Source organism: Aegilops tauschii, chromosome 5 (genome assembly GCF_002575655.3).
Source record: "Aegilops tauschii subsp. strangulata cultivar AL8/78 chromosome 5, Aet v6.0, whole genome shotgun sequence".
In the NCBI taxonomy this organism is placed as follows: Eukaryota; Viridiplantae; Streptophyta; class Magnoliopsida; order Poales; family Poaceae; genus Aegilops; species Aegilops tauschii.
In genome coordinates, this window is record NC_053039.3 from 193,606,401 (window position 1) to 193,678,489 (window position 72,089).

A 72,089-nucleotide genomic window follows, 5' to 3' on the forward strand; every position below is an offset into this window, starting at 1 on the left:
ATTTCTGTCGTATGTCATGCTTGGTAGTATTACATGTTGGTGTTGGTCATGTTCTTCGGAGCATGACTATCGTCTGCTACCGAGTACCGTGATTATGCATGTTCCTTTGCATCTAGCTGGTTATATGCTTACTTGCTAGTATTCTTGATATGTTCTTGCTTAGTATTTATTATTGATGCTAGTGGTCATGTTATGCTATGAGTAGTGTTATACTTGTGATATTCATGTTAGTCAGTATGCCATGCTCATTCGGATACATGCTTTATTGTTGTTGATATGCTTGATGATTATGGTGTACCCCCATGTTTATGTTGATATCATGCATGATAGTTGCATCATGTTATATTGTATGACTCAGCATCATTGCATTCAAGTTTAACCGGACTTAAATAAACTTGAACAACTGTTGGCTGAGTCATGGTGCCACCAAATCGAGCTGACCGGTGCAACCACATTTTCCTTTTATGGGAATGGCCTTAATGCAGTCTATTGTCATGCCTCTCGCCGGTGCCTCCAACGAGGGAAGGTTATGCGCGGGCGCTACCTTTGCTGGGTAGGACGGTATAAGCCTTGTGTACCCGTAGTTGTTGTAGCCGGCTTGTCCCCGTTTGGGACCGTTTATCATTTTGCCACGACGGTGGCCATTGATGCCTTTGGTAGGCACGGGGCCACCCATGACTTAGCCCGGAGGGGAGTTAGTCGGAGTGGCCGGGAGAGTGTCATGGCAGTAGATCGGTTTTGTCGGAACACCGTTGGTCCACCCGAATGGCAGTGCGAGGCCATGGGTTCTGTGATGTGGGTACAGTGTGCTAACCTCTGCAGAGTGTGTGTTTAAATCTATCGATAGCCGCGCCTGCGGATATGGACCCAGTTCGTAGTCGGTCACACTATGGGTCAACAGTAATAATAATGTGCTTAATAACAACCCTAGTTCGATGATGAGAAAGAGGTTGATTGTGATCGTGAGATGATCACCGTGGTATCGAGGATACCGAATTGTTGGATATTTGTGGTGTTGTGCGAGAGTCAAGGGTTAAGGTCAAGCTCCTTGTGGTCATTAATGATTACTATGGTATCATAATACCAAGCTTGTTTGGATCCTGAGATGATCGTATGATGTCCGTGATGGTAAGCTTTTGCAAGTGATGGTTATGAGGTAACCCGAGCAGAGTAAGTTCGTGCATGATAGCATTATCATGTTGCATGCTAGTATCATCATGTTGATATGTTCATGCCATGCTCATATTGTTCTAGCTGTATCATGTTCATCTTGTTCATGCTATGATTGATCTGATAGTATCATGTTAATCCTTGTTAACCTGTAAATGCCATGATGTTGTTTGTCTTGATTGCTCTTGGTTGTTGTGAGCTTGCAGGTACATTCAATGTACTGACCTGGCATGTCATGCCAGTTTGCAGGTCATGCCAGAATTGATTGCTTGTTTGCCGTGGATCCCTTGTTTCCGAGCTAGGATAAGCGCTCCAGTCAGAGTCCCTGCGGAGTGGAGTTCATCACCGTCATCGTTGTTCCAATGCATTGTGTTGTTCTGCTGCTTGCATGGAGCAACCGTGGCAGGCGTAGTGTCGCCATGCCGATGTAACCCTTGTATCCATATAGATTGCAATAAAGAGTTGATTTGTTCTATGCTAAGCAGTGTTGTATTCCAGAAGACTTCTCCTTGATCTCTGGGCTGGAATACGAGGCGTTCCGATTTCTCTGAGCCGGGGTGCCACAAAGTCCAGCAAAGGGGAGAAGAACGGTAGTGGAAAAGGACAACAGCAAAATATGACAGGGCATAATCAAGGCAATAATGGTAAGCGCAAGCAAGCTGACGGCGGGTCAGATTTTGTAGCCAATACCAACACACAGAATAACAATCAGCGTCGTAAGGGAAAACCACCTCAGTTTGGAGGGCCAAAGTTCAACCTTGACGCAATGTTGAACCAGCCTTGCCCAAAGCACAGTTTTCCAAATAGACCGTTGACTCATATGTGGAAAGATTGTTTTATCATGATGGAATATAAGAACTCCGGCTTTCATCAGGACCACAATAATAATAATGGCCCGCACGGCGGGTCAGGATCCGGCTCACATGGGCCCGGCTTTGGAGGGGGTGGCTCAAATTCCGGATATCAAGGTCAAGGTAACCAGGGCGACTATAACCAGCAGCCCAGTCAGGGTAACCAGCAACAACAGTCGGGATACCAGATCAATCCTAAGCAGCTTAATGGTGCCCAGTACCATGTGTTCACCACAAGACTGTGCAAGCGAGATTAGAAGGTTCATAATCGCGCGGCCAGTACAACTGAGTCAGCAGTGCCTCGGTACTTGTGATGGTCAGAGCAGTCAATTGTATGGAGCCATGAGGATCACCCGCCCCAGGTTGACAATCCGGGTCAGCTGACATTAGTGGTAGCCCCTCAGGTTGGAGTTCAGCAGCATCAATATCCTCTATTATGATACCTTTTGCCATATGAATTTGACTGACAAAGATCTTAAGCTGTCCTCTACAGTCTTTCACGGTGTGGTGCCTGGTAAGTCAGCATACCCAGTTGGTAAGATTGCCTTGAAAGTAGCCTTCGACAATGAATATGATTACAGGGCAGAGACATTGTGGTTTGAAGTGGTTAAAATCAAAAGCCCTTATCACGCTTTGTTTGGACGGCCGGCTTACGCCAAGTTTATGGCACGATCTTGTTATGTGTATCTACAGCTTAAGATGTTGGGTCGCAAGGGTACAATCACAGTACATTGTGACAGGAAGATAGCCTTGGAATGTGAAGAAGGTGATGCTGCTTATGCTGAGTCTGCCTGTGCCACGGAGGAACTTAAGTTTTATAAAGACAATGTTGACCCGGCTGATATGACTCCGTTAAAGACGCCAACCACAGAGCATGACCCTTTGTTGAAGTTTAAATCGGCGGATGATACCAAGCAGGTTGATTTTGTCCCTGGCGACCCATCTCAGCAGTTCACTATCAATGCCAATATGGATCCGAAATAGGAAAGTGCGCTCATCGAGTTCATTCGTGAGAACTGGGACATCTTTGCATGGAAGCCTTCAAACATGTCGGGTGTACCGAGAGAACTCGCTGAGCACACTCTCAATATTGATCCCAAATCTAAGCCGGTCAAGCAATTAGTTCATCGTTTTAATGAGGAGAGACATAAGGCCATTGGAGAAGAGGTGGCCTGGCTCTTAGTGGTTGGGTTCATCATTGAATTTTTCCACCCTGAGTGGTTGGCCAACCCAGTGCTAGTACTTAAGAAGAATGGCACTTGGCATATGTATGTGGATTACACAGACCTCAATAAAGCTTGTCAAGCTGATCCTTTTGCTCTTCTCTGTATTGATCAGATCATGGATGCCACGGCGGGTTGTGAGCGTTTAAGCTTCGTGGACGCTTATTCCGATTATCATCAGATTAAGATGGCAGTTAAAGACCAAGAGAAGACGGCTTTCACCACACCTTTTGGAGCTCAAAAGTGCGCAGGCGGCTTATCAACATTGTGTTCAAAAATGTCTTCATAACCAGATTGGACGCAATGCTCACGCTTATTAGGATGATATTGTTGTGAAGTCCAGAAAGAAGGAGACTCTGCTAGATGATTTGAAAGAGACCTTTGATAATCTTCGGGTCTACAAAATGATGCTTAACCCGACAAAGTGTGTTTTTGGTGTGCCTACAGGCAAGCTCTTAGGCTTTCTGGTCTCAGAGAGAGGCATCGAAGCTAACCCGGAGAAAATCAAAGCTATCACTTAGTGGGCTAAGACGGCGTGCGTCAATGATGTCCAGCGTTTGGCGGGTCATATTGCTGCTTTAAGTCAGTTTATAAGCCGCCTGGGAGAGAAGGCTATTCCTCTGTACCAGATGATGAAGAAAACAGATCGTTTTGTTTGGAGTGATGCTGCTAATGAGGCGTTTGAGGCGCTTAAAAAGCAGTTGGCTGAGCCGCCGGTTCTTGCAGCTCCTATTGAGAAGGAGCCTTTGCTCTTATATGTGGCTGCTAATAGCAGAGCCGTCAGCGTGGCGGTTGTAGTGGAATGAAAAGAGACGGGTAAGGAGTATCCAGTTCAAAGGCTGGCTTATTATGTCAGTGAAGTCTTAATTGAGTCTAAGCAGCGATACCCACATTGGCAGAAGCTAGTGTATGGGGTGTTCATGGCCTGTCGTAAACTGAAGCATTATTTTCTTGGTCATCCCATTACGTTGGTCAGCTCTGCTCCCTTAGGAGGTATTATTCAGAATAGAGAGGCCACAGGCCGAGTGGCCAAGTGGGCCATTGAGCTTGAACCCCATGGTCTGAAATATATGCCAAGGACAGCTGTCAAGTCTCAAGCTCTTGTGGATTTCATCAATGACTGGACAGAGTTGCGGACACCTGAAGAGAAGCCTGATAACACATATTGGACTATTAACTTTGACATATCTAGGCAATTGGAAGGCTCGGGGGCTAGAGTTATTTTGACTTCCCCACGAGGTGACAAATTTTGCTATGTTTTAAGGCTTATGTTTCCTTGCACTAATAATGCAGCTGAGTATGAGGCCCTGCTCCATGGCCTTCAGATGGCCAAAGAGATGAATTTAAGCGGGGTCAAGTGCTTTGGCGACTCAGATTTGGTGGCTCGGCAAGTTTCAGGCACTTGGGATTCTAAAGACCCGCTCATGGCGGCTTATCGCCGGGAGGTTGATAGTATTGTTGGTCACTTCAAAGGTTATCAGGTGGAGCATGTTGATCACAGAAAGAATGAGGCAGCTGATGCTTTAAGCCAGCTGGGGTCTCAGCGTAAGCCGGTGCCCCCCAATGTTTTTCTTGATATATTGACAAATCCTTCAGTTAAGTTGCCGACAGAGGAGGACCTTGCTATTCCTGGCCCGGAGGCACAATTGGTGGCGGCTCTCCATGCTATTCCGGATTGGACAGTTCCATACTTGGCTTATATGACCCGGGGCGAGTTGCCTGAGGACGAAACTTTGGCCAGAAAGATAACCCGGCGGTCTAAGTCTATGACCATTGTCAATGGCGAGTTACACCGATGCAGTGTCACAGGTGTATTCCAGCGTTGTGTTTCTCCTGAAGAGGGTCGTGAGATTCTAAGGGAAATCCTTGAAGGTGCTTGTGGTCATCATGCCGGCTCTAAATCTCTGGTGGCTAAAGCTTTCCGCCATGGGTTTTATTGGTTGACGGCTCATGCCGATGCAGAAGATCTTGTTAGCAAGGGTGATGGTTGTCAGAAATTTTCTCGACGGGCTCACGTGTCTGCTCAAGAATTGAGGATGATTCCAATTACTTGGTCATTCATAGTCTGGGGGCTTGATATGGTTGGGCCTTTTAAGAGGTCTAAGGATAAGAAGACCCACCTCTTGGTGGCGGTTGACAAATTTACTAAGTGGGTTGAGGCAGAGCCGGTCAGTAAGTGTGATGCGGCAACGGCGGTTCAATTCATAAAGAAAGTAATCTTCCGTTTTGGTTACCCTCGTAGTATCATAATGAACAATGGCACTAATCTATCAAAGGGTGCTATGAGAGAGTTTTGTCAATGAGAGCATATTCGTCTTGACGTCTCATCAGTGGCTCACCCACAGTCTAATGGTCAGGCTGAAAGGGCCAATCAAGAAATCTTAAAAGGTATAAAGCCCCAGCTTATGGTTCCACTGCAGCGAACACCGGGTTGTTGGGTTGAGGAGTTACCCTCGGTAATTTGGAACATCAATACTACTCCTAACAGGTCAACAGGTTATACGCCCTTTTTCATGGTATAAGGGGGCAGAGGCGGTTCTTCCAAGCGATATCCGTCATGACTCACCCCTGTGGTGGCTTATGTTGAAGCTGTTAATGAAGAAGCACGTCAAGATGCACTTGATGTGTTGGACGAGGAGCATGGCCTTGTGGCGGCTCGTTCGGCGATATACCAGCAAGATCTGCGTCACTATCATAGCCGCCGGGTTAAGACCCGGGCCTTTCAAGAAGGTGATTTGGTGCTCCGGTTGATCCAAGATCAAACAGATATGCATAACGTATCCCCGCCTTGGGAAGGACCCTTTGTGGTCAGCAAAAACCTGAACAACGGATCATACTACCTCGTTGATATTCAAGAACACAAGGATTCACGTACATCAGAGGAGGAGACCCGCCAACCTTCGAACATCGCTCACCTTCGGCCTTATTACACTTGAGCCACCGACCCTTGTGATGTACATACTTTCATCAATGTATATATTATGATCACTATAGTAAAGTCGGCATCCCTGGTAATTCAGGGCCTCTGTCGTTTCATTTCTAAGTATCTGAGTTTTTATTGTTTGTTCATAAGGTCACTTGGGGGCTTCCTGCTCAATGAGCATAGCTATTCTTACCCTCTTGATCGACTTCCATGCCATATTATAGATCACTTGGGGGCTTCCTGCTCAATGAGCATAGCTATTCTTACCCTCTTGATTGGCTTCCATGCCATATTATAGGTCACTTGGGGGCTTCCTGCTCAATAAGCATAGCTATTCTTACCCTCTTGATCGGCTTCCATGCCATATTATAGGTTGCTTGGGGCTTCCAACCCAACGGGTTTAGCTTTCTTACCCTCGTGACCAGGCTAGATGTCGAATCCTGAGTTTCGACCTGCCTGTATGCAAGATGCCTCTCCACCATGTAATCCTGAATGACCCGCCATACTCTTAACAGTCAATCTTTTAAATGAGACCCTGAACTTGTGAAGGTTAAAACGACGGTTTGTCATGTGAGGGCCGGCTTACAGTGAGCGAGGACAACTCTAAGGCCGTGCGGCCTATGAAAGCACTTGAATCTTAGTGGTTGTGCGGCCCATGAAAGCACTTGAATTTTAAGGATGTGCGGCCTATAAAAGTACTTGACTTTTTCTGAATTTCTTTTCTTCTGGACATTTTGAATTTGCGTCCATCAAAGATTTCTTCTGCTCAAGTGTATTTGGTGCAATTCAGGCCATGTAGTGTTGATTATATGATTCATAATTGAGTAGGGTTAGTAACTAGCCCTGATAGCAGACTATAAGTCGCTAGGATAATTTGCCTTGGGTAATCAAGGTCATGAGATTTCATGCCTACGGGTTAGTACCCACTCTGGATTATAATTATCATGACATAAACATGATATTAATCTCCAGGTATGTATGAACATTTGGGGAATATTAAACTGCACTGGCTTTAGACTTTAAATCGCTAGAGTGTTTCGGCTTATATGGCCTGCACTAATAGTCTTTATGTCAAATTTTTCAAAAAGATCATTACATCAGGGGTTTTCAAAGGTATTTGTGACCCGCCTTGGCTTAAACCGCCAGGGCACATGCTATTTGTTTGTGTGCAGGGAGTATGATAATATTTGATCTGACCCACATAATTGATAATATTATAAGCACATGCGGCGGATCATAAATATTAGTTCGACAGTTTAAGCATTCAAAAGATAAACATGCACGATGGCATGACAGATCATTGTTTTCAAATCTAGCCTATTACAAGGACACCATGGACCTAAATAATTGGAGCTAAGAGTTTTTCAGCACAAGATATTTATGCCCAGGGTGGATAGTCGCCTGGAATCAATTGCCTTCGTCACGGCGGGTCAAGGACTCCGGGTCATCCTGCTCCGGCTCTTCTTCTTCGCCCATCTGGAGGTTAGGTGACGTCCAGTCGATGCCAGTCAAGGCCTTGAATACAGCTTCATCATCGATAAGTGAGGACGGATCAACATCAGAAGCAAAAGTATGCTTACGCGTTGGAGGGATGAGGCCCACGCCTTAATAAGCCGACGCTTTAACTTTCGTACTGTCCATTGTGTACGCTGCCTGGTACTTGGATAAATCAGTTTCTTCGGCTAGTTTGCACGCCAGGGGACGCGTCTCTTTCATGCACTCGGCAAAGTCCATTTTATCAAATGGAGATCCATCTTCTTTGAGGCTTGCACATCCGGTGGCCATCTCTGCCGGGTCTAATTCTGCTTGCCATGCTTTGGCCCGGGTCAGAGTTGTAATGGCACCAGCATGGGCGGCTGATCGCTTTATCTCTTCTAATTTCTTAGGCATCACAGACAGCTTATCTAGCACCTCTCTGAGGAGGGTCGGCAGCTGTTTACCATTGGATATAGCTACAAGAGTCCGCTGTGTGCCAGTGTACAACTGTTCCACCAGAGTATAAACCACTTTAAGCTTCAGCAGCATGTCTTGTCCAAGATTGGCGCTCCTGGGGCCTATTGATTACACATTCAGATGAGTCGCCAGGCGAGTTAAAATTCAAAAGATTGGGAAAGGTTATAATGATAAGAGTTACTTACCAAAGATTGTAAACGTCATCTGTGAAATATGGCATTTTAAGTCGGTCGGCTCTACAGTGGTCTCCTTCAAGGAAGCTTCAGCGGCTTCTGCCCTTTGTAGTAAGGCGGCCTTTTCTTTCTCCCAGCCGGCTCTCTCTGTGGTAAACCTGGCTTTGAGCTTCTAATTCTCATCCAGGCTAAGCTTCAATTTGGAGTTAGCTTTGCATGCTTCAGCCTCTTGATGTTCAAGCCTGCTCTTCAATCCCACCAATTGGGTCTCATTCAGGCCTAGGGCATCCTGCAAATAAGAGTGAAAAAATATAAGTATGCCAGGTAGGGAATGATTTTCATACAAGTACCAAGCACATTTCAAGCAATGCACTTGGCACTTGGGGGCTCATGTACGAGGAAGCTCTTTTCAAATTACATTGTTGAAGAACCGGCTCATCTTTCTTAATATAAGCCGGTCCTTGAGGGCTAGGAATTAAAGTTATCCTTCTAAATATGACCCGACTCATCTTTATCAAGGTAAGCCGGCCCATGAGGGTTATGACTCGAAATTTGCAATGATACATGGATAAAAGTCTTATCCACACTCAACATACTTTTTCCTACGGATAAGACTTGGGGGCTGGATGACTATATATAAAGGGAAGCAGATGTTCATACCTCATATTTCTGTCGCATTCTTTTGACTATGTCCACTTCCAGATCACGACCAGTATGAAGATGGCTCAGATAACCAGAGTATAGTTCATTGACAACCAAGTGTGAATAGTTTGCAATGTCAAATTTGACTTTGCTCTTCTCAATTAGCTCCTCCTTGGCGGAATGCTTGGCCAGAACGGTGTGGTTTCCTGGTTCTACGTAAGCAGTCCCAGTGACCACGACATCCTCAGCATCTTCTTCAGCAGGCTTGGTGGGGCTTGGCGGCTTAGCACTTTCCGGGTCAACACCCATTGGATCCACGGGGGTGTCATGGGTTTCTGCCGGCGGGTCACTGGCAGTGTCTTCGGGGTTCCGAGTTGAAGCCTCTGAAGCTGGTATCTGTTTCTCTGGCTCATTGACCTTGGGAACTTCGGCCGGCTTGCCCATCTTCAGCTTCTTACTTGGTTTGGCTATACCATTGAAAATAAGACTTATGGGGATTTGAATATATCAGTTTCAAAGTATTAAAACCAAGAAGTCAAATGTTCTTACCCAAGGGCAATCTTGAAGGTAGGCAACTGAGTTCCACTAGAGTCTCTAGAAGATGAATGAGAAGCTCCCTGATAATTTGAGTCGGAAGGATTAAATGGTTGGCGAATAAGGCCAGCTTTTGGAAAGGAGAGGATTCAATTCTGAGGCACCTCATTTCGGCGTTTGCGAGGGACCGGCGTGTTGGGTAAGCCGGCATGAAGGTCTCCACCTCCGCTGTTCCGGGTTGTGCGCCGGGCTTCATGTTGTTGTTTCTTCAAAATAAAGTTTGGATCCAGGTAAGTTGAAGGGTCAGAAAACCTTACTTTCCGGGTCACTTACCGAACTTTCTATCTTAGCAAAGGCTCTAAGTCGGAGGAAATAATAGTTACCTCTTCAGCATCTACTTGGCTAGTCTCCGCATCAACCTGTTGGCATCAATAAGATGTACAAAAAAGGAGCCAAGAGAATCAAGTTCTACCTCCGACTCATCATCCAGGCCGAATAGCTCTGTTACGTCTATTTTCTTCTTGGTCTTCTTTGAAGCCTCGGTTTTTTCCCTGGCCTTTTTGGCCGGCTTATCTTGCAGTTTTTTGCTCCAGAAAGCAGCGTCAACCTGAAGAAAGCAAGTGATGATAATGAGTGTGCAGTTTATGCGAATAATGAATAAAGTAAATTGGCTATAAATACTTACATCTGGGGCCGGGATAAGAGTATATAAGGGATTCAACCCGCCATGCTGCAATTTTCTAAGCTCTCCCCGAGCAGCATCTTAGTCATCTCATTAATTTCTTTATCTTCCACACGCGTTGACAGTGACACGCGTTTGACAGGGACGCTGTGGGTCTTTGACATCGCAAGTGTATTCACACATTAAGCCGGGCCGGTGGCTCAAAGGTATGATCCTCCAAGAGACCCAGCATCGAACCAAATCCATTACGGTTAATCCATTGGCTAGCAGGGCTCTTACCTTCGAAAAGGTAGGCATATACTTAGCCCGTTCAGTGGTGCTGATCCGGTCTAGAAGTGGATGTTTTGGCCTAAGCCGGCGGTTGCGGAAACCCGGCAGAGGATTTTCGCCAGGCGGAGATGTGTCTTGGCAGTAAAACCAGGTTTGATTCCAGTCTTTAGGGTGACTGGGAAGTGCGGTTGAGGAGAAGATAGCATCTCTTCGTCTTTGAATTGAAATTCCACCAAGTCATTCCCTATGCGTCAGCCATAGGTTCTATAAAGTATTATATGTTGTGTACCAAACCTATTGTGTACCTTGCCATGAATTTGGCAAGGGGGTACGATATTGATCCAGGAGTGGATCACTGGACAGCGGTCAAAATTATCCTTAGAAGACTAAGGAGATATTTCTCGGTTATGGAGGTGATAAAGAGTTTGTCGTAAAGAGTTGCGTCGATGCAAGCTTTTACACCGATCCAGATGAATCTGAGTCTCAATCTGGATACATATTGAAAGTCGGAGTAATTAGCTAGAGTAGCTCCATGCAGAGCATTGTAGACATAGAAAATTTGCAAAATACATACGGCTCTGAATGTGACAGACCCATTGACTAAGCTTCTCTCACAAGCAAAACACGATCACACCTTAGTACTCTTTGGGTGTTAATCACATAGCGATGTGAACTAGATTATTGACTCTAGTAAAACTCTTTGGGTATTAGTCACATCGATATGTGAACTAATCACATAAAGATGTGAACTATTGGTATTAAATCACATGACGATGTGAACTAGATTGTTGACTCTAGTGCAAGTGGGAGACTGAAGGAAATATGCCCTAGAGGCAATAATAAAGTTGTTATTTATATTTCCTTATATCATGATAAATGTTTATTATTCATGCTAGAATTGTATTAACCGGAAACTTAGTACATGTGTGAATACATAGACAAATAGAGTGTCCCTAGTATGCCTCTACTAGACTAGCTCGTTAATCAAAGATGGTTAAGTTTCCTGACCATAGACATGTGTTGTCATTTGATCAACGGGATCACATCATTAAAGAATGATGTGATGGACAAGACCCATCCGTTAGCTTAGCATAAATGATCGTTTAGTTTTATTGCTAGTGCTTTCATCATGACTTATACATGTTCCTATGACTATGAGATTATGCAACTCCTGAATATCGGAGGAACACCTTGTGTGCTATCAAACGTCACAACGTAACTGGGTGATTATAAAGATGCTCTACAGGTGTCTCCGATGGTGTTTGTTGAGTTGGCATAGATCGAGATTAGGATTTATCCCTCCGTGTATCGGAGAGGTATCTCTGGGCCCTCTCGGTAATGCACATCACTATGAGCCTTGCAAGCAATGTGACTAATGAGTTAGTCACGGGATGATGCATTACGGAACAAGTAAAGAGACTTGCCGGTGACGAGATTGAACTAGGTATGATGATACCGACGATCGAATCTCGGGCAAGTAACATACCGATGACAAAGGGAACAACGTATGTTGTTATGCGGTTTGACCGATAAAGATCTTCGTAGAATATGTAGGAGCCAATATGAGCATCCAGGTTCCGCTATTGGTTATTGACCGGAGATGTGTCTCAGTCATGTCTACATAGTTCTCGAACCCGTAGGATCCGCACGCTTAAAGTTCGATGACGATTTGTATTATGAGTTATGTGATTTGATGAACCGAAGTTTGTTCGGAGTCCCGAATGAGATCACGGACATGACGAGGAGTCTCAAAACGGTCGAGACATAAAGATTCATATATTGGAAGGTTACATTCGGACACCGGAATGGTTCGGGTTGTTTCAGGTGAATTTCGGAGTACCGAGACGTTACCGGAACCCCCCGGGGAAGTAATGGGCTTTAGTGGAAAGGAGAGGAGGGCCTCAAGGGGTGGCCGTGCCCCCCCCCCCCCCGTGGGCTGGTCCGAATTGGACTAGGAGGGGGCGGCGCCCCCCTCTTTCCTTCTCCCCCTTCTCCCTTCCCTTCCTTCTCCTAGTTGGAATAGGAAAGGGGGGGAATCCTACTTGGACCGGGAGTCCAAGTAGGACTCCCCCCCTTGGCGCGCCCCCTCTAGGGCCGGCCTCCTCTCCTCCCCCCTTTATATACGTGGGAGGGGGGCACCCCAAGGACACACCAAGTCTTCTCTTAGCCGTGTGCGGTGCCCCCCTCCACAGTTACACACCTCGGTCATATCGTCATAGTGCTTAGGCGAAGCCCTGCGCCGGTAACTTCATCATCACCGTTGCCACGCCGTCATGCTGACGAAACTCTCCCTCAGCCTCAACTGGATCAATAGTTCGAGGGATATCATCGAGCTGAACGTGTGCTGAACGTGGAGGTATCGTACGTTCGGTGCTTGGATCGGTTGGATCGCGAAGACGTTCGACTACATCAACCGCGTTACTAAACGCTTCTGCTTACGGTCTACGAGGGTCGTAGACACACTCTCCCCGCTCGTTGCTATGCTTCTCGTAGATAGATCTTGCGTGATCGTAGGAATTTTTTTGAAATACTGCGTTACCCAATAGTGGCATCCGAGCCAGGTCTATGCGTAGATGTAATATGCATGAGTAGAACACAATGAGTTGTGGGCGATAATAGTCATACTGCTTACCAGCAACATCTTACTTTTATTCGGCGGTATTGTTGGATGAAGCGGCCTAGACCGACATTACATGACCACGTTCATGAGACTGGTTCTACCGACGTGCTTCGCACACAGGTGACTAGCGGGTGTTTGTTTCTCCAGGTTTAGTTGAATCGAGTTTGACTATGTCCGGTCCTTGTTGAAGGTTAAAACAGCACACTTGACGAAAAATTGTTGTGGTTTTGATGCGTAGGTAAGAACGGTTCCTGCTAGAAGCCCATAGCAGCCACGTAAAACTTGCAACAACAAAATAAAGGACGTCTAACTTGTTTTTGCAGGGCATGTTGTGGTGTGATATGGTCAAGACGTGATGATATAAATTGTTGTATGAGATGATCATGTTTTGTAACAGTTATCGGCAACTGGCAGGAGCCATATGGTTGTCGCTTTATTATATGAAATGCAATCACCATGTAATTGCTTTACTTTATCACTAAGCAGTAGCGATAGTCGTAGAAGCAATGGTTGGCGAGACGATAATGATGCTACGATGGAGATCAAGGTGTCAAGCCGGTGACGATGGTGATCATGACGGTGCTTTGGAGATGGAGATCAAAGGCACAAGATGATGATGGTCATATCATATCACTTATTTTGATTGCATGTGATGTTTATCCTTTATGCATCTTATTTTGCTTAGTACGACGGTAGCATTATAAGATGATCCTCACTAAATTTCAAGGTACATGTGTTCTCCCTGAGTATGCACCGTTGCTACAGTTCGTCGTGCCGAGACACCACGTGATGATCGGGTGTGATAAGCTCTACGTTCACATACAACGGGTGCAAGTCAGTTTTGCACACGTAGAATACTTGGGTTAAACTTGACGAGCCTAGCATCTGCAGATATAACCTCGGAACACTGAGACCGAAAGGTTGAGCGTGAATTATATAGTAGATATAATCAACATAGTGATGTTCTTCATTGAAAACTACTCCATCTCACATGATGATCAGACATGGTTTAGTTGATATGAATCACGTGACACTTAGATGATTAGAGGGATGTCTATCTAAATGAACGTTAGGCTTTTCAGAGGGACTGACATGTCAACCCGGTGTTCAAACCACAAGAATCGGGGGGGTGTGCATGCAGCGGACACCAAGTAAATTTAGTAGTGGGTCTGTGATTGATGTCACTAGACATGAATAAAAGTATGAGACGTTTAAAACTATTAGTTGTAGCGTGAGTCGTGAAAATTATTTGAAGAAACAACTCCCGTATGGAGGAACATAAATCTAATATGTATTATACAAAGATAACCATGATTAGATTACGCTATCCTGACAAAAGAGCACAGAGGTTGCGATAGCACTACACAGGACAATAACATGCGAGCCTGCAGCAAACCATACTATATAATGCATTCAGTAAATGAGGCAGTCACCATTACAATATTCTAGCACTAATTACTTCGCTGCACGAAGATTAAGAAGCGCATAGTGGCAACCAGGAGCAGGTTGGTGAGCAGTGGCCGAGCAAGGCCTTGAGATGGTTGGATCTCTGCTTGGCTGCCGTCCACAAATTTGTGTTTGCGCCTGGGTCTGTGGTGAAGCAGAGGAAGATGGGCGCACGGCTATAGGTTGCTGCAGTACGTGTGGAGACAAGCCGTACTTACTGAGCTCAGGTAATTACTGTTGAGTTTATTGATTATTAGAAAAGTTAGAATATATATTATTCTACTGTCTTGTACTTCAAGTACATTATTGTATTCATATATATATATGCTCATGAGGCTCAAGCAATACAACAACTATTTCATCAATCCCTCTCTCTTCTAACATGGTATCAGCCGATTCAAGCCTAACCGCCACCCAACGCTTCCGCTCCGCGCGCCGCCCCTGGGGCGGGGTCGGCTTCCATGACCGCCGCCGGGGGCCGCGCCGCCCGTACCTAGGGTTCGTCTGCCGGTCGTGTTGACCGACTGCCCTAGAGATTTTTTTCCCGATCTCCTGATCCGGATTTTTCTCTCTCCTACCGATCGCTTTGGACAGTGTTTTTCTTTTTGGTTTTTGATTTAAAATCGGTTTTGCGTCGACCGCCGCCGCCGTCGATCCCTACGTGCCTCTACTCCAACAACAGCGCGTGTACCTGGCCTCTTCATCGACAAGGCGGCCTTGTGCGGCACGTCGGCCTGACGGTCGTCGTCCGTGCATTTGTCCGCCCGTCGTCGCCGGCTCTGATCGAGACCTACAACCAACCCCGCCTCCATCTGGATATACATCCGGTCCATGCAGACTTCAACATCAAGCCAACAACCATGCCAGAAGATGCGGGGTTCATCCAAATCATATATGTACGATGCATGCACGAGCCAACATATGCAGACGCGTTGGTCGCTGTGTGTTAATTTGCAGGTTGTTGTGGCCTTCATCCACGACAGCCACGTGACCTTCAGCCTCATGCACCGACGTGGCGCGGCCCTGGATCGCTCCTGTGTTCGCGCGGATGCTGGACCGCTCCTCTGCTTCGTTGGTCTACGCTTATCTATTGTCGTCTGCACCTCCCTCGACCTCGCGCGCGATCGGCTTGATCACCTGCTCGCCGCCGCGATCCATCCATCTATGCCGCGCGATCGATCTGGCCTGTCGGTTGCGCGCGCCTCCGCATGTCCCGTGAAGACCGTCCTGAGTATAGCGCGTCTCTTCACCAATCGAGCATCGGGTTGCGCTGCGTCGCCTCATCGGGCCGCAGCGCCGCTGCCTAGTTGTTCTCCTCGCGGTTGCATTAACTCGCGCATCGCCACTTCGGCCGTAGTGCCACGATACGCGGTCCCCATCATCACCAAAGGCCGTCCCCGCGGTTGCACCGACCCGCACTCCGTCGCCCCTTCGAGCTGTAGTGTCGCGGCCCCCGGCCCCCGCCGCCGCTCCAAGGTCTTCCCACCGTTGCCCCGATCTGCCAGGCGCCGCTGCGTCGCCCCCTTCGGGCCGTAGCGCCGCGGCCCGCGGTCCACTTCGCCGTCATCGCGCGTCAACCTCGGCGCCTTCCTCGGCGTGGAATGTCACCGTCCGCGCCGGTCTTCATCATGTTGTCGGGTTCCTCGCCTACTTCGAGCATCGTCGCCGTGCCTCTAACAAGCCGCCGCCGCCGTTAGGCGGCCGCCACCGCTGCTACCCCTGTAGCTACCGCCGCCAATCCAACCCTTTCGTCTTCGTCCATCACCAGCCCGTCGCCAGTGTCGCCGTCATCTACCCCGACCACTTCGTCTACTCCACCATCGTTAGTGACATCAGCCCCGCGCCGATGGACGCCACGATCGTCGTCGAGTTCTTCTCTACTGGCCCCTTCGACTTCTTCGACATGGCGTACAACTCGTGCAGGTTCCTGTCTATGCATGCCCGGTGCTGGCAACACCAATGTGTGCCTTCGTCCACGATGTGTCCCCGGGCCTGGCAAGCCCGGAGCGGCGCTTCGTCAACTTCGTCTTCGTCCGTCTACGCATGCCTGGTGCTGGCAACGCTGATGCGTGCCTTCGTCCACGATGTGTCCTCGGGCTTGGCAAACCCGCCGCGACGCGTCGTCAACAACGCCTTCTTCCCGGCGCACCACTACTTCGACACCACTGCGCCCATGACTAACACGACGCTTCCTTGCGCCCGCGGCTCCACGATGACTTCCTCGACACTGGCTACCCCGACTCAACATCGACCACGGTATTCTTCGCATGGCTACCTCGACCACGACTACACCAGTTGCGCTCTCGGCTACTTCAACAAACGGCACAAAGGGCTACCGCCTTGCTTGAGCAACCTCGTCGGTTTCCACTCCAGTCACGACTTCCGTGATGCGTCGACCGTTACGATTGTGGGGGGTGTCCGTCGGCTTGCCTTCGGATTCTTCTCCAGTCTCACCGTCTGCGTCGCTATCGTTGTGATTGCGGGGGATGTTGAGTATATTGATTATTAGGAAACTTAGGATAGCGTAGGATATTATTCTACCTTGTCTTATACTTCAAATAGATCATTATACTCCTATATATGCCCATGAGGCTCAAGCAATATAACAACTATTTCACCAATCTCTTTCCTTTCTAACAGATACGTATGCGTGGATATAAAAAAAGGCATTTGTTGGCACGGGGCGAATCTTAGTGCTAGCTCACGATGGAGATAACGAGCTCATCTGAGCTCGAGCTTAGAATAGCACTTTCGTGGCTAATCTAATTAGGATCCGATGTCTCTTGTCCTTGATGAATATGGCTCCACCTGGCCCAGTCACGCCTTTCCCTCATCCACACCAACCGGTCGCCCGAATCTCGAGCGCCACCCATGGCCTCCCCCGCCTTGTCCGGCACCCACCATCGCCTCCTTCTCCCCTGTTTCCTGCGCCGCCTCCCCCGGCCCCGCTCGCGCTCGTGCTCCCGCCTCCGCCTCGACGCCTGCCACGCCGACACCCTCCTTTCCTCCTCCGGGGCCCAGGGGCCGCCCGGCCCCGCGGCGTGCTCGTCCGCATCCTCCGCTGGCGGGTTCTCTGACTGGCTACTCACGAATGGGCTGCCGCCGGGCAAGGTGGCCATCCTGGAGCGCCCCGTCCCGTGCTCTCGCGGGGGCAAAGACCGGCCATTACACTTCGTCGCTGCTGGGCAGGACCTCGAGGTACTGAGCAAGCAGGGTTAGTTGTTGATTCGGCGGTGAACATGCGATCCTGATGCGGCTTTCTGCTTGCTTGCACAGGCGGGGGATGTGGCGTTCGAGGTGCCCATGTCGCTCGTTGTCACGCTGGAGCGGGTTCTCGGCGACGAGTCGGTCGGTGAGTTGGCCTCTGGCTCTAGACCGGCTGAGTTCTGTCATTTGGTAATCTAATAAATGAATTTGTCATTTGCAATGGTATTATGCCGAAAGCGTTCCTGCCCTGAGTAGGTTACATATGAAAAGAATTTGTAGAAATATTGTGCAGGTCATTTCTTATGTAAGATGTTCTTTCCACTTCTATGTGTTGCAATACCACGTAGTTTCTTGGTAGTCTTGTTACCAGCAATACGTATGTGGTCTGGGGAATTTTCTTTGTAAGTTAGTAACTGTGCTGTAGACCTGTAGTATATCTGGAGTTCACTGACGTATGCTTTTATGAAGCATGATTCAATTGCAGCGACAGTTTGTGAATCTGCTTTATTCAGATATTTAACATTACCTTTCTCAACAGTGTCATGCTTACACATTTTTCGGTTAAGCTCATCTCTATGTCAAAAAGAGTAACAGTTGTCTCTTCTGAGTTAGGTGGTCCTAATTTGTTTTTTGTCTTCCCACACACAAGTGGAGAAAATGCAACATCCTATTTGTGGTGTAGGATTTGTGCAAATATATCCCTTGCTGGAACTTGGGAACAAATTTTGTGTTCCAATTTCCAACCTTAACATGGGTGTTGATTATATAAAGCTAAAAGAGCATTATCAGTTGTGAATTTGGACATAATCCCTATCTATTCTTCAATAGCTTCAATTGATTCGCATATTTATCTGTAGCATTCCTTTTGATGTTTATTTTGTTCTATGATTGTAACAACGAGTTTTTAGCTTTTAAACATTAATTACATGATACTAGTATAAGAGAAAGAACAGTATAAGTACAGTTTGGCTGGAAGTAGTTTAACCATGAAACACTTGGAAACTGATATAATATTTCTTCTATTCAAGTTACATATTTTGCATATGTGATATGCACAGTCTTCTCATTATCTGAATTAGTAATAATTTTTGGTGCTTATGTCTGTTATGTTTCTCCTAATAGCATTGGTTTTCCTAAAGTGAAACAACTACAGATCCCAATGGCATAATGCTCTCATGTAGACACCAAGAGAAGAACATGTAAATGATGTAATGCTACGTTTTTTTCTACCATGCAGCTGAATTGTTAACAACAAACAAATTGTCTGAGCTGGCATGCTTGGCATTGTATCTCATGTATGAGAAGAAGCAAGGAAGAGATTCACTTTGGTACCCGTATATTAAAGAACTTGATCGTCAGCGAGGCAGGGGGCAGCTAGCTGTTGAATCACCTCTTTTATGGACTGAAAGTGAACTGGATTACCTGAATGGCAGCCCCATGAGGGTTAGTGTTTGTATCTACTAATGTTGACTTATCATCTAATTTCTTTAATTCGAGATTAATTAATATTTGAGAAGACGATAAACATCCCAGCTTTGATTTTCTCATGATTCAGGATGAAGTTGTTGTTAGAGATGAGGGAATAAGAAGAGAGTATAATGAGCTTGACACATTGTGGTTCATGGCAGGTTCATTGTTTAAGGTATTTTCTTGATCCTCCTTATCTTTTTTCCACGAGAGTTTGTTGCGTCGGTTCTTTATTCTCATGTGAATTTTATGCAGCAATACCCTTTTGATGTACCTACTGAGGCGTTCCCGTTTGAGATCTTCAAGCAGGCATTTGTTGCAGTACAGTCTTGTGTGGTTCACTTGCAGGTAATATGCCAAGCATTTATTTGTAGTTCTCCAACATGGTGCCTGCGCCATTTGATTTATTTCCATTTGTTTGAAGTCGGGGCTTAATATTTGTTTCGCAAGTGAGTAATGTATGGTGTCATATGAATTAAACAGTTTAGCTGTAAATATTTTTCATTTTAATTAGATCACATGCGATATGGGGCAAGCCATTAGGATGGCCCAATCTTCACGAATTGGAGGTGGATTTGAGGAAGAACACGGGGGAAATCACAAGGAAAACTAGCACAAATCGACACATAAGTTGCAACAAAAGGTGGATAAATAGTTGATCCAAATCATCCACAAGAGAGAGATGTAACATGCTAGGGTTCTTCCCCAAGTCCTAAGACATGGAGGTCTTGAATTCCATGGAGGAATCTTCCCACAAGTGGAGGTCTTGTTACTCCTATGGAGTCTTCCCCTCAAGAGGCCTTGATCTCCACTAAGGGAGCAATCTCCATGTAAGAGTAATCCCACAAGGGAGGTACATGAGTTAAGCTCTAATGTCTAGTCATTTCTTAGCTAACCTTAGATCTGAGGCGGGGGAGAGGTATATATAGGTCCACTCACGAAGGGTAAGTAGGAAAGGAAGATACACAGGTTGGGCCCATCTTAGTGCATGCAGGCAAAGTCGGATAGTCCAACTTAAGCCTGATAGCCTGACATGTTGGAGGTTCTAACCCCATGTCCCACCCAAAGTCTGACATGGTCTAGAGAGCAACGCCAAGTCGGGCTATCTGACATGTCAGACATACGGTTGGACTGTCGGGCCTCACCGGCCTCCGGGCACCGTCTTCGCGCTCTGGGCCGCCGTATTCGTGGTTCCTTCTTCGCTTCCATGCTTCCCTCGTTGATGGTGTAGGCGCTCTCTTGTGCTTGACCTCCTCCATTGCATGCTCGTCATTGGGCTCAAACCTATAGGCCCACAACATAGGAGAGTCAAGTAGTATACTGTGAGGGCACTGGCCTATAAGATCGAACCCACCTCATGTAATAGTAGTGGTCCCATGATCGGTGTGCCATTAAGTACAATGAACTGATATCACAAGCATACATCCATTACAACACGAATAAGTCTTACATAGAGATGACCATCATGGTCTAGTCTTACATAGATAAGCCATAAAGGCAACTCCAGAAGAAATACTGCAGCAGAAACATCGACGGTAGCTTGAACTCACGTAGTAAGCCATAACCTACAGGCAAGCTGACTGGGGAAGCGGCCTAGTTCGCAGGGGCGTCGTCGAAGAACTAATCTTCCAGGGACAAGCCGGGTGAGTACATTTGAATGTACTCGCAAGCAACCCAAAATATGTAATAGCAGAATATTCATGCAAGGTTTAGTACAATGAAAGCTCTACACTATGTTTAGCAGTTTGCGGAAAGCTAACTTTCAAATGCTCATGACCTATGTTTTGAAAACAACGAGGCCTCGTGGTCCGAAGAACCACGGTGATATAATAGCTTATGTTGAACATCAACTTGATCATCTCATCTCATAATTCTTGGTACCGCGTACCGTCATTTCCATCATCATCATCTTTCTCATATCATCACCATTCTCATCATCATCACCAACTTTTATGGACATAGTCTAAGCGTGGTCATTCCAACCGTCCTTAACCGAGGACAACGGCTATTCGAATAGTTTTGCACTCTACAGAGGTTGCACACTTTACCTACAAGAATCGGGGAACTTCCGTGTCTACCACGACATCTCACTGTACAAACTCACTTTGTACCTGAGATAAGCACCCGACCATTACCTTTTCCCAGACGACACTAATAGAGAGTCCACTCGATTGGTACCTACCCCTTGTCCAACACTTCTCATCATATCATAGCCTTGGCTTCTGAGGTGCTACCTCAGTTCTCAACATATCACACACACTTGAGGGTACCAACGGTGTGCCCGATGCGAGTAAAAACCATGATAAGCCACCTCAGTATGTCGAGAGCGACTCCGTATCGAGAGTGAGTACGTCCACTTCCGTCACTAGTAATGTGGGCACTCTACTAGTATCGAACAAGGTAATGTATGTCCCATACCAGGGTATCGTGGTTGCGCTAAATGTTGGGCCGACGGTCACATGCTTAAATCTAATCCTTTATGAAAACCTTCATTTACTTCCTCCCTCGGGCACCAATGTCATCCGACAGGGTTTTCATAAAACTTTTGAGTAAGTTTGTTTTGTGTCCAACCTACATCTTGCTACCCATTTTGCATGGCTAAGCAACTACCATAGCATATAGCTATGCCCACCAAGTGTTTCCCGGGTTGACAAGGACAAGTATTATCGGCAGCTAGGGTAACACATAAAACATGCAAGTAGGATCAACTAAACTAGCAATGCATTTAGTCATAGTTTCCAATGCATGAAAATAATTCTACTCAATGAGAAAAATATATGGGTGATCAACATGGTCAAAAGGTTGCTTGCCTGGCTCAGGAAAGTCTTCAAAAGCTTCTGGTCCTTGTCGGAATCCTTCGTCTACATTGTTATCTAATGCCAGAACTTAACACATTAAGCAACACGATATAGGGCAGAAACGTAAAAGTGCTCTAAAAATATTGCTTCTACTTTTCTAGGACTTCTCTGGTTATATGAAAAATAACCAAGGTGAACCTACTGATTTTAGAGCTATAGGGATTTTTGGGCAACTCACTAAAGTTGGATCAAAGGAAGAATGATTTGCTAAAGAGCTATACAGAAACACCTTTTGTAAAAATGAGTGGAGGCACTCATTAAATAGGTTGAGATTTTAGACACATTTAGGAGTTGCTTTCACTGGATCTGGAGTTCAAATGATTTTCCTAGGATTTGCAAATGTGACTATATATGTAGAAATGGCCTAATAATTCTCGGTGTAGAAATAGTGCATGGCAAAAATGTTCACCAAATAGGTTATGAACTTAGAACTAGCTAGGAATTTGAATCACCAAATTTGGTGTACAAATGATTATTCTATTACAGTATATGTGGGTTGCACTAGCCCTTTCCATTGGTTGGGACTTTTGGTTGCGTTGGCTAGTGCATGAAGCTTAACATATTCTAGGAACTTTCAAAGGTTGACTTTATATGAAAGAAAATTAGGTTTGCTATATAACAGTACAGAAAAACCTACTGGAAAAAATGTGCATGTTACTCCATTCGATAGAGCATGAATTTAGGAGCATCTAGGAATTTGAAGCATCAAATTTGGATTCCATTTGAATTTCCTAGGATTTGAACAAGGTCTCTGGAATAAAGAAAAAGAAAAAGGGCATACCTAACTGGGCCAAAACTGGCCCGATCTGGAGCAGCAGAAGTGCGCACTGGGCGCGACTTAGCGGCACAGTGAACTGGGTCCGGCCCAGCCGCTCGGCCACGCGAGAAAAGACCGTGACGTCGAAGGCGCATTCTTCGGAGTACGCTTCCGTCGCGGGGAGGCGGATCCAGTCAAAACCGTTTCCACTTAATGGTGTGGCCCACCCATCAATTATTGGCCGGCTGAATGGCGGGGCCCCTGGGTAGGTTCTTCTTCCTCCTCCCGCCAGAACGGAGGAGACAGGGACCTCGGTCGGCGGCCGATGGCAGGTGCTACCGGCCAACGTTGGAAGCGCCGGCGATATGTGCGAGCTCAAGGGAGCACATCGCATCGGATGGAGGTCGAGGTGCCGGCTGGCGACGAAGAACCTGACGGCGGTGACGCTCCCGAGCGGTGGTGCTCAAGCTTGTCGACGAATGGCTCGATTCTGGCTGCGGTGCTAGAAAATAAAAGTCGCATGAGATTCCTAGCGATGAGATGAAGCTATAGGAAGAGGAAGGAGGTCGAATGGTGGTCTGTACCGCCCGATTTCACGGCGACCTGAGGCCGCAACGAGCTGCTTGAATTCGAGGTTTTCGACGTCAATCGAAAGTGCTTTTGGTTCTAAGGTTTGATTGGGTGATTTTGAGCTAATTGGAAAAGATAGTTGGGCCCGGCGCTCGCCCGAGAGCAAGTTTCGACCTCGAGGGTCAAAACTTCAATCTGGAGCGTGCTCAAGCTCCGACCAAGGTGTTTGGGAGAGAATGAGAGCGAGAGGGGGAGAGTAAACTTGACTGGGGGTCTTGGGGGAGTGCCAGGAGAACGATGCATGGCTTTGGAAGAGGGAGGGATCGACAGCTGGGGGCACACGCGGCGTGTGCTCTCAGCTTCGGACACGAGTGTCCATGTCCATAGAGCAGAGAAGAGGTGTGGGAGAGCTGGGGCTTTGCCCAACGCCCGTGGGAGTTCACAAGGAGGGCTGTGACATGATCCTTCTGCCAGGGTGCACTGGAGCAATGCAGGGGGCTGAACAGTGCCAATTAGTGCACTGTTGGGTCTGACTTGGTTTGTCCAGAGTGCCAGGGAGAGAAATAAGATGTCTAGGGTGTTGCCACGGTGCTGGAATTGATGTGGGTCGACCTGGGGGTGGCTAGGTGGCAAGGCTTTGGTCCAGGGTGAGAAAAAGACAGCATTTACAGTTTTACACATTGTCCAGAAGGTTAGGCAGGGGTGTTTGGACATTTCTGAGCTGAGCTGAGTGCTGGCACTTGCACTGGATGAAGATGAATGGATAAGAAACCTCTGGTAAAAATTTGAGGCAAAACAAAGTAACTTTGTTTCATAAAATTTTCAAAAGTTTCTGCATGAAATGGAAAAACAGATATTTCACTAAGCTAATGGATGATCTGGTTGCTGAAATTTGGTAGGATGGATATTTGACAACATTTATGGCTGCATGAATTATTTGAGAATTTTTGGAGATAATTCTCTGTGCAGAAGTTTCAAACCCTAGAAATTGGCAGAGCTGAAATTGTAGATCTAGTCAAAATTTTAGTCATGACCATGGGTTGAAACTCATATATGTGGAAACTATATGTCTCCTGAGCCTCTCTAAATTTTCTCATATATTTTTGAAACAGGAAAATATTTTTAACGTATTAAGCACCATTTTTGGCCTTGAGAAAAAGCTGATAAAAAAATGCTACTCCCTCTGATCCATATTACTTGTCGCTCATCTAGACGTATTTCAGTGCTAGATACATCCATTTGAACGACAAGTACTATGGATCGGAGGGAGTAGTATACTTTTGAAAATAATATTTTGGTGGTTTTGGGAAGTCCTAATCTAAAATGATCCAAATATAGCTTTGCAAAGTTTTTATTCCACCTAAATTAGGTACTTGTAGTTCAAGCCTTAACTCGGGTTTTTTTGAAAACCTAAATTTGAAAAAATACTTTTTGTAAGAAAATATTTTTATGAGCTATTCCCATCGCATGATCACTGGTAGAAGTTCGAGATGAAGTACTGGAGTAGAATAGCTATAGGATTTTTCCTAAGAGATAGAGCACCTTATGCAAGCAGAAGATCCAATTCAATTTCAAACAGAAGAAATTCAAAAGATCCAAATTAAGAAGCAAAAAATTAAATTCAAAGAAATTCAAACACCACTAAGGGTCCTAACAACACTATTAGCTCTAAGTTATGAGGAGGCAAAACTCAGGGTGTTACATATACCATCCTCGAGAGATCCAAGTAGACATGTGCAAAGGAGAAGAAATGGAATCTTGTTCCTATTCCAGAAGGAAAGAGTCCAGTTACGGCATCGTCACGAGTGTATTTCTCAGGAAGAAGACCGCGACCTGCTCGTGGATATCCTTGGAGGCGAGCGCGGTAGCCACGCATCGTCACGCACGCTGGTCGGAAGGCCTTCCGGCAAGGCTTCTACTGGCCAACCATCCTCCAGGATGCCATCGAGCTAGTTCAAAGCTACGAGCCTTGTCAGTTCCATGCAAAGCGGATTCGTCAACCCACTCAGGCTTTTCAAAACACCCCCCTCTCATGGCCCTCCGCAGTTTGGGGATTGGATATCTTGGGGCCGTTGCCCCGAGCAGTTGGGGGCTACAAGTACCATTACGTCGCCATTGACAAATTTACCAAGTGGACTGAAGTCGAGCCCGTCGGCCAGGGTCACCGCGAATACGGCGATCAAACTCTTCATAGGAATTGTGTGCTGCTTCGGGGTTCCCAACCATATCATTACTGATAACGACACCCAATTCACCAGCGCCACGTTCACTTAGTACTGTGAGGAGCTCGGGATCAGGCTGTGCTTTGCATCCGTCGCTCATCCACGCAGCAACGGGCAGGCAGAATGAGCTAACACACTGATCCTTAAAGGGCTCAAGACTAGGACTTTTAACAAACTCAAGAAAAGAGGCAGGCATTGGGTCGACGCGCTCCCTTCAGCGTTATGGTCGATTTGGACGAATTGCGGTGTTGGTAATTGTAACTTGGATGATGGGTAACTTTTTTTGAACAGTAACTTGGATGATTGGTACTATACTAGTGCTATGATGGTTACTATACCATAAACAACTGGGTGGCTGTCGGTGCCATGTTGATACCTGGAAACCTAGGCAACTGGATAATCACATTCATTTGCCATGGTGTTGTAACTGCAACGGAAGTTGGGCATCTATATTTATATCAACGGAAGATAGGTGGCAACTCTAACATGAACTACGGGTTAATTACACAATGCTTTGATGATAATTGTAACCTGAATAGCTGGGAAACTAAAATCAGTGCAATGGTGGTAATTATAATTATAGAGTTCAATAACTGTAATTTCATGATGATAACTCTGAAATGTAGATACCTACATCATTTTCATTGTGGTAAGGTAACATAGGTAATTGGTAACTATATCACAGGAACAATGGTAACTGAGGTGGGCTACATCAAAATGTAATGGTGGTAACTGGACCTATACATGCTGTGCCTACTATGGGGCTGGGAGATGGCACCCCATGAGATCGGAGATGGCGCCGGCTTGGCGAGGATGTGGGTGTGCAGTTTGAGCTCGATGGCGACATTGTGGCCCACCTGGATGGGGACGACAGCGGTGCAACGTGGATGGTGGCATGGGTATGGCCGTGGTCCGTTGGAGGACAGGAGGAGACGGTGTTACCACGGACGGTTGCCGGATTTTGGGTAGATGACCGATGGTTGTGGTGCTGCGTGACCCGGGAGAAGCGCTGGTGCGAGCTGACTCCGCCACGCTGTGTCGCGTACGTGGCCACGCGGGATCAGTGCGGGGCAGCGCCTTGGCGGAGTTCGACTACGCCGACCGCCGACATGGTGGTGATGGGGAATCGATATGACAGAGGGGGTCGAGCGAAAGTACGGTGCGCCTGTTGGGTCCTGGGTGGCTGGGTTAGCGAAGGGAGATGAAAGTAGATGAAGTGTTTGAGTGTAACACTAGAAAAGTTTGTAAGTTAATAGGGAGGTAGAATCGGGCGAGGCACACGTACCACGATCGTGAACAAACTGTAGATGAAGTGTTTGAGCGTAACACTAGAAAAGTTTGTAGTTACATATCTTGTTCTTTCGCAGTCAATGCTCAATTGTCTCTAGATTATCTTCTCATATATAGTGCAGATATTTTTTAAATCTGTCTTATTTGCTTAATGTTTTGTGTGAGAACAACATTGCATTGCTTGTGATTTCTCCATACCCAAACTGCATTCCATTGACTTTGTTGTACTTCTTATCTCAAGAGCAGAAGGTTAGTTTAGCTCGAAGATTTGCACTAGTTCCCTTGGGCCCACCACTGTTGACGTACAAGAGCAACTGCAAAGCAATGCTGACTGCTGTTGATGGTTCTGTTCGATTGCTGGTCGATCGGCCGTACAAAGCAGGAGAACCAATAATTGTTTGGTATTATGTTTGCTTCAGTGCATTGATCTTGTCCTCATTCATTATATTTGGCAATTAGGATGCTGATTTTAATTTATGTTGTAGACAGATCTCATGTACTGTTCTTGTATGCAATGATTTTAAATATATAATTATCCAGGTGTGGGCCTCAACCAAACTCCAGGTTGCTTCTCAATTATGGTTTTGTTGATGAAGACAATCCATATGATCGCATAGCAATCGAGGTGGGATTTCTAAAACTGTTTTACAGTCCTTATTTGGTTGTTGTAACCAAGCCTAAATTATTATCACAGGCATCCCTAAACACTGAAGATCCTCAATACCAAGAGAAGAGAATGGTCGCTCAAAGAAATGGAAAGCTTGCTATCCAAAAATTCCAAGTGGGACTTTCAATTCCTTTTTCCTATTTAGTTGAGAGTAGAATGTGTTGAATATTGATATGCCTCACAGGTCTGTGTAGGCAAAGAGAAGGAAACTATTTCTGAAATGCTGCCATACTTGAGACTAGGATACATTTCAGATCCAGATGAAATGCAATGTATACTTTCGTCAGAAGGTGATACATGTCCAGTAAGCCGGCTTACCATCCTTGACGTTGCAACATATTGCATTTGATAAATTACTATTTGATCTCTAGATTGTCGTGAATGGTGTTTGACCTATATGGGGCAGTTCCTGTTATTTCATATCAAGCTTGACTTGTATCTCAGGTGGTTTACACATAGGCTTACTTTAGTTAGCCGTGGCTGAGCAAAGTGAACACCCGCTTAGATGTTGTCAAATATCGTGAAAAAAATATAGGAGCAACATGATAACAATGCAACACCGTGCACCATACATTTTAAAAAAATACGACTCCACGTGGTCTCAGCAGATTTGCAATATATACAAAAGAACAAGGCTTTTTTGGCTTCTTGTTTGTAACCCTTTGAATTCACCTTCTGTTTGCTTAGGTTTATATGAGGCTTCTATTTGGAAGGTTCAGTTTAGATTTTCAAGTTGAACAAAGTAGTATTCCCTAAAGTAACCAACCCGTTCACGACCTGCATAGTGCTTATAAGTCTTTAAACTGGTGCTAGGCTAAGCCCTTGATGTAGAGAACTGGCTTGGTTTTGCAAAAAATTCAAAATACGTATTTTCCCTTTGGTTGAAATTTTAGCGAGAGATTGAAGACAGCACAACATGTAATCTGGAAATTGGTTTTACTTTTGAAGCCTTTTCTTGGCATGCTCAAGATCCTAGTCAAGTAAAGGTTTCCACCTGGTTTTTTGTAATGGATTATATCTGGTTGACACTAACCATATATTCACTGAAACGAAATGAGCGGTGGCTGGGACACTAGCATCATTTATCTGCATTACAATGGGTGAAACTAGGGATATATATATATATACTCAATGATCTATGTGACTTCTTATCAATGTAGAGAAAAACTGCCAACCAAGATATGTTCTGATAATAGGATTATGGCACGATAGTTTGTATAAAATGCGACATTTCACCTAAAACTGCTATTCTTTAGGTTAGTCCATGCTCAGAGCGAGCTGTACTTGACCAACTTGTTGTCTACCTGAAATCAAGATTGGCTGGTTATCCGACTACTTTGGACGAGGATGAATCAATGGTAACGAGCCGTGGGTTCTTGTGTATATATTTTCCTCATTTCTCTGTTACATTACTGAACTGCTTTTGTGTTTGCCAGCTGGCCGATGGCAGTTTGGAACCAAAGAAAGAAGTTGCTACTAGACTTGTAAGGTTAGAGAAGAAAATGCTGCATGGCTGTCTTCAGGCTGCTAACGAGTTCATAAGTGGCTTGCCTGATCATACCGTATCACCTTGCCCTGCTCTATATGCTCCTGAATTGAAATAAGGTATCATTGGCAATGCTCTATATGCTTTTATAAAGTTTGTTATATATCACCACAAATTATGTTGGATATATGTATACAATCTGGTTCATTTAAATACCTCCCAAAGTACCGGATCTTCCACAAGATCTTAAAGGCAGTGCGAATTTTGGCTTAGTTTTCTGCTGCAAAGAAAAAGTGTGAGTTTCTCATGTAAAACCTGGTGTCAGACCAGCTCGTCTGCTTCTTGCTCCCTCCTCTGTTCTCTGTATCACACTCCTAATGATTCTTCCTCGCATCACCGTGGCCATTCCCAGAAGACACTTGACACAGAAAGTTCTGGCACAAATGGCCTTGTGACCTTGTGCACTGTGCTAGCCTGCACCGTCACCACCTTGTTCGTACAAATCAAATAAAGATTGGCTCACCCAAGAAGCTAGATAATTTCTTATAAGACAAAGTACCGCAGGTCTGACCAAGAAATGGAGAACAAGAAACCATCAGCAACAACTCATATATCTATTGTGATTCCGAGTTGTGTAACCACGTATATCATGGTGGACGGGGTCTCCTCCCCATCAAACACTGCAACTGTTGGGTGGATGGCAACATGGCGTCATCACAGCAGATACACCTGTCACTCTCTCGTGACAGGAAAGGAGGCCAACACATAACCAGCTTACATCATGGAAGCATTGGTGTTGGAGAGGTTTGGGAACTAAAACGCTGCTCCTACCGTGCATTGAACACCCCATCACTCTCCCTCCCCATCACCATTGTTCCCCTATGCTCCATTGCTTACGCAGGAGCAATGCCCTGCTCGCCATCCTCCCTTTCTTCCTCCTGAGCCGCAAACTTTCCATCGAGCACCTTGTGTGCATGAAACCGACGCCATTCAACCCTTTCTTTCCACCTCCACCTAGCGGTTTCTCGCACCAACGTGCTCCCATGTCTCAATGCCCGATGTGCGTCTCTCTATCTGCTTCCTGTGCTACTCGCCGCTCTACCGCCAGAGCGCATGTATGCGGGCGAGCCTGTTCTTGGCACTCCCATCTCCACCTTGCCGGGCCAGCAGTGAGCTTTCCTGCTGCCTCCCCTTCGCTTCCTTTGCGTATTCCGCAGCCCCTGAGTACGTCCGCATCGCCGCGGCATGCTGCCTTTGTCGTTCATTACCATGCCGAGCTCCTCCAATGACGGCCTCCCGGCGCTTGTTGCCAGCCCTCAAAAAGCACCCCGAAACTCTCCTTCTACCCTGCATTTATTCCTACTACCTCTCTTAAGCTTCAAGCATGCGCAATTTTGCCCGCGAGCCTCGTCATCTTCGGCTCCGTCCAGAATCGCCGCCACCAAACCGAGCAATATCCTGTCGCTACCGCGGCTTCCCTCTCCAATTCCTCCTGTCCTTGCCGCCTTTTTAACCCCACTAGCATCTTGCCCAGCTCAATTTCAAAAGAAAAGGGCCGCGTATGTGATTCCGTCAAGCTCTACCGCCGGCGACAAGGATCCGTTGATCCCCGATGACCGTCGACAACCTTCACGCGCTCGCGGTGTCAAGGTGGTTATGAATCGGTCCTCGTCACTTCCCGCCTCCCCTCCAATCGCATGTAGTGGAACTCTGGGAAGCCCTCGGCTGCCTCCTAGGTCTTTCGGTGCAACATACGCTGCCACATCATTGCTGACTGTGGGTCCCACTAGACAGGATTGCTGTCATAACGTCATGAACCGGCCATCAGTGCCTTTGCATTACTCTGCCTCAGAGCCGGTACTGATTTGTAAAAAATAAATAAGAATGATACCAATTCATTAACCTAGCCCCCAATTGTGGTATTTTTGTGCAATTAACTCTATATACCCAAAGCTGCAACCTCTAAGGTGGTATATACCCAAATATCTTGTATATTTCATCCCCTCCCCCCCCCCCCCCCCCCCCCCCCCCAAAAAAAAACTATTGTAGCAAGCAATCTCTTCATTTAATTTGCTGTTTACCAAAACTAAAGATTGAGGGTATGCAGCTGTTCTGATAGGCTACTGCCAAAAAGTTCACTGTTCCACAGGGAAGCAAGTGTGCAGTGAGATTCAATTATTGCTAGATGGACATATCACTTCAGGACACGTTCTCTGTTAAGTGCGTCATTAGAAGGTAAATTAGATAATTGAGCATGAGTTTGAAATACCTTCAAGTTTCAGGATTTGATCTGATGTTAATATTTTTTACATATTCTTGCCAAACGTATGTCTATGATTTCTTGCCTAGATTCCAAACCTCAAATACTGAAAAACGAGTACTGGAACCCTGGCAGTTAAGGTGTGAAATTACTCAAAATGCAGTTATTTTAGTAAACTGCTCTTTAGGACACCTCTATTTTCCAGAGAAGTTATATTGCTACCAATCCTTATGGTGCTACCCTGCTGCTACTGAGGAATGGTGGCACCGCCAAAAAGCTATGAAAAGTTTGTTATTTTCTTGTATATATAGTGTGATATCCAAAATTATCCCCAGGGCCCCAACCAAGTCCTACATGCCACTCCACATAGACGGTCAACAAAAGTCATTGACAGTCAACACAAGTCAATAAAATTCCAAGCAAATCACCTTGCTCAACAAAAGTCCAAGCAAGTCTTCATGGTCAACAAGTCAAAGGAAGGAGAGCCCGCAAAAAATAAGTCAAACAAGAAGATAAAGGAGCAAAGAAGCCCAACTCAAGCGAAAAAAGCCTTTCTATTCGGGGAGGGGGGGGGGGGGGGATCTCCCCTTCAGGTTAGCGAGAGGCGCATGGGCTAAAGGACTAAAGATTACATAATTCTACTCTCCCATCTCCTCTTTAGAAGGGTAGTCTTGGTCATTTATCAAGGACCCCTAGTGATGTAGGGCGGAACCCTAATGGCCGATCTTTCACGATTTGGAGGGGAATTCCCGAAGAACACGATGAACACAAGAGAGGAAAACACTCAAATCAACGAGATCCAATCACACATGTGCTAAATCCACATACACAAAGGGGAGATACAAGATCCAAAGTCAACAAGGGAGCATACATGGTAACTAGTTCATCCCAATCCGTGAGGAAAGAGGTCTTGAATCCACTAGGGGGATCTTCCCTCAAGAGGGGTCCTGAATCCACTTGGGGGATCTTTTCCTTAGGAGGTCTCGGTCTCCAAAGGAGTAGGGGATAAGTGGATGAGCAAAGCTCTATCTCTAATGAGCTATCACATTGCTAACCCTAGATGGAGAGGGGAGAGGTCTATATATAGTGCTAGTACAAGTTGGGGCGAGTTGGAGGGATACATGGGCCTTTGGCCCGTTCACTGTGCGCAGACTGGGGTCGGATGTCCGAGCTGGCGGGAGCCGATTCCTGTTGCTCTCTGTACAGGAGGGGCCGGATTTTCGGGGCTGGGCCGGATGTCCGGGGCCAGGCCGGATGTTCGGTGACTGTAGGTGCTCTTCGGCTATGCTGCTGCTGTGGTTGACATCTCCAGGGGCCGGATGTCAGGGGCCTGTAGCCTTTCTCCGGTTCCTCTCGTCATGCTCATTCGTCCATGTACTTGGGGACTTGTCCATCATCACGAGCATCTCCGGGAGAGTATTCTTGGTACCTAAGCACGCATAGCATTCCGTCTTTAGGTAGTAGCCATGTCTCATGTGGATCATACGGAATATCACTAAGGAGAGATGTCACCTCGGTCTCGAGAGCTCTTGCACGTGCTTGTGTCATCGGTCCACTTGGCACTTGGGGAGACGTAGGTAGGTCCATGGGGATGACCGTAGGATGCTCCGCATCACCTAGGCTATATAAGGCCCCTAATAGGCATGTAAATCATTCACTCCCTACTTGAATAAACTCAAGAGAGTCACTCTCCCCCTTCCTAAGAGTTGAGGCTCGACTGGAGGCCGGGTATCGGAGCCGAGGGGCCTGGTAAGGCTCGGACTAGTCTAGAGTCGTGGGACATCGGAAGCGGTAACACTTGAGTGTTCTGTGTGCTGAGCACCACGCTCAACGTCTCTCCTCATAGGACATAGGTCGTGCTCCGATGAGGCGACTGAACCTATTTTTAGAAAGATTGTTGTATGAGTGTACGACGATCTTCGCTATAAGTCTGTCGTACACAGCCTCGCCTACTCATACTAACCACATTGCTAAGGGTACACCCTCTCCCCCTCTTTGAAAGTTGTTTTTGAACAACATATAGATTGTAGTATAATCTAGCATCCTATAAAATTTCATTTTAAACATGTCAGGAGAATAAAAAAAGATTAATTGTGCAGTGAATATTAACATTGTTTCTCTCTAGATACTATTCACAACAAAATTTTGTCTTTATTGTAACTCAGTCTGTACAAGTCTAAACGAAAATAAAAATTTGTTACATCCAGAGCATTAAGTAATACCATCTCTTTAAAGTAATATAAGACGTTTTAGATCACTAAAGTAGTTACCTAAAACGTCTTATATTACTTTACAGAGGGAGTAGTTTCAAATACATGACTGTTTCTAAACCTGCTATTGATTTTACAGTTTATGTATGTGGTATGCTATCGGAAACTTCTGTGACTGAATGCTCCTTAACTGATTTGTGATCGCAACATGTCTGTTGTGTTGCAGGAAACCTGTTCGAGTGTAACAAGGATATTGTCGATGTCCACTAGATCTGCGAACAGTTTTATTGCACACAAATGTGCATTGATTTGTTTTTCCAGCCGTGTAGATTCGTTCTGTGTGTTCATTTTCATGATTGAGAGTTAGCAATGGTATCTTGGACATGCTTACTTTCCATTTTGTGCATAGAAGAACATGCATGAAAATTGGCTTGGCTCAGCTATTCTTTTGTAACGGCTGGTTTAGAATTACCGAATCTGTCGATCCAGAGCTGGTAATTGCATGACAATAGTTATGCTCTGATGGCTGCATACCGCTATTTGTAGTTTGATTATCTTCTCGATGCTTTCCCAAAAATTCGTTTCTTTGCCCAAGGTCAGATGCTCTCGGTATGCCCTCTGACCGTTCGCTTCGAGATCGGTATCGCATCACATACTTGTTGCTGTATTTCCGTACATATCTGTGTAAACATCGGCCTGCTAAGCGCATTTATTATAGTTCTTTTTTTAAGAAACGATTGTAATTTTATGGGCGCTGCTGGCCGAGCGTCACCCTCTACCATTGCAATAAACGTCGTGTTGCAGGAATTTTCTGCAACATGTTGCAGTTTTTTTTTGCAAAACATAGGTCAAATTGTAGATTTTATTTTGGGCGGCTTAAAAAGAAGCTGGCTTACGGAAAAAGTTGGGGAGGCGGCTTATTTTTTAAGCTGCCAAAAGAACTGATCCTTTGCAATAGAGGCTTTGTTGTTGTTACGGTTTTCTTTTTTAGTGGAATTCATGGTGTAATTTTTTTTGGCAATAGAAGTCTTGTTACAGTTTTTTTCTTTTTTCTTTTTCTTGCCTTGCTGTGCCAAATCCACCACGTCACGTGGGGACGCGTGGAGTGTAACCAAGGTGGCGGACGCAAGCGTGATAATCAGCGCGTTGAAACATATCATTTCCCTAATTTTATTCATATTCATGCAGGTAAACTGATTTGGATCTATGATTCAAGAAAATATAAAGTAACTTTTATGACTAAGAATTACACTGAGATCCTTGCCTAGAAGAAATACTCTCAAGACTTAGGTAAATAGGCTGCAATTACACGAGCGTAATGGGTGAGAGAATTCACCTTCACAAAGAATCAAATCAACAAAAAGAAAAACTTGAAACACTAAAGGCATGTACAATGGTGCTATCTTAGGAGTGCCACGTAGGATAAATGATGAGGTGGAGGAGAGAACTCATAAGAAAAGGCTTGTCTTTTCTTGAGAAGACAAGAGATGGTCTTTTAGCACAATATGTCTCACCATGTTTTTAGGAATGACTAGTTATTGAAGATAAGGTTAAGAGATGATTCATTGTAGACAATTTTTTTTGTCATATCTAAATTACATGTAAGACTTGAGATAAGACCATCTTATCAACCATTGTACATGCCCTAACATAAACCTACCAGACCAGATTAATCGGATCACAAAACTACGATCACCATTTACATTGCCGCATTTATTGTAGGTAAGTGTCGTCATGTCCTTCGCATGTACAAGTCACTTCATGCCCCAAGATGAGCCATATGCTTGCTCCCAAGCTATGCTCCTGTCGACCCCTCGAAGAAAAAGCTATGCTCCCTTTAGTTTAGTCTAGGGGAAATAAAGGCGGGTGTGACTAACTGTAGCTTCTCTGCTTCATCCCGTGCTCCTTTTAGAGCAACGATGTCGCTACCTTCATCGCCCGCAAAGGTCAGGAGCTGGGGGTGAGGTCCGATAGGTGCATTTGATTCAGCCCAACCACCCACTTTCTCTTCTCTGTATCATCTATTTGCTACAGTTCACTTCACAATGCACCATCTATTCGATTCCTAGGCCCATTTGGCAGCCCCTTTGAGGACTTGCCTTTGGCATCCCATGGCACCCCCAACACTTTTAGGGGCTCTGTAAAAATCTCGGAGCCCCCCTATGTCAATTGGGGTAAATCATTTCTTCTTCAGAACTTTCCCGAACTGGGTTTTATCTCGTTCTCTCCGAAACTTTTTTGGTTCCTCCGAAACACTTCCGGTTCTCTCCGTGAAACACTTTGGCCATCTTCAAAACTTTTTTGGTGATTTTCTCTCATGCACCTAACCCATTTAGTACTTAATTGATCAATGAAACTTAAGCGTGTGACCCTGCAGGTTCGGTGGAAAATAGATATGGCCGAAACTCCTTCCATTTAATGATCAATAGCGGAATCGTGGACATCCATATTGGCCCCTATATCCACATGAATAAATATCGAGTGAACTTGTAGGTATTGTATGCTATGCCTTTTGCTTCACGATACATTAGAAAACCGAAGGTGAGATTTGTCGGCATCCCCCACTTCAAAGGTTGATCCTTGATTCTAGTTATTCACCGTCGCAAATAATCGTCCTCTCTGCGCCTAAACTGGAGACCTTGGGTGTAATACATGATCTCTGTGCTCATTTCAAGATGGTGTTTGACTCCACAGTTCTTCAGGTACTTTATATTATCATCTACACTTGTAACCATAAGCTGCATTTTAAATTTCTGCACAAAAGTTATATATCATCTCGGAGTACACACTTTGTACTAATATTATGTTCTATGCTCGATGAAGAGTTTCTCCATGGATAGCCTATCAATGGTGCTGGATTCTGTCAAGATCTTATATATTCAATGAATATTTTTGATCTGAACAAGATTATTGGCTTGCTACAATGCTTTTCATGTCTGGAGTAGTTGTATATAAAGGTGATAATTTCACGCACATTGGAAGCCCGCATATAGTGTACTAGAATTAACCGTTCAGCTATTGCTCTTTCCACACTCTTTTTTTAGACCTTAACTGTTTTCAATCTTCATGTCTATTTAGGCAACAGGACGGGGTAAGAAAGTTATAACCAATCGGTGGATTCGTAAGCACCGGGATTTTCTCACTTCTCATGTAACATCCCAATTTTCAATTTGGATGTTATACATAGGTCATCATATGCATATCATATTTTATTTGCATTTTGGTTGTGATCCTAGAAATCTTAAGCAACTCAAGGACCCAAGGAGAGAGTTGGGGATTTCACAAATTTTCATATTTGAATTTTCCCAAATTTGAAAAGAGGATCAAATTGATTTTAATATTTTTCTCTCCAATTATTTCCAATAAAACAAGAGTGAAGATAATATGACTTCTTCAAAAGAGAGGAATATTGGAGAAGAAATTTTTTAAATCAAATTTATATTTTATTTGAATTAGAAAAATATGCATTTTTGAAAATTGCATTTTTAGGCCATAAAAATGTTCACTTTGTTCTAAATATTAGGTTTAGACAGTGAAAATTATTTTTTGGTATTTTTAGGAATTTTTTAATATTTTATTAGGATTTTTCTTCGGGCGGAATTTTATTTAAAAAAATCTTCTTCCCGCCCGACTGGGCCGAAGGCCCAGCCGAGCAGGCCGGCCCACGCAGCCCCGCCGCCTTCCTCCTCGCGGGAGGAGTCCCGCGCCGCGCTGCCGGAGCTCGGGGAGTCCGAGCCAGACTCCCTTCGCCGCCACCCCCCTCGCCCAAGGCACGCCCCCCGGGCCTTTATATACCGTCGCCTCCATCCCACACCGCCGCCGCAGCCGCGCCGCACCCCGCCGCGGCTGCTGCTGCTGCGCGCCGTCGTCGCGGCGCGAGGGCGGAGGGCGTCGGCCCGCGCCGCCCGCGTCCGGCGGTGTTCGCCGGCGTACGGGCCGCCTGGAGTGCGGAGTTGAGGTCTTCTTGGGCGGACGGTGCCCGCCCGGACAGGCCAAGCAGCCTAGTGGTCGGCGTGGGTCCTCGGGTCGTCCGACATCGGAACCGCGGGGTGTCGACGGGTCGATCGACGGAGGAGGGGCTTCGGCGCACCCCTACCTGGCGCGCCAAATGTCGGATTCTAGGTTCCGGCAAACCCTTGAGGTTCGAACTCTGGGGTGTGCACGAAGAACTCTCTCTCCTTGGCTCGCTCGCACAACGATCTCACGACCTAGCTTGACGAACCCAAAGAACACGAGACATAAAGGTTTATACTGGTTCGGGTCACCGTTGTGGTGTAATACCCTACTCAAGTGTGGTGGTGGTGGATTGCCTCGTAGGTTGAGGATGAGCAAGTACAAGGTATGAACAGCCTCTTGAGGGGAGGTGTTCTTGAGCTCGGTGAGCTGGTGCGTGTGAGGGTGGTCTGAATGATCCGTCCCCCTCCTATGGTGGTGGCTAGGTCCTATTTATAGAGGCCCCGGTCCTCTTCCCAAATGTAGGCGGGAAGGGATCCCACAACGGCCAATTTTGAAGGGAGACAACTAGTACAAGCTATCCTGACAAAAGGTGGTCTTCGCCTGCCAAAGGCTCTGGTGGTGATGAAGCTGTGGGCTCTGCGATGACCTCTGTCCTGCCGTCCTACTGGTCTTGGTCTCATTGCACCGATATGGAAACATTTGCCTGATGCCTCGGGACTCCTCGCCTACGCCTGCCTCTTTAGCACCAAAGAGGAAACTGGTAAACCGCGCCCGCTGGCGCCCGCCTGGCCTTGGTCGTCATGGCTCACGTCATGTGAACCTCGCGAGGTGCCCCTTGCATAGATATCTCCGCTCCTCGGGAGCCAGCCTAGTGAGGCTGCCCCTGAGGAGGTCTTGGTGTCGCCCGCCTCGCGAGGCTTGGCCCCTCGCGAGGGTCTTGAATGGTTGTTGCTGAAGATGGGCCATACCAGGCCATTGGTGGAGCCATGCCATGGGCTACAGGCAGGCAAGCCTGGGTACCCCCGTTCCCAGGATGCCGACACGGGGGCTTGCGGTCCTGCCACAAGCAATTCCTCTTCAGGGGCTGCTGCTGCGCTCCCATCCTTCTCCGCCTCTTCTCCCTCCTGGAGCTCCTTTGCTGCCGTGGCTAGAGCGTCTAGCCCGGCGAAGTTATCCGCAGCAAGCTCTCCCCCGACAGTATCTTCCGTGGCTTGCGCCTCGCTGCCGCCCTAGGAAGAGCTCCCGTTCCCAGCCTTCCCGTTGCCTTTCTCGCCTTTCGCAGCCTTCTCCATTTCTGCGCGGCGAGCATCCTTGTGCTCCGCGACTCTCTTCAGAATATACGCTACCTCCGCAGCAGAGGTGCGTTTATACATTCCATCTTCGACCCTGGTGGCCTTCTCCACCAAGGTATTCGACCACTGGAGCTCTTCGTCAAGAGAAGGGAGCTGCCAAGTGCCCGATACTCCCTCAGCGTTGCAATCCGGCATCCACTTCAGTATCTGATCCCGGGCAGAGTTGACATTCAGGGGGACGACGGTTGCCGGGAGCTTGAACATCTCGAAATGACCAAATAGTTGGTCGCACAACCAAGCATGACCATAAACTGAAAAATTGTAGGCCAGCCCCGGCAGCAGCCTCATCCTGTCCGCAGCGCTGCTGTATAGCCACGCAGGCATGTCCCTTTCCTGCAGCGGTGAGATGCGGCAGAGGAGGAAATCTGCCCCCACATGCTTGATGGTTAACCCAGCAGCCGCCAGGCGGATGATCCTATTAATTGCCGAGTGCAACCTGTCATCAGAAAGGCCCTTGGCGCTCCAATCCTTGCCGCGCTCAACGCACTCCTGCCGCGCTTCACAAAACTTGGGGGCTTCTTTGTCCTGGATCCAACACCAATCCCCTCTCCATTCATCCCATCTCTCGCATTGGTACCCCGGAAGGTAATTCTTCTTCGACCATGGTATCCAGCTGATGATCCCAGAGCGGTTAACTCTGCTCTCCTCCCGCGGGACGAAGTAATGCCGGAATAGATCCACATTGGGCTTCACCCCGACAAAATTCTCACACAAATGCGCGAAGATGGCCATGGTCGCCATTGCATTCGGCGTGAAATCAAGGAGGTGAAACCCATAGATGTTCATGATTGCCTCAAAGAACTCAGAAAAAGGAGGGCACATACCGCAGATGAAATGAGCAGCAAAGAACCAGTAAGAATCGGGGGGATTCACCTCACCCGCCTCGTAGACCACGGGCACTGCGTGCCCTTTCTCAATAGGCCGCCCCCAGAGATACCCGTACTTCGCCTGAAGGACGGGACCACTCAAGTTGGATGGAACGAAGACAACGTCCTCGCTCTGCTTCTTGTTCAGCTCTGCCGACCTTTTGCTCCCCTCGACGGTGGTCTCCTTCACCGCGATCGTCGACTTCTTCTTGCCCGCGGGTCTCTTCCCCATGGCTGCGGCAGCACGGGAAGGATTCGTCAAAGAAGACGGCGGCGGGAGGAGAAGCGAGATGAGGAACAGTCGCTTAGCTTCCGGAGGAAGAAGATGGAGGAGCGGGGCGAGAGACAGATGAATCGTGCCGCTCCGATTTTCCCTGCTCTTAAGTGGGGGGAGTGGGATAGGGGCGCGACGCTTTAGAAAGTTACCGTTTTACCTTAACTGCAATAGTCCCACGACCCCACGACGCGTAGTAATTACGCAATAGTGGATGTTGGATTGACTAGTCATTGTGGCAAACCGTCGCGCACAGCCCTCTCCTGCCACGTGTCCGCGCACTGTTTGGGGCCTAACCCGACGTGCCACGCGACACGTGTGGCTCAGGCCCAGGGGCTTATGCCGGGGAAAATATACAGGGGCAAACATTTTCCCCTGACTCGTGCACGGACAAGCCAAGGACAAGCCAGAGATTGAAGACCCAAGAGATTTGAAGAACCAACATGCAGTCCCAGAGAGACCAAGATCAAACCAGAGGAGCAAGATATCGACAAGAGAAGGGCCTCCCTTGCCGGGCAGGCAAGCCCCGCAAGGGGCAAGGTCACCACCAGAAGCAAGCAACCAAGACTCCCTGGTAGAGCCTGCCGGGGCTCACGGGGGTTAAACCACCCCGCCAACCGCTCAAACACGACTCACGTCGTCAATCAGTGCGGTGTCAAGCCGCAAGGTGATTAAGTGGCAGCCATTCGCCACATGGCGGCCATTTCCTACAAAAGAAACCCACAGATGACACCTGTCCTGCGACGTGTCAAGGGAACAGGAGGAGAGCTAGCAAGATAGCCCGGCAGGCCTTGCCGGACAACCAGTGATGTGACACTAAGCGGTGCATTTAATGCACCCTGTCAGCCCGCAGAGTTAGGTATGATAGCACTGTTTTCTATCATATCAGTGGATAATGACCACTTTGCCACTGTGGTGATCCCTTAATCTATAAAAGGAGGCCCATGGCACTCGTAGGAGAGGTCAGAAAGTTGGTGAACCCAAACCACCATACGCGCGTAGTCGCTGCAGCCCCTGGGCAAACCTTGCCGGGCAAGTGTACTACGCACCACCACGCTCATTCCACCATCAATCCACGAAAGCAGGAGTAGGGTCTTACGCCTAGCGGCGGCCTGAACCTAGGTAAATTGCTTGTGTGCTCTCTGCCGTGCTGTCGTGCGCTGATCTGCTCTTTGTGCAACGCGACGTCCCCCCGCCGAACCAGCAAGGGACCACCCGGTCCCATAGGTGGCCGCGGATATCCCGCGACACTAGCTTTTATTTACGTGTTCTTTATTATCTTGCAAACCTATCCCTTTTACACCTACAAAGTACTTCTAGTTTCATACTTGTTCTAGGCAAAGGGAACGTTAAGTGTGTGTAGAGTTGTATTGGTGGTTGATAGAACTTGAGGGAATATTTGTTCTACCTTTAGCTCCTTGTTGGGTTCGACACTCTTACTTATTGAGAAAGGCTACAATTGATCGCCTATACTTCTGGGTTATCAGGTAGCATACCCAAACAATAGTTTGCTAGGATGGTGGAGGTTAGAGGCTTATCATGGCAATTTGGGAGGCTGAGAAATAAGTGGTAGGTAGCGAGACATAGTGATAGCATCGAGACAACTAGCAAGCAAAGATAGTAGTGATATACAAGGTAATGGTCATCTTGTGTGAAATCCCACTCGAAAGAAGATCGATTCCATGAAGTAGACCAACAAGCGTAGTCGAACGAATCCTCACAATAGCAACGGAACGAGGAACTATCGAGAAGAAGCACAACCGAAAAGAAGCAAACAACATTGTAAACAAACAACACATAAACATGGCATGATGCTCAACCAAGTATGATGCATGACAAGATTAAATGTTAGTTTTCATGGCAAGAGATGATGCAAAATAACCCCACATCAAAGCAAGTTTAAATGAGGCCCGAAACAACACATAACAATTCCGAAAACTCCCCATAGGCAAATTTAGAAATTGGTACTGTTCTGAATTAAACACAATGTTAAATTTGTTAAACAACAAGTTAAAGTGCACCATGATGATCCACACATTTTCTAGTCAAGTTACATATGTAGGTCATCTAATTCGGAGTTGGTCTAGAAGATATGAGCTAAACAAGTTTAATGTGACATTGATGCAAAATTCATGCAAACATCAACCACAAATACTCAAAACAAGGATGCAACATGACATGATGAAACTACACACAATTCTAAGCAAGTTTCATATAGGACATGATCACAACGGAGCAACGGATCAACACATACACACAAGGCAAGTTTAAATAACAATCTACCCAAAACAGTGTGATGCATACTTAGGAGTGATACGTCTCCATCGTATCTACTTTTCCAAACACTTTTGCCCTTGTTTTGGACTCTAACTTGCATGATTTGAATGGAACTAACCCGGACTGACGCTGTTTTCAGCAGACTTTCCATGGTGTTATTTATGTGCAGAAACAAAAGTTTTCGGAATGACCTGAAACTCCACGGAACGTCTATTTGGAAATAATAAAAAATCCTTGCAAAAGATGAAGACCAGGGGGCCCACACCCTGTCCACAAGGGTGGAGGGCGCGCCTGCCCCCCTAGGGCGCGCCCCCTACCTCGTGGGCCCCCTGGAACTCCTCCGACCTCAACTCCAACTCTATATATTTGCTTTCGGGGAGAAAAAAATCAAAGAGAAGGATTCATCACGTTTTACGATATGGAGCCGCCGCCAAGCCCTAAAACCTCTCGGGAGGGCTGATCTGGAGTCCGTTCGGGGCTCCGGAGAGGGGGATTCATCGCCGTCGTCATCATCAACCATCCTCCATCACCAATTTCATGATGCTAACCGCCGTGCGTGAGTAATTCCATCGTAGGCTTGCTGGACGGTGATGGGTTGGATGAGATCTATCATGTAATCGAGTTAGTTTTGTCAGGGTTTGATCCCTAGTATCCACTATGTTCTGAGATTGATGTTGCTATGACTTTGCTATGCTTAATGCTTGTCTCTAGGGCCCGAGTGCCATGATTTCAGATCTGAACCTATTATGTTTTCATGAATATATGTGAGTTCTAGATCCTATCTTGCAAGTCTATAGTCACCTACTATGTGTTATGATCCGGCAACCCCGAAGTGACAATAATCGAGACCACTCCCGGTGATGGCCGTAGTTTGAGGAGTTTATGTATTCACTATGTGCTAATGCTTTGTTCCGGTACTCTATTAAAAGGAGGCCTTAATATCCCTTAGTTTCCGTTAGGACCCCGCTGCCACGGGAGGGTAGGACAAAAGATGTCATGCAAGTTCTTTTCCATAAGCACGTATGACTATATTCGGAATACACGCCTACATTACATTGATGAATTGAAGCTAGTTCTGTGTCACCCTATGTTATGATTGTTACATGATGAACCGCATCCGGCATAATTCTCCATCACCGATCCAATGCCTACGAGCTTTTCACATATTGTTCTTCGCTTATTTAATTTTCCGTTGCTACTGTTACAATCACTACAAAACACCAAAAATATTACTTTTGCTACTGTTACTTTTGTTACCATTACCACTACTACCATATTACTTTGCTACTAAATACTTTGCTGCAGATATTAAGTTATCCAGGTGTGGTTGAATTGACAACTCAACTGCTGATACTTGAGAATATTCTTTGGCTCCCCTTGTGTCGAATCAATAAATTTGGGTTGAATACTCTACCCTCAAAAACTGTTGCGATCCCCTATACTTGTGGGTTATCAAGGAGCAACAAAAAATGATTCTACAGGAACAAGGTGGCCACAGACTTGATATGCACTTAAAGTAGATATGACATGCTTCAATTCATATTTAAGGTTTAGGTTCATAAGCATCATGGTTAATTTAGGATACATGCAAAATGCAATGTTCTATTACAAATTAGGACTTAGTGAAAAACTGGGCACATATGACAACAGAGTTAAAATGATGGCATCTTGAGAGCAAGAAGGAGACATGCTACAACAACTCTACATGGTACCCAAGGGCATGTCATCAAAGTACACTCAAATAGACCAAATCACATGAAGGAATCACATGCATATGAGATCTAGATCAATGGGAATTATCAAGCAAAGTTGACAAGTTTTAACAGTATTTCTGCAACTAACAGCATGATGCACTTTTGCAACAGATATTCAGACATGTAGATGCATGCTATTATGCATTCAAATGCCACGATCATGTAGAGCACAGAGAGTAGATCAAATTTTGTATATATATCATCTCCATAGGACAACCATGCATAAAGTTACAGGAGCTACAAAATGCAACATGATGTTTTAAAATCCCGAGGACTTGGTCGATTTAGGGAACATGGTGAGCGCAATATAGTATACGGTGCGCTGGTGGGGAATAGGCAGATAGCACTCACATTGGGCCCATGGGCCGGATCTGGAGCGGCTCGGGTCGGCAGTTCATGGGGCGGGGCGCGGACCGGGCCGGTTCAGCCGAACTGGTCGGTTCCTGCCGGGTCGGAGAGGTTCGGCCGATCCGCGGGGGTTCGGGCAGTCCAGTCACGGGTCCCCTGGATCTCGCCGGACCCGAGGACGTCGATGGCGGCGGGTGCGGCAGGGCGACGGCGAGACGGTGCCGACCAGTGACGGAGGAGACCGGGTATGGAGCGTAGGGCGGATCCCGTTGGTGGCCACTGACGACGGCGCCGGAGTTGGTGGTAGAGGCAAAGGTGTCCCGTCTTTCGATGAGATGATGGATATCGCTTTGGTGGAAGTCGACTTTGACGATCCGACTACGAACGTGCGAGGACGTCGCGCCTTAGCAATCGCTAAACCAACTCCGAGAGGTTATCGACCACGCCGGAGCACGATCAACCTGACCACGAGGGTCTGTTTCCTGCGAGCAAACGAAGAACAAGCAAGAAACTGAGATTGCAATCTGGATATTGCGAATATAAGATGAAAGCTTTATTGATCAAGGTGGAGTTCTGTGACGCCTTTGTCTGGTCGCTGAACACAAACGAAGTACGCGAAGTTGCAGCTATGGCGAACTTTTAATCTAAACAAAACCCAAAGTCTAAACGACGCCCTAAGGGCTGTATATATGGAGGAAGAGGGGGGAATTTCGTGGCCCTTGAGGAAGGGGTCCGAAACCAACCCTATCTCTTGTTTCCCCACACATACGGACTCTAAAAACAGCCTATACTTATGTATTTCGAAATTACATGGGCCTGGCCCAATAATAAGGTGACGCAGCACCTAGAATAGCCTCTGGACGAAAGTTATGAAGTAGCATCTTGTATATTTCGTCCAAGGCTTCATGCACGCATTATGGTGGCTTCAACGTCTTGAAATCATCACTTGTAACTCCGTTCTTGTTCCCCATGCGCATGTCATCATCTCCATGCTTGTTCTTGCTCCAATGTTCATCCTTCTCAAAGCTAGGCCCTTCATTTGTAAGCAAAACAAATGTATCCAATTTAGGCAGCATCATATTCTCATGAACATTAGAATCATTACCAAGAAACGAAAGTACCTGGTAATTTAATTGGCGTGCGCGAGCTCTAGTAATTGGTCCAGTATGTATAGCAGCAGGGACTGTGGGTGTAACAATGGTATTGATGTCCTCATCATCCTCCCCTTCTTGAAATGAAGTCGTCCTCGACGGAAGCTCATCTTCCTCACCCAAATAAGGCTTCAAATCTGCAATGTTAAAAGTGGGACTAACCCCAAAATCTGCAGGCAGCTCAAGTTTATATGCATTATCATTTATTTTCTCTAACACCTTAAAAGGACCATCAGCACGTGGCATTAGCTTTGATTTGCGCAAATCAGGAAATCTATCCTTACGCAAATGTAACCAAACAAGATCTCCAGGTGCAAACACAACATGTTTTCTACCCTTATCTCCAGCAAGTTTATATTTAGCATTCATACGCTCAATGTTTTCCTTAGTTAACTCATGCATTTTTAAGATCAATTCAGCACGTTGTTTAGCATCAAAATTAACCTTCTCCGAAGATGGAAGAGGCAACAAATCAATAGGTGCACGAGGTAGGAAACCATACACAATTTCAAAAGGGCACATCTTAGTAGTAGAATGCAATGAACGATTATAAGCAAACTCAATATGAGGCAAGCATTCTTCCCACATTTTCTTATTATTCTTCAAAACAGCCCTAAGCATAGTAGACAATGTTCTATTGACTACTTCAGTTTGTCCATCAGTTTGGGGGTGACAAGTAGTACTAAAAAGCAGTTTAGTCCCCAACTTAGCCCATAAACATCTCCAAAAGTGGCTAAGAAATTTAGTATCACGATCGGAAACAATAGTATTTGGCACACCATGCAAGCGAATAATTTCACGAAAGAACAAATCAGCAACATTAACAGCATCATCGCTTTTATGACATGGTATAAAGTGTGCCATTTTTGAGAATCTATCCACGACAACAAATATGCTATCCCTCCCCTTCTTTGTTCGAGGTAAACCTAAAACAAAGTCCATAGATATATCCTCCCAAGGAATACTAGGTACAGGCAAAGGCATATATAAACCATGAGGATTGAGTCGTGACTTAGCTTTTTGACATGTAGTGCAGCGAGCAACAAAACGCTCAACATCCCGTCTCATCTTTGGCCAAAAGAAATGTGTAGCAAGTACGTCCTCTGTCTTCTTCACGCCAAAGTGTCCCATTAATCCTCCTCCATGCGCCTCCTGCAACAACAAAAGACGAAGAGAGCTAGCTGGAATGCATAGCTTGTTAGCACGGAACACAAATCCATCATTAACGACAAACTTGTTCCAGGTTCTTCCTTCTTTACAATTCTGCAATACATCTTTAAAATCAGCATCATGCACATATTGATCTTTGATGGTCTCCAAACCAAATATTTTGAAGTCAAGTTGTGAAAGCATAGTATAGCGACGAGACAATGCATCAGCAATAACATTTTCTTTACCATACTTGTGTTTAATGACATAAGGGAAAGTTTCAATGAATTCAACCCATTTAGCATGTCTACGATTCAGTTTAGCTTGACTTTTAATATGTTTCAAAGATTCATGATCAGAATGTATAACAAATTCTTTGGGCCATAAATAATGTTGCCATGTTTCTAAAGTCCGAACAAGAGCATATAGTTCTTTATCATAAGTAGAATAATTCAGACTAGGCCCACTCAATTTTTCAGAAAAGTATGCAACAGGTTTGCCATCTTGTAATAACACACCTCCTAATCCAATGCCACTAGCATCACATTCAAGCTCAAAAGTCTTATTAAAATCAGGAAGTTGGAGTAAAGGAGCATGTGTCAACTTATCTTTCAATACCGTGAAGGCTTCTTCCTGTGCGGTACCCCAAACAAAAGGCACATCCTTCTTTGTAAGCTCGTTGAGAGGTGCAGCAATGGTGCTAAAATCTCTCACAAAACGCCTATAGAAACCAGCGAGTCCAAGAAAACTCCGCACTTGTGTGACCGTTTTGGGCTGCGGCCAGCTCTCAATAGCTTCAATCTTGGCTTTATCAACTTCAATTCCCTGTGGAGTAACAACATAGCCAAGAAAAGATACTCGGTCGGTGCAAAAGGTGCACTTCCCAAGGTTACCAAACAAACGTGCATCACGTAGAGCAATAAAAACAGCACGTAAATGTTCCAAATGTTCTTCCAAAGATTTGCTATAAATCAGTATATCATCAAAATAGACTACCACAAATCGTCCAATGAAAGCACGTAAAACTTCGTTCATTAGTCTCATGAAAGTACTAGGTGCATTAGTTAACCCAAAAGGCATGACTAACCACTCATATAAACCAAACTTAGTTTTAAATGCAGTTTTCCATTCATCTCCCAATTTCATACGAATTTGATGGTATCCACTACGCAAATCAACTTTGGAGAATATTGTAGAGCCACTCAATTCATCAAGCATATCATCTAGCCTAGGAATAGGATGACGATAACGAATAGTAATATTATTAATGCCTCTACAATCAACACACATACGCGACGTACCATCCTTTTTAGGCACGAGTATAATAGGAACAGCACAAGGACTAAGAGATTCGCGTATATAACCTTTGTCGAGCAGCTCCTGTACTTGACGCATAATATCCTTCGTCTCCTCTGGATTGGTACGGTATGGTGCACGGTTGGGTAGCGATGCACCGGGAATTAAGTCAATTTGATGCTCAATCCCTCGAATAGGTGGTAATCCCGGTGGCACGTCTTGTGGGAAGACGTCAGCGAACTCCTGCAAAATGTTAGTGACAGCAGGGGGCAAAGAGGAAGGCACGTCCTCGAATGAAAATAATGCCTCTTTGCACACAAAAGCATAGCAAACATATTTGCTGAAATCTAGTTCATCAATATCAGATTTTGTGGCAAGTAAACATGCACTTTTCAATTTAATTTCAGAAACAACACTAGATGGTTTATTATTAGGTTTCATTTGTTGCTCAAATTCCTTTGGCACAATCTGATTTTCACTCTTATTTTCTCCTGTTTTGCTTTATTAGCTCTATTAATGTCATCTTTCAAAATGGAATCAGGAGTCATAGGAAGCAAAGTAATATTTTTATCCTTATGAACAAGAGTATACTGATTGTTTCTACCATGGTGTACAGAATTTTTATCAAATTGCCATGGTCTACCTAGTAATAAGGAACATGCTTGCATGGGTACCACATCACAATCAACATAATCAGCATATGTAGAGATACTAAAATGCACACGAACAGTACGTGTTACCTTAACCTTGCCGCTGTTGTTGAACCATTGGATGTAGTAAGGATGTGGATGTGGTCTTGTGGTGAGAGATAGCTTCTCCACCATCTCCATGCTAGCCAAGTTGTTACAGCTCCCTCCATCTATGATGACGCGAACAGAACGTTCCTTCACAACTCCCTTTGTATGGAACAAATTATGCCTCTGATTTTGCTCTGCTTGTGTGACCTGCACACTCAAAACACGTTGAGCAACTAAACATTCATACCTGTCAGCGTCTTCAGGAGCCATGTATTGCGTCTCATTTTCAGAATCATCTCCACCATGTTCTTCACGTGTAATAAGAGCCAAAGTCTCCTCATCATAGTCACTAGCGGACTCATACCCACATCCTCAGTAGCAATCATGACACGCTGAGATTTGCATTCTCTCGCAAAATGTTCTCTTCCCTTACAACGACGACAAATAATATCACTTGTGTGCCCTGTCGATGCCATGGAAGAAGAAGAGCTCTGCGCAGGCCCGGCAGGTGTGCTCTTGGCAGAGAGTGGTGGTTGTGCCTGCTTTCTTGTATCACGGCTGGAGGTGGCACCTGATGGAGGTGATGGTGAAGTGGAAGTAGAAGATGCACGCGGTGTCCATGATGAAGGTCGACCTGCAGAAAAGTTAGTTCGCGCCAATGGCTGTCGATCCTGCACTTCACGTTCAGCTTTACAAGCAAGATGGAATAAACGAGTGATATTATTATAATCCTTATACTCTAGAATGGTCTGAATCTCTTTATTTAATCCACCCATAAAACGTGCAAGCATAGCTTCATTCTCCTCAACAATACCACATCTAATCATGCCAGTTTGTAATTCCTGATAATATTCTTCTACAGAATTTTTCCCTTGTCTTAAACGCTGCAATTTTTGAAGTAATTCACGTTGATAATATGGTGGAACCCAACGAGTACGCATAGCAGTTTTCAAAGCAGCCCAAGTAGCTGGAACAGGATATAATCTACAATGTTCAGACCACCAAACACATGCAAAGCTAGTGAAAACACAAACAGCAGCAGGAACACGTCTCCCCTCAGGATATTGTAAACATGTAAATCGTTGTTCAGTTTCTAACTCCCAAGTAAGATATATATCAGGAACATATCTACCCTCAAATGGTGGAATATTCAATTTCAGTTTAGGGAGATGGTCATGATCTCGTACCTGAGGTGGTGGTGCCGGCCTACCATTGCGAATATATACCTGAGGTCGACCTGCTGGTGGTGGTGCTGGTGGCTGCACGTAGTTCTGATTTTGATCAACCTCATCCTCATAATCGCCCGCATAATCGTCATCCTCCTCAGCCGCCGCAGGAGCAGGAGCCAAAGAAGCATCAACAGTAGGTGCAGCAGCACCCGAATTTTGACCAATCTCAATTGGAACGCGCTGTGCCCGTCCCACTTGATTTGGAAGGCGGCGTTGGAGATGTGGTTGTTGTTGTTGTAGAGGTGCGACATGTGCAGCCGGTGGTGGTTGGGGAAGACGCTTGAGTAATTCAGTAAACTTGTTATCCAGCTTTGTCTCAAACGACTTCTCCACGGCATCTATCTTCTCCATAGCCTCTTCAAATCTGTTTAGCACATCTCCCACCTGGCCACTCATCATTTGCTGAAATTTATCATGCAACTCCTTGTTCGTCATGTTCTCCCAATCAGTGTCATCGGCTTGTGAACCTGCCATGGTTAGCAGCAATAGAAACACAAAAGAATATGATCCTGCAGACTACTAGAAGTGGTGGTGATGGTGGTGTGTCACAAAACCTTCAAGCGAATCTCAAATTCTTACCAGTTCTTACCCAGCAGCAGGTGGTGATCGGCAACCGTTGTAGTCAAAAACTCTCAAAGCTTGGATATAGCGATTACCAGGGAGAGTCAAACGCATGATGTAGACTTATGTGGAGCTGGGAAGGCGTATAATATGGTAGCAAAATGGTAAGCAATAATCAATTCAGAGATGCAAAGTTGAATAAACGCTCAACGACGGTACTGTGCTGGTCCTAGGCTAGACCGTGCTAGAGACGCGAGCCTAGAACACTAACAAAATCACGGCGCTGCACGTAAACAAGGGAAAAGCACACTCTGGAATTTTTTTTTCGCTTTTTTTTCCTTTTTTTTGCGCTCCTCTTTTTTTTTGCGAAAAATCACTATAATGGCGAGTGTCTCAAAACTCTTCCCAGGTCAAACTGACAGCATGGGCACAAAATTTTTTGACTATTTTTTTTTTCGGAAATCAGGGCAGCGACGACGAAAAAGTGCGACAAAAAATCACTATGATGGCGAGTGTCTCAAAACACTACCCGGGGCCTAAAAATAGGATAGGGAAAAAATATTTTTGGTGGCCGAAATTTTGGCCTAAAAACTGCCCGGGGGTCTCCAAACTCTTTTTTTTTTCGAGACCTACTCAGGCAAGGAAACACGAAACGGAAAATATATGGATCTCTAAAACCAACCGAATATGAAAAGAACTCGGATTGGTGGTGGATATATGGCGGTAGGATATGGCAGCGGTGGTGGTATATGGTAGCGGTAGTGGTATACGGATACGGATCGGTGGTGGTATATGGATACGGATTGGTGGTGGTATATGGATACGGATTCAAAGCGGTGGCGGATAAGCAATGGTGGTAGATGGCAAGGCGATGATGATGGTGCGGCGGCGGCGTGACAACTTATGACCAGAACTCGAAACTCTAAAAGACTAGACTCTAAGACCAGCAACTTGACACGACGATGCAACCGCAAATTCAACAAAGCAAAAACCCTAAAAAGATTATGCAAAGGCTCAGATTGGTTCGGATATGATGAACTAACCCTAATTTTTTTGTGTGGCTTTTTCGTGGACTGTAGGTATGAAGAACAGACTCGATCTAAACTACGAAAAACTGTAAAATCTCACCGAGCAACCTGGAAATCTGATACCACTTGATAGAGGCAAAGGTGTCCCGTCTTTCGATGAGATGATGGATATCGCTTTGGTGGAAGTCGACTTTGACGATCCGACTACGAACGTGCGAGGACGTCGGGCCTTAGCAATCGCTAAACCAACTCCGAGAGGTTATCGACCACGCCGGAGCACGATCAACCTGACCACGAGGGTCTGTTTCCTGCGAGCAAACGAAGAACAAGCAAGAAACTGAGATTGCAATCTGGATATTGCGAATATAAGATGAAAGCTTTATTGATCAAGGTGGAGTTCTGTGACGCCTTTGTCTGGTCGCTGAACACAAACGAAGTACGCGAAGTTGCAGCTATGGCGAACTTTTAATCTAAACAAAACCCAAAGTCTAAACGACGCCCTAAGGGCTGTATATATGGAGGAAGAGGGGGGAATTTCGTGGCCCTTGAGGAAGGGGTCCGAAACCAACCCTATCTCTTGTTTCCCCACACATACGGACTCTAAAAACAGCCTATACTTATGTATTTCGAAATTACATGGGCCTGGCCCAATAATAAGGTGACGCAGCACCTAGAATAGCCTCTGGACGAAAGTTATGAAGTAGCATCTTGTATATTTCGTCCAAGGCTTCATGCACGCATTATGGTGGCTTCAACGTCTTGAAATCATCACTTGTAACTCCATTCTTGTTCCCCATGCGCATGTCATCATCTCCATGCTTGTTCTTGCTCCAATGTTCATCCTTCTCAAAGCTAGGCCCTTCATTTGTAAGCAAAACAAATGTATCCAATTTAGGCAGCATCATATTCTCATGAACATTAGAATCATTACCAAGAAACGAAAGTACCTGGTAATTTAATTGGCGTGCGCGAGCTCTAGTAATTGGTCCAGTATGTATAGCAGCAGGGACTGTGGGTGTAACAATGGTATTGATGTCCTCATCAGTTGGAGAAGGTGGCGAGGTCGATAGGAAAAGCGAGGGAGGCGGCCGATCTAGCTGGCCGACGGGCCTTCGCGGCGGCGAGGAGGCGCCCTGCAGGGGAGGTCTCCGGGCACGGGATGTGCGGCGGCGGCGAGGTGGAGGCCGAGAAGGGGCCGGGGCGAGGCGGCGGCGCGGGACGGAGCTTCGGTGAGTGGCAGCGGGGCAAGGCGCAGGGTAGGAGGCAGGCGGCGCTGTGCAAGGCACGGTGACCCGGGTCGGGCGGGCCGGCCGTGGGCTCGCAGGGCCGCGGCAGTGCCGGGGGTGGAGAGAGGAAGCCGGCTGGGCCATGTGGCGCGCGGGGATAGGAGGAGGGCCGACGGCTACGGCGGCGCGACCACTAGGACGCTGCCAAGTGGCGCGGTGGAGGTGGAGGGCGCCGGAAAATGAGGAGGAGGGTGCCGGAGGCTGTAGGTAGGTGGGGCAGGGGCTAGGCTAGGGTTTGTCTAGAAATGGAATGGGGAGACCTGCTTAAATAGGCAGGGGGTCTAGGGTTAGGGATTTTGGGGGTTTCAGGACCCTCCGATCGCGATCCAACGGTTCCGGTCGGAAGGGGGTTTAGGTGTGCTGTGTAGGTGGGCTGGGCTAAGAGGAGAGAAGAGAAGAGCGGCCCGGCAACATGTTTCGGAACAACGAAACTTCCGACGTTTATCAGACTGTAGTTTAACGGTTGGGCTATCAAACAGGCCCCAATGCGATGACGTTTGGCAGGCGGTCTACCTACAATATAACAAGACCACACGCCAACTTTCACCCCATCCGAGAATTTTTTATCCCACTTATAAATAATATCTCAGAGGTGCCGCGGGCGTGTGCGAGTGTATCTGGTCTCGAAACGGTCAAATTAGGAGAGAACGGGAAGAACCCGGCAACTACGAACGGATGCAAGCTTTGAAAAGAATGATGACACAAAGTGTCGATGCAATGTGAATGATGCGATGATGAATGCAACAAACAAACAAAACACTCGGTGACAACGAAAATAAATGAAAGGCAACTAAAGCGTCGGTCTCGGGGCGTCACAACTGTAGAAGTGCTCCCTGCAAGCAACCCTCCCGACGATGATAAGTTTGCATTTTTTTCGCCCCGTTCTTTTACTGTGGATTAGCCCCCCCCCCCCCCCCCCCCCCCCCCGATTTCTTCGACGAGCTGATGCAGATGTACGGGTTCCGACTTCTGGATTTCAATCCAAATGTCGTCACCTGCATGTTGGTCTTCGCCCATCTCTGTAAGAATTTCGTAGAGGTGGTGCCCAATGTTCCTCTGTTCCGTCACTTTTACTAGCCCCGGATAGAAGGCGATGCCATCTCCGGTAGCGTGACATGGATTTTGAGGTCCGCATGGAAGGATGAATATCTTGAGGTAACCTGGCATAATAAATGGCCAGAATGGAGAGAAAATTGGTGATGGATCGAGCAGAAAGACTTCCCGGAGTAATGCCTCACTGCCACCGAGAAGCTCAAAAGGAGTCCCCGTTGGTCAGATGTGGGTCCCCGAGACGAAGAGTTCGACCTCGCTTTGAGCCAGATAGAAGATCTCTGAGCTGCCAGCTTGACTCTTGAAGCAATTGGTGTTGATTTCCTCTGGCGTCGGATAGCTCCACTACAGAGGAGAATCCGGCTAGCCTGGGAATACAAGAATGGCGGCAACACGACGCAGCTCCGTCCCGATCTGGCCATCAACTTCGCAGTGCTGGAGCATGATTACGTCATCCGCAAGATCTTCAACAAAGGCCGCACACACAAGTTGTCGGATATGGTGCTCCCTTGTGCAATAACATCGCGAGGGACTCCATTTTGGCAATAATGCCGGCGTGCAATGCCCAAGGCATTCTGGCCAACCGGAAGAGGCTCGAGGAAGCTGTCGAAGTCAAGTGGTATGACGAGCTAGTGGAGACCCCCGAGAGGGAGGAAAAAAGATCTGATCCACCCCACAAAGGACCACGAGCTAGATTATATCGCCCATACGGTGAAAACCTCAGGGAGCATTGAATCTTCCCGGGCAGCAGGCATCGACTCCGAAGAAGGAGAAGCAGAGGACGAAGAGGCAGAGGATCCCCTGTCCCTCTGGCTCCCAAGAACACTGCCGCAACACCTAAAGCTTCAAGAAGACCTGTCAAGAAAAAGTCAAAGCACGCTAAGCCGGCTGAAGGCGAACCCGCCAGCACAGAGACTGGCACCAAGGCTCCCCGACAGCACGTTCTCCCGCAACAGGATCCGCCGACAACGAAGAGAATAAAGGCCTCCCAGCCACAGGCTCTATCGGTAGTGAAGTGTGCCCGAGCGCCCTCTCCTCCGGTGAAGGCTTCTAGCTCTGGAAGTCAAGCACATTGGGATATCTCTGCCCTTGACGAGGAGGAAGAAGATGAGTAAGTTACATTTTTTCCTCTACTCCTTAGTTTTTCTTGATGCTTCTGTCGTTGATGCTTCCGTTGTTGATATAATGACACTATTCACCAAACAGTGTTAACTGCAATTTTGTCATTTTGCCCAGATTACCACGGATGTGATTTCTTCGTGAAACTTCCTAAGCGAGTATACTGGTTGTCCGGATGTAAATGGACAACTCGCTGGACATTGTGGGACTAACCAACTCTGACCGCCACTTCTTATGCAGGACTATGTCATAGTCCGGTTATTTCTTTGTGGCGTACGTGGTGTCCACATAGTGCCATATATTTAGAAAGCAAACCGTATACAGTGCAATTAGTACATGCCTAATCAGTAGCCCTTCAGATCATTCAGTACAGAGCAAATATGGTTAAACAAATGGTAAGTCTGACTCTCCAGATTCAGCCTTTACACTATTGTACTACATACAGTGAAAATGTCAACTTTAAATCTCCAAATTCAACATTCTTCTACAACTTAGATTGTCTCATATAAAAATTAAAATTCAGAGTAGCAGATTCAGAGTAGCATTCATAGTACAGGAAATAACAAAATGCACAAAGCAGCGGCAACTTGCGCCACGAATCCAGCATGTTTCAGCTCACGTGAATTTATTCATTTGCAGTTGACAACTTTTATGCTTCCATCTACCACCTCGGTAACTCTTCTTGTCTTCCGTCCTACCATGTATGTCTCAACCCAAGTCTGCATCTACAAACATTCACAAAAGATATTGAATACCTAGTAAGTGGAATTTTTGAATGACAATACTTAACATAAAGATATGTATACCGGTGAGTATTTCCCTTCCCTGAAAATATTATTAATCTATATTGCAAAGCAGGAAAGCAAACCCTTGTTTAACTCAAAACATAATCTATATACCAGATCTTGACAACATAATTGCAAGGATGGTAAATAGAGACAAGTTAGCAGCATACACAATTTATTTTAAGAGCGCAACTCAAAACTATGGACGTAAAAGAAACCAGATTTAACTCAAGTGCTCCCAAAATTTACCCAAAGCTTGCTACAATTGAACAATTGATTAGCAATATTATGTAGTGCACACATACCTCAGTTAATAGTAGTGACCTTGATCATTACATCTAAACCAATCTAAACCAATCTTGAAGGCAGATTAATGCTTCCATCGTCTCGCTGCACAATCTACTTCTGTAATCGCTGATCAAACGCTTTCTGGTAATGAAAGTCAACTCTAACGATACGACGGAAGCTTGTACAACAAGAACACCACGAGCTATATAAGAAAGGATGGGATACTTAGACGAGTGAAGACGCCACCATTGAAGAATATTGAAATCGTCCGTGCGAGTGAATGTGTCTTCTTCTAAGTACCTGGCAAGCTCACTAGCAGTTTGGCGTTGCTTCTTATTCAAGTGTTGGTCCCAATCTACCAACGGATCATTCTCTTCATTCACAACCTCCGGGTGCTGACTCATCCAATGCATCTGTCATTTATGAAGAAAATTCTTCGAAAAGGTTGTCAAGAGCTCCTTTCACTGCAAGCAAGTGTTTTTCTACATCTAGACCAAAAGCTTGTTTTAGTCGAAACTCGATGAAGCAAAGTTTAAATCGTGGATCAAGGATCACAAGTATACAGTTTGGCAAATATGATTCCATCCAATACTTATCAAACTTTTTTTGCATCTCTCCAACCACTGCTCGAATAACTTCATGCTTTGTTGATGCTTCCTTCTGTAGCAATAAACTCACATTCCAGATTTGATGAAAGTACAATTTTGAGGTAGAATAACTTGAAGCAGAAAGTACATTTGTGGTTGTGTGAAAAACTTTTAACATAGCACAAACTGTTTCAACATTTTTCCACTATCCCGAGGATGGACAAAACACATAATCTGTGTCCTTTTGCACCAAAGCACGAAAGGCTCTTCGAAAGGGGAGCGCTGACTCCAACATAATATAGGTGGAGTTCCAATGTGTTGGCACATCAGCCAAGGGGAGTTTACAAGAGATACCAACTTGCACAACTACTTCTTTGAACTTGCCAAACCGAGAGGGAGAACTCTTAATGTAATTCACACTCTCTGTGATATCATCTACCACACCTTTCATCATGCAAGGAGTAGGTCTTCGTGAGCAAGCAAGTTGGATGCACACCCACTTAGTTTCTTTTGTTGAGCTTTCATACATTTATAGCTCTAGTGCATCCGTTGCATGGCAATCCCTACTCCTCGCATTGACATCAATTGATGGGCATCTCCCTAGCCCGTTGATTAGCCGCGTCAATGTGAGACTTTCTCCTTTTTGTCTTCTCCACACAACCCCCATCATTATATTCTATTCCACCCATAGTGCTATGTCCATGGCTCACGCTCATGTATTGCGTGAAAGTTGAAAAGGTTTGAAAATACTAAAGTATGAAACAATTGCTTGGCTTTTCATCGGGGTTGTGCATGATGAGAGCATTTTTGTGTGACGAAAATGAAGCATGGCCAAACTATATGAATTTGTAGGGATGAGCTTTCTTGGGCTATGTTATTTTGATAAGACATAATTGCTTGGTTAGTATGCTTGAAGTATTATTATTTTCATGTCAATATTAAACTTCTGTTTTGAATCTTATGGATCTGAATATTCTTGCCACAATAAAGAAGATTACATTGATAAATATGTTAGGTAGCATTCCACATCAAAAATTCTGTTTTTATCATTTACCTACTCGAGGACGAGCAGGAATTAAGCTTGGGAATGCTTGATACGTCTCCAACGTATCTAGAATTTTTGATTGTTCCATGCTATTATATTATCCATCTAGGATGTTTTATATGCTATTTTATATGATTTTTGGGACTAACCTATTAACCTAGAGTCCAGTGCCAGTTTCTGTTCTTTCCTTGTTTTTGAGTTTCGCAGAAAAGGAAAACCAAACGGAGTCCAATTGACCTGAAATTCAACGGAGATTGTTTTTGGACCAGAAGAAGCTCACGGAGTACCGGAGATGGGCCAGAAGAGTCCCGAGGCCACCACGAGGGTGGAGGGTGCGCCCCCCTACCTCATGGTCGTCTCGAAGACCCCCCTGACTTGTTCTCGACGCCAAAACCTCTTATATATACAGAAACCCCCAAAACATAACCTAGATCGGGAGTTCCGCCGCCACAAGCTAATCATGTTGCTAAACAGGGCTTGATCACATTTGAATCACATTTCCTTTTCAAAAACTCCTAGTTCAAACTTCAATTAAATTTAAAAGTGGAAAATAAAACTTTTCAAATGTCAAAACTAAAATGTTCTAAAGGTGACAAATAAATCATATGTAATATTGGTGGAGGAACCAAGTCTTTATAAAATGTTTAAATGCACCAAACTAATTAAATCAGTAGCTAAAACCATTAATTAAATGCCTTTTGTATTTTTTAAAATATTAAACTATATTATTTTGGGATGAAACTTTTTGTGGTTGTGACTTATTTGGTAACAACAAATTAGGTGCCATTTTGGTATTTTGCTAAAACAAAATAAAAGAGAAACTAGAAATAAAACAGAAAAGGAAAATAAATAAAAAAAGAGGGCAAAAGGAAAGAAAACCCCCCCGGCTCCCCAAGGGCCTTGGCCCACTGGCCCAGCCGGCCGAATCGGTCCAGCGGCCCAGCAAGCCCCCCTCCCCTTGTCGTCTTTCCCCCTCCTCGTCTGTTCACCCGACCGAGGGCGCACGCCCTCGCCGTCCCCGCCGGACCTGCTCGCCGCCCCACGCCGCCACATCGCCGAGGGGATAAGGACGAGTCCCCTAGGCCTCGTCGACAACCCTCGAGATCTTTCTCCCCCGCCTGCTCCTCTCCCTCGCTTTTCCATCTCGCCCGAGCACCATCATCGCCGCCGTTCGCCATTAACGCGGCCACCATGCTCCCCGCGCCTCGCCGAGGAGTCCAACAGCTCCGCCTGCTTCCTCTACTCCATCTCTGACCAAGGGTTCGAGCTCGGCGCCACCACAGCCCCGGAATCGAGTTCTTCCGCGCCTACGGTCGCCGGCGCTCCTCCGCCGATTGCCGACGCCCTGCTGCTCCTAAGCCACCACCGTGGCCTCCGTGTGCCTCCCCGGTGAGCAGTCTCTCCTTCCCCCTCTCTCAGCGCTGCCCGTAGATGCCCGTAGCCGCCACTTCCATTTCACCCGAGCTTTTCTCCGCCGCGGTGCTCGTCGCCGTCGCTACCGACGATAAAGTGCTCAACCGAGCTCGTAGACGTGCTCCGGGCACCTCTAGGACCCCGTCGGACCCCTCTTTTGGGCATGTCGCAGCCTCTGTCGTTGTTCGCGATGACGCCAGATCACCGGCGTCCGCCACGGTCGACACCGCCGTCGATGTAACGCGCCACTCCGGTCGAGTTAGCCCATGGGACCGACGTAGATCGATGCGGCGTCGGACGCTCGATCGAACGCGCCTAGCCGCACCTCTCCTCGTGCCCCGTAGCGTTTTTCCGACGAAGTCCGGCGATGCTCCGCCGCGGAGATGGTCGCCGGCGTGTCTCCGGCGCCGCCCGCCGACGTGCCCCTCCGGGCCCCACCCCAGTGCCCCTGCCAGTGGCCCCCACGGGCCCCAGTTGACTGGGTTGACCCACTCAACTGCTGACTGGGCAGGCCCAGTCACTGACATGCGGGCCCCGCCGCAAGAATTAAAAAAGGAAAAGAAAAAGAAAATGTTTTATAAATAAAAATAATTAATTTAGTTAATTTCTCACTGACATATGGGGCCCACCCCTCTAATTATACTGTTAGTTTAGTTTAACTAAATGTTAGACTAACAGAGGCTGACATGTGGGTCCCACTGGACCCACCTGTCTGGTTTGACTGGTCAGCCGACCTGTTGACCTGCTGACGTCAGCATTGCCTCATGCTGACGTCATAATTCATTTTTTTAATATAAATAATTCCAGAAATTCAAATAAACTTTGAAAATTCATATCTTTTAAACCGTAACTCGGATGAAAATGTTTTCTATATGAAAGTTGCTCAGAACGACGAGACGAATCCGACTACGCAGTCCGTTCATCCACCGCACCTCCCTAACCTATCGAACTAGCAACTTTCCCCCTCCGATCCGTCTGTCCGAAAACGCGGAACATCGGGCATACCTTCCGAATGCCCCCCCCCCTTCACCGGTACCACCTACTGTCGCGTTAGGGCACCCCTAGCACCGCTCATTGTCATGTCACGCATCGTCATGCTTATGTTTGCCTTGTATTTGCTGTTTCTTCCCCCTCTTCTCTCCGGTAGACTACGAGACCGACACTGCTGCTGCCCAGTTCGACTACGGAGTCGACGACCCCTCCTACTTGCCAGAGCAACCAGGCAAGCCCCCCCCTTGATCACCAGATATCGCCTACTCTACTCTCTACTACTTGCATTAGAGTAGTGTAGCATGTTACTACTTTCGATATCCTATTCTGATGCATAGCCTATCCTTGCTAACTACTGTTGTTACCTTTACCTGCAATCCTATCTGCTTAGTCTAGGATGCTAGATTTCCATCAGTGGCCCTACATTCTTGTCCGTCTGCTGTGCTATACTATCGGGCCGTGATCACGGGCATATACTTATATACTATATACATGACACATGTGATGACTAAAGTCGGGTCGGCTCGTAGGAGTACCCGCAAGTGGATCTTTGTGGCGGAGCGACAGGGCAGGTTGAGACCGCCTAGGTAAGAGGTGGGCCTGGCCCTGGTCGGCGTTCGCGGATACTTAACACGCTTAACGAGATCTTGGTATTTGATCTGAGTCTGGCCATTTGGTCTATACGCACTAACCATCTACGTGGGAGTAATTATGGGTATCCCGACGTCGTGGTATCAGCCGAAGCTCTTTTGACGTCAGCGACTGAGTGGCGCGCGCCGTGTTGGACCGCTTTGACGTAACCGCCGTGATCGTGTGGGTTGCTAGGTCTGCTCGCGGCCGCGTTCGCAACGTGCAGGTGTGCATAGGGCGATGGGCCCAGACCCCTGCGCGCATAGGTTTAGACCGGCGTGCTGACCTCTCTGTTGAGCCTAGGTGGGGCTGCGACGTGTTGATCTTACGAGGCCGGGCATGACCCAAAAAAGTGTGTCCGGCCAATTGGGATCGAGCGTGTTGGGTTATGTGGTGCACCCCTGCAGGGAAGTTTATCTATTCGAATAGCCGTGTCCCTCGGTAAAAGGACGACCCGGAGTTGTACCTTGACCTTATGACAACTAGAACTGGATACTGAATAAAATACACCCTTCCAAGTGCCAGATACATCCCGGTGATCGCTCTCTAACAGGGCGACGAGGAGGGGATTGCCGGGTAGGATTATGCTATGCGATGCTACTTGGAGGACTTCAATCTACTCTCTTCTTTATGCTGCAAGATGGAGATGACCAGAAGCGTAGTCTTCGACAGGACTAGCTATCCCCCTTTTAATTCTGGCATTCTGCAGTTCAGTCCACTGATATGCCCCTTTACACATATACCCATGCATATGTAGTGTAGCTCCTTGCTTGCGAGTACTTTGGATGAGTACTCACGGTTGCTTCTCTCCCTCTTTTCCCCCTTTCCTTTCTATCTGGTTGTCGCAACCAGATGTTGGAGTCCAGGAGCCAGACGCCACCGTCGACGACGACTCCCACGGCACTGGAGGTGCCTACTACTACGTGCAGGCCGCTGACGACGACCAGGAGTAGTTAGGAGGTCCCAGGCAGGAGGCCTTGCCTCTTCGATCGTTGCTACTTTTGTGCTAGCCTTCTTAAGGCAAAACTTGTTTAACTTATGTCTGTACTCAGATATTGTTGCTTCCGCTGACTCGTCTATGATCGAGCACTTGTATTCGAGCCCTCGAGGCCCCTGGCTTGTATTATAATGCTTGTATGACTTATTTATGTTTTAGAGTTGTGTTGTGATATCTTCCCGTGAGTCCCTGATCGTGATCGTACACATTTGCGTGCATGATTAGTGTACGGTCAAATCGGGGGCGTCACAAGTTGGTATCAGAGCCAACTGCCTGTAGGAATCCCCCTTTCCAACTCCTTGGCCGAAGTTGAGTCTAGTCGTTGAAAAACTTTTACTAACATGGCTGTGTGGCTTACGGGCCCACGTCGCCATTGGGTGGTATTAGGATCTTTTACTCCTTGTCTATACTCTGGGACTCTGATCTCTCTTCTATTCGGGTTAAGTGAATTTTGCTAAATCTAACATTAGGATCTCGTTATCACTTTCACTCGGAGAGCCCCTTATTACTGATGATCGTCTGCTGCCCGTGAAGACCCTGAAGATACTCTCCGCTGATAACCCGAGAACTTGTGTTCATCGCTTTTGCAATTCCCTTTCATCGATAAACTCCTATGGATAACCACGTATACTTGCCACTCATACAATGTTTCCCAGTTGATCTTGTTATTACAAGATACCCCGAAATTCTCTCTGTCGTTCCGAGAATCCTTTGAGCTTACTACCTTGCTGTTCTTTGTCACCTGAATACCCCTACGGATAATTCTCGCACTTACCGAGTATCCGCTCATCCCCAGTTGATTCAAGTATTCCACAATAGTCTTCAAAATACTATTCGATCTTCCGAAAATTCTCAGGAGCCTATTGCTCTTGAAATTCTTGTTTGCTTGCATTATGGTTAATCCCATAAGTCTCGTAATCTTATTGGCATCTCTTGTCTTTATCATTTTGAGTCCGTTGATTCAATTTGTTGTGAATGCTCGCAAACCTCAATCATATTCTAGAATTCATTCTTCCGGCTCGGACGCCATTCTAAACGTGAGCTGGATCTCGACCTATCAAATTGCCATCGATGGTACCCCTAAGCCTACTCAACTTAACCATCCTTGCTCAGAGCGTTGCTTCTGACCCCCTGATTTGGAAATCATAATTCCTTTGCATTTGAACTTTGAGTTAGTCAGTTGTTTCTATAATCAGATCTCCTTACATTCTTCTTCCTCTGGTTGAGTACTGATGCTCACATCAGATCCCTTGTGGACCACCAGACCCTTTTGTCGGATTTTATCCGACAATGTCCTCCATATTAAATAAGCTTGTGAGCTTTTCCTCGGATACATGATGCCTTTGGTAAATTGTATCCTCTGCTTTGTCGACCGTGCTCTACTTCTGAGCTTGTGTTATTTACTCCTGAAGTTTGTAGTCTATCTTTCTTCGATGCCCCGATGGGTTGAACCTATGCCTTCCTTAATCTGTGTGAACCCGAAAGATTTCGCGGGACATACTTATCTGGTATTGCACCAGGTAAAACTTTCGACATCTAATGTCATTATCAAAATACGAGAGGCGAAGGGAAGGTTATGCATTGAAGAAGTGGGAGTCGACCTTGAACTTTGTGTTCATGCCCATGGACACGATGTAGATCTTATCACTAAAAGCTTCTCTTAAATTAATTATTCCCTTGGTATAAGTTCATCTTATAGCTGGGGTCTGGCCTTTTTCAATCGTGGTTCCGACCATGTTCTCCTTTAAATACCATTTCTTGGACAAGTTAAATCACTTGTCTCCTGCAGGTCAATACGCCTGCCCAACCTCTATTATGATCTACCTTGAGTGTTACCCCTGGTATCTCGGGGATATCTTACCATTGCACTACATCTTATAAACTTTGATGAAGTACTACCTTACCTTGTCTTTGTCACTTCATGGGCTCTGGGTTGTTTGTCAACTGAGAACACCGAATAGTGAATCAAGTCCGCACTCCGATTCAATAACTCTAGGTAATTTTCGTTGCTTACGAGTTTAATAATCATTAAATCATTCCTAGCCTGATCGGCTATATCATTAGCGTGCTAAATTTTAACTGTGCTACCTGGTCCTTAACCCCGTAACACAACTTTCGATGATGAGCTAAGCCTACGCCGATCTTCCTCTCATACCATTTCACCTGGAACAACAAGCTTGAGTTCTAGCGTGTGTCCTAATCATGGTTCCAATAACCGTCCGCTTCATTATTCCTTCGACTTGATGACATCGCCGATCGATTACCTCTTCATAAATTCTCGCTACAAATGTGTCGTGAACATCATCAAAATTCTGAGCTCTTCCAAGATATCTATCGAATTCTGGATGAGAAATACCATCCTTGCCCTCGATGATTTGTTTTATCATCGACCATTTTATTGCCTTCCATTCAACACAAACTTGTTCGTGTTTTGTGTTGTACCTTGATTTCCTTGCTATCTAGCTTATGATATGTTCTACCCTGGAGTATTACCATCTTTTATGTCAAGAATGTCGTAAGAATCTCACCACCTCGTCTGACATCTTGGTACAGTGATACTTCTCCCCATCACCATTCTTTCTTGGTCCCCGTGTTGTTTCTAAAAGGAATACCGACCAATGGTCTGTGATGTGTAAATTCTAAACTTCTAGCAACCCTATTGCTTTGAAGTTATTGGTCTATAGTTTCATTCTACGTCTATGGCTTAATGAATCATCATTCGGACATTGTTTGTGCTACCTAGCCCATATTTCGGGTGCACATTTCAACCAATGTTTAACTGTGTATGTTTTCCTCGAGCATACATCATTAAGTCATTCGATCTAGCTAATGTTATCTCCTTGTTCACATAGTGATGGAAATCCATCTTTTGGGAATCTCAATGGAGTGTCGCTGAGTCAATCAGTCACCTCCTCACCTCTCCTTGATGTAACGATGAACCCTTGTCCAGAACTCGCTTCCATAGTTCATCTCCCGAGAATCTCCGCTGTCGTTTCGACAATTTGTGTTGCACCTTTCTTCTCAGGCATCCTGAGTCTGAGTTACCCTGACACCAATCAGATCTGAATCTCAGTCAGATATGATGGTTGGAACATATTTCCAAGAGTTATAACATTGACCTATTTATGACCCGGTAAGGTGATGATACCCAGCACACCTGGCGGGAGGACCTATTGTTATAAGTTTTCCCTTCAGCAAGGTTATCTATTCTTCCATGAGGAAATTGTAAGACTTATTCTATAAGTTGTTCCTGATGGATCCTTTTTGTTTCCAAATTCTGATCTTCACCTGTTGACCATGTCAATGCTATCTCAAAGCATGTCTATGGTACTCCGATTTTCAACAGGAACATTTGAAGCCCAATGCTAAATGTTTCCTGCTCAATTATCCAAACACCATTGTATGGGTAATGTCATGAAATTGTCTTTCCCGTACCTAAAGAGTTTTCTACATTATATCATGTCATGGATATCATGCTCTGCTTGTCCTTGGAAAGGATATAACCTTGAAATATGTGTTTAAACACATTTTCCTTTCCATTCTTCTGTTTAATCTGATAATCATATTTTCCTTTCCATTGTTTGGTTTAACTTTTCTGGTGGACTATATGATCTAAGCAGTATTAATTCCCTGCTTGTGCAAACACCTCGGTGTACAACTCTGTCAGTAAGACCCTGTTACTATTGTTGGTGACATTCCGGTAACCACCGATGGACGAGAACTTTGCCTATTGGTCCGCCTCGTTTCAACGAGCAGGAAAATGGTTCTCTTCGTCCCTCGCCCTTGGTACCGACGATGTTGCTGACATATAACTGACAGGTTACCCTCTGACATGCCTTGCTATCATGATCGTGCAAGATGTCACCGCCCTTCCCACTTTTAACCCACATGGTGGGCCCATAACCCACAGTTCCACAGGATCGAAACCTGACTCTTATGTACACCCCCTGTTTTCAAGGTTGTTCCTCGCACCTGGCCTCGTATGTAATTCACAAGCCACCTTCAGGTCTGATATCGGACACAATACTTATTCCCGTTGCTTTGACCCTTTCACGCCCTATAACAGGCATCGAACGATTGCCTGCCCGCTCGAAACTTCCCAGGTTACCTCCTTACTTTGCTCTCGATATTTTCTTAAGTTTCGATTCGAGGGTTACCTTTCGCCACCTTCCTCGATGCTGTCGACCCGATAGACAACCTTGTCGAGGCCCGTTCTCCCAGAATGCCCACCCCTTATTCTTTCGCAAGTACGATGGAGTTCCTGAAGAAAGGACGCCGACTTCATCATGATGACCGGAGCAGAGAAATGAAGACATCAATGTATTGGACCAGCCTCTTCCAGAAGTGCAAGCCAGGATGAGAAGACCCGCTAGATTCGTTACCAAACCTTTCCCCCTTACTCCCCTCTTAAATCTCGGGACGAGATTTCTTGTAGTGGAGGAGATTTGTAACACCCCGAGAATCATGCTACAGTAACTCCCTGTGATTAAGCTAATCATGTTGCTAAACAGGGCTTGATCACATTTGAATCACATTTCCTTTTCAAAAACTCCTAGTTCAAACTTCAATTAAATTTAAAAGTGGAAAATAAAACTTTTCAAATGTCAAAACTAAAATGTTCTAAAGGTGACAAATAAATCATATGTAATATTGGTGGAGGAACCAAGTCTTTATAAAATGTTTAAATGCACCAAACTAATTAAATCAGTAGCTAAAACCATTAATTAAATGCCTTTTGTATTTTTTAAAATATTAAACTATATTATTTTGGGATGAAACTTTTTGTGGTTGTGACTTATTTGGTAACAACAAATTAGGTGCCATTTTGGTATTTTGCTAAAACAAAATAAAAGAGAAACTAGAAATAAAACAGAAAAGGAAAATAAATAAAAAAAGAGGGCAAAAGGAAAGAAAACCCCCCCCGGCTCCCCAAGGGCCTTGGCCCACTGGCCCAGCCGGCCGAATCGGTCCAGCGGCCCAGCAAGCCCCCCTCCCCTTGTCGTCTTTCCCCCTCCTCGTCTGTTCACCCGACCGAGGGCGCACGCCCTCGCCGTCCCCGCCGGACCTGCTCGCCGCCCCACGCCGCCACATCGCCGAGGGGATAAGGACGAGTCCCCTAGGCCTCGTCGACAACCCTCGAGATCTTTCTCCCCCGCCTGCTCCTCTCCCTCGCTTTTCCATCTCGCCCGAGCACCATCATCGCCGCCGTTCGCCATTAACGCGGCCACCATGCTCCCCGCGCCTCGCCGAGGAGTCCAACAGCTCCGCCTGCTTCCTCTACTCCATCTCTGACCAAGGGTTCGAGCTCGGCGCCACCACAGCCCCGGAATCAAGTTCTTCCGCGCCTACGGTCGCCGGCGCTCCTCCGCCGATTGTCGACGCCCTGCTGCTCCTAAGCCACCACCGTGGCCTCCGTGTGCCTCCCCGGTGAGCAGTCTCTCCTTCCCCCTCTCTCAGCGCTGCCCGTAGATGCCCGTAGCCGCCACTTCCATTTCACCCGAGCTTTTCTCCGCCGCGGTGCTCGTCGCCGTCGCTACCGACGATAAAGTGCTCAACCGAGCTCGTAGACGTGCTCCGGGCACCTCTAGGACCCCGTCGGACCCCTCTTTTGGGCATGTCGCAGCCTCTGTCGTTGTTCGCGATGACGCCAGATCACCGGCGTCCGCCACGGTCGACACCGCCGTCGATGTAACGCGCCACTCCGGTCGAGTTAGCCCATGGGACCGACGTAGATCGATGCGGCGTCGGACGCTCGATCGAACGCGCCTAGCCGCACCTCTCCTCGTGCCCCGTAGCGTTTTTCCGACGAAGTTCGGCGATGCTCCGCCGCGGAGATGGTCGCCGGCGTGTCTCCGGCGCCGCCCGCCGACGTGCCCCTCCGGGCCCCACCCCAGTGCCCCTGCCAGTGGCCCCCACGGGCCCCAGTTGACTGGGTTGACCCACTCAACTGCTGACTGGGCAGGCCCAGTCACTGACATGCGGGCCCCGCCGCAAGAATTAAAAAAGGAAAAGAAAAAGAAAATGTTTTATAAATAAAAATAATTAATTTAGTTAATTTCTCACTGACATATGGGGCCCACCCCTCTAATTATACTGTTAGTTTAGTTTAACTAAATGTTAGACTAACAGAGGCTGACATGTGGGTCCCACTGGACCCACCTGTCTGGTTTGACTGGTCAGCCGACCTGTTGACCTGCTGACGTCAGCATTGCCTCATGCTGACGTCATAATTCATTTTTTTAATATAAATAATTCCAGAAATTCAAATAAACTTTGAAAATTCATATCTTTTAAACCGTAACTCGGATGAAAATGTTTTCTATATGAAAGTTGCTCAGAACGACGAGACGAATCCGACTACGCAGTCCGTTCATCCACCGCACCTCCCTAACCTATCGAACTAGCAACTTTCCCCCTCCGATCCGTCTGTCCGAAAACGCGGAACATCGGGCATACCTTCCGAATGCCCCCCCCTTCACCGGTACCACCTACTGTCGCGTTAGGGCACCCCTAGCACCGCTCATTGTCATGTCACGCATCGTCATGCTTATGTTTGCCTTGTATTTGCTGTTTCTTCCCCCTCTTCTCTCCGGTAGACTACGAGACCGACACTGCTGCTGCCCAGTTCGACTACGGAGTCGACGACCCCTCGTACTTGCCAGAGCAACCAGGCAAGCCCCCCCCTTGATCACCAGATATCGCCTACTCTACTCTCTACTACTTGCATTAGAGTAGTGTAGCATGTTACTACTTTCGATATCCTATTCTGATGCATAGCCTATCCTTGCTAACTACTGTTGTTACCTTTACCTGCAATCCTATCTGCTTAGTCTAGGATGCTAGATTTCCATCAGTGGCCCTACATTCTTGTCCGTCTGCTGTGCTATACTATCGGGCCGTGATCACGGGCATATACTTATATACTATATACATGACACATGTGATGACTAAAGTCGGGTCGGCTCGTAGGAGTACCCGCAAGTGGATCTTTGTGGCGGAGCGACAGGGCAGGTTGAGACCGCCTAGGTAAGAGGTGGGCCTGGCCCTGGTCGGCGTTCGCGGATACTTAACACGCTTAACGAGATCTTGGTATTTGATCTGAGTCTGGCCATTTGGTCTATACGCACTAACCATCTACGTGGGAGTAATTATGGGTATCCCGACGTCGTGGTATCAGCCGAAGCTCTTTTGACGTCAGCGACTGAGTGGCGCGCGCCGTGTTGGACCGCTTTGACGTAACCGCCGTGATCGTGTGGGTTGCTAGGTCTGCTCGCGGCCGCGTTCGCAACGTGCAGGTGTGCATAGGGCGATGGGCCCAGACCCCTGCGCGCATAGGTTTAGACCGGCGTGCTGACCTCTCTGTTGAGCCTAGGTGGGGCTGCGACGTGTTGATCTTACGAGGCCGGGCATGACCCAAAAAAGTGTGTCCGGCCAATTGGGATCGAGCGTGTTGGGTTATGTGGTGCACCCCTGCAGGGAAGTTTATCTATTCGAATAGCCGTGTCCCTCGGTAAAAGGACGACCCGGAGTTGTACCTTGACCTTATGACAACTAGAACTGGATACTGAATAAAATACACCCTTCCAAGTGCCAGATACATCCCGGTGATCGCTCTCTAACAGGGCGACGAGGAGGGGATTGCCGGGTAGGATTATGCTATGCGATGCTACTTGGAGGACTTCAATCTACTCTCTTCTTTATGCTGCAAGATGGAGATGACCAGAAGCGTAGTCTTCGACAGGACTAGCTATCCCCCTTTTAATTCTGGCATTCTGCAGTTCAGTCCACTGATATGCCCCTTTACACATATACCCATGCATATGTAGTGTAGCTCCTTGCTTGCGAGTACTTTGGATGAGTACTCACGGTTGCTTCTCTCCCTCTTTTCCCCCTTTCCTTTCTATCTGGTTGTCGCAACCAGATGTTGGAGTCCAGGAGCCAGACGCCACCGTCGACGACGACTCCCACGGCACTGGAGGTGCCTACTACTACGTGCAGGCCGCTGACGACGACCAGGAGTAGTTAGGAGGTCCCAGGCAGGAGGCCTTGCCTCTTCGATCGTTGCTACTTTTGTGCTAGCCTTCTTAAGGCAAAACTTGTTTAACTTATGTCTGTACTCAGATATTGTTGCTTCCGCTGACTCGTCTATGATCGAGCACTTGTATTCGAGCCCTCGAGGCCCCTGGCTTGTATTATAATGCTTGTATGACTTATTTATGTTTTAGAGTTGTGTTGTGATATCTTCCCGTGAGTCCCTGATCGTGATCGTACACATTTGCGTGCATGATTAGTGTACGGTCAAATCGGGGGCGTCACAGTATGTACCAGTAGCTATGTGTTTGATCTCTCTCTCTCTCTCTCTCTCTCTCTCTCTCTCTCGTGTTCTTGATTTGGCACGATCTTGATGTATCGCGAGCTTTGCTATTATAGTTGGATCTTATGATGTTTCTCCCCCTCTACTCTCTTGTAATGGATTGAGTTTTCCTTTTGAAGTTATCTTATCGGATTGAGTCTTTAAGGATTTGAGAACACTTTATGTAGGTCTTGCGTGGGATACCCGTGGTGACAATGGGATATTCTATTGATCTACTTGATGTATGTTTTGGTGATCAACTTGCGGGTTCCGTGACATTATGAACTTATGCATAGGGGTTGGCACACGTTTTTGTCTTGACTCTCCGGTAGAAACTTTGGGGCACTCTTTGAAGTACTTTGCGTTGGTTGAATAGATGAATCTGAGATTGTGTGATGCATATCGTATAATCATACCCACGGATACTTGAGGTGACATTGGAGTATCTAGGTGACATTAGGGTTTTGGTTGACTTGTGTCTTAAGGTGTTATTATAGTACGAACTCTAGGATAGATCGAACGGAAAGAATAACTTCGTGTTATTTTACTACGGACTCTTGAATAGATCGATCAAAAAGGATAACTTTGAGGTGGTTTCGTACCCTACAATAATCTCTTCGTTTGTTCTCTACTATTAGTGACTTTGGAGTGACTCTTTGTTGCATGTTGAGGGATAGTTATATGATCCAGTTATGTTATTATTGTTGAGAGAACTTGCACTAGTGAAAGTATGAACCTTAGGCCTTGTTTCCTAGCATTGCAACACCGTTCGTGCTCACTTTTATCATTATTTACCTTGCTGTTTTTATATTTTCATATTACAAAAACCTATATCTACCATCCATATTGCACTTGTATCACCATCTCTTCGCCGAACTAGTGCACCTATACAATTTACCATTGTATTGGGTGTGTTGGGGACACAAGAGACTCTTTGTTATTTGGTTGGGGGGTTGTTTGAGAGAGACCATCTTCATCCTACGCCTCCCACGGATTGATAAACCTTAGATCATCCACTTGAGGGAAATTTGCTACTGTCCTACAAACCTCTGCACTTGGAGGCCTAACAACGTCTACAAGAAGAAGGTTGAGTAGTAGACATCAGTCTCCACCATAAAAAATCTGAAGATCCTCTTTTGCAAAATCCATTTGCTGGTGATCAAATGGCAAGTGATGCATAGATAGGACAAAGTCTGATTAGATGTCCACATGTCCGCTGTTAAAGCAACTCTACCACTGTATTTCTTCAAATGTTCAGAGAACACTGACCTCTCCAAATTATAGTGTTTCATACACTCCTCTTTAATAGTATTTCTAGAAACATTTTTGAACAAGGGATTTAAACTTTTCACGAAGTCTCTAAAACCACTGTACTCAACTATTGAGAAAGGCAACTCATGCATTACTATCATTCTGGCAAGAAAATCTCTAGATGTTTCTTGATCAAAGTTCCATTGCTTAAGCATAGAGGCATTAGGAGATTAAATCGAGGACTTCATCTTCTCAACGAAGAGGTGTAAATCTGACCTTTTTTCGCAAGCAGCCAAGTGCCTTCTTACACCACTTGTGCCAACATCTCGTCCAGCTTGAAACACTTCATGACAGTGCTTGCACTGAGCTTTGACAAGTATCTTATGACGATAAATTGGTTCGAAATCTCTCCAAACAGCAGAAGTTAGTCTTCATGTCTTGCGGACTGTTAATTGGCAAGCAAAAAAAATGTCAACTCACAAGAACATGTTAAACTTGTAACTACATACAAGTGTAATTGCAAAAGAGAAAAAAAGCCAACTCACCATGTGGATGGTTAATTTTTGAACCTCCAAATGGAGTAGTCATTGGAGAAGGGGATCCTAAGATAGAGGGTGATCTCGGTCTATTCTCCAAAGGGGAACTATCAATCCTCATTGAGGGAGACCTGCCCCTTTTTGAGGCTGCAACTCTTGCTAGAAGCCCACGGGAAGATCTCCACATGTTTGCCACCGGTGAACTTACCAATGCAGATCAGGCCGCTCTTTGACTATGTGTCATAGGTGGAGAATCTCGTATCTAGATAACAAAACACCAAAAATTCATAACATGCTAT

At 46.2% G+C, this 72,089-nt stretch overlaps 1 protein-coding gene and 1 long non-coding RNA gene across 5 annotated transcripts; both read left to right on the forward strand.

The window, feature by feature from the left end:
• The first annotated feature begins 17,283 nt into the window (after positions 1–17,283).
• Positions 17,284–34,058, forward strand: LOC109780822 (fructose-bisphosphate aldolase-lysine N-methyltransferase, chloroplastic). Of its 4 annotated transcripts, none has more exons than XM_020339408.4 (13): positions 17,284–17,685; positions 17,764–17,839; positions 18,932–19,137; positions 19,250–19,336; positions 19,417–19,509; positions 27,105–27,259; positions 27,399–27,483; positions 27,553–27,639; positions 27,710–27,829; positions 28,782–28,883; positions 28,962–29,130; positions 31,119–31,246; positions 33,708–34,058. In XM_020339408.4, exons 1-11 carry the CDS (start codon positions 17,359–17,361, stop codon positions 29,127–29,129), a joined length of 1,506 nt encoding a protein of 501 aa, XP_020194997.1. In that variant the 5' UTR covers positions 17,284–17,358; the 3' UTR covers position 29,130; positions 31,119–31,246; positions 33,708–34,058. The 4 variants fall into 4 exon arrangements, with proteins under 4 accessions (XP_020194997.1, XP_073356194.1, XP_020195005.1 ...); XM_073500093.1 differs by having other exon boundaries at positions 31,146–31,246; XM_020339416.4 differs by having other exon boundaries at positions 31,161–31,246.
• Positions 34,059–53,746: 19,688 nt separating this feature from the next.
• Positions 53,747–55,278, forward strand: LOC120964426 (uncharacterized). The gene is made up of 2 exons (XR_005756644.3): positions 53,747–54,907; positions 55,033–55,278. It is a non-coding gene; the product is annotated as an uncharacterized lncRNA (long non-coding RNA).
• Positions 55,279–72,089: the final 16,811 nt, after the last annotated feature.

What these genes read in the sequence shown, in the direction of transcription:
- LOC109780822 (XM_020339408.4), top strand. Translation starts at nt 17,359, where the DNA reads ATGGCCTCCCCCGCCTTGTCCGGCACCCACCATCGCCTCCTTCTCCCC. An exon ending in TCTCGGCGACGAGTCGGTCG is followed by an intron (nt 17,840 to 18,931) that starts GTGAGTTGGCCT and finishes TCTACCATGCAG; the next exon opens with CTGAATTGTTAACAACAAAC. An exon ending in TTGCTATCCAAAAATTCCAA is followed by an intron (nt 27,640 to 27,709) that starts GTGGGACTTTCA and finishes TATGCCTCACAG; the next exon opens with GTCTGTGTAGGCAAAGAGAA.